The sequence below is a fragment of the Periplaneta americana genome, chromosome 8 (genome assembly GCF_040183065.1).
Source record: "Periplaneta americana isolate PAMFEO1 chromosome 8, P.americana_PAMFEO1_priV1, whole genome shotgun sequence".
Taxonomy (NCBI): Eukaryota; Metazoa; Arthropoda; class Insecta; order Blattodea; family Blattidae; genus Periplaneta; species Periplaneta americana.
Window position 1 is genome coordinate 121,752,376 of NC_091124.1, and position 72,089 is coordinate 121,824,464.

The 72,089-nt window shown below is 36.3% G+C and overlaps 1 protein-coding gene across 2 annotated transcripts; it reads left to right on the forward strand.

Moving 5' to 3' along the window:
• Positions 1–7,826: 7,826 nt before the first annotated feature.
• LOC138705008 (interstitial collagenase-like) lies at positions 7,827–60,655 on the forward strand. Of its 2 annotated transcripts, XR_011333535.1 has the most exons (11): positions 7,827–7,984; positions 8,073–8,208; positions 14,071–14,169; positions 23,147–23,452; positions 26,686–26,837; positions 27,268–27,367; positions 27,804–28,079; positions 29,511–29,686; positions 39,323–39,439; positions 49,653–49,749; positions 60,403–60,655. XR_011333535.1 is itself a non-coding variant. In XM_069833544.1 (10 exons), exons 1-9 carry the CDS (start codon positions 7,907–7,909, stop codon positions 39,419–39,421), a joined length of 1,422 nt encoding a protein of 473 aa, XP_069689645.1. In that variant the 5' UTR covers positions 7,828–7,906; the 3' UTR covers positions 39,422–39,439; positions 60,405–60,655. The 2 variants fall into 2 exon arrangements, 1 of the variants encoding a protein (XP_069689645.1); XM_069833544.1 differs by lacking the exon at positions 49,653–49,749 and having other exon boundaries at positions 7,828–7,984; positions 60,405–60,655.
• Positions 60,656–72,089: the final 11,434 nt, after the last annotated feature.

The following is a 72,089-nucleotide window of genomic DNA, read 5'->3' on the forward strand; positions in this document are numbered from 1 at the left end:
GTTAAAAGTTCGCCAACTTTAACGTTCCCATTCCCGAGCTCCAGTAAGCTTGTTGTTAATTGTAAATGTTCACATTTAAATACATCTATTTTAACAATTTTTCCGTTTCGTTCTCGTTTCAGTTCCCGGCTTTTGTTTTCGGGTAGTTATGGAGTTTCATTCCGAAAACAACTGCAACCCTTGGGTCGCGAGCCATAAATTAAGAACTCCTGATCTAAACCATCAGTCTGTTACATAGACCAGTAGCGGCTCGCCGTAAAAAACATTGATGAAGTGCTGTTCACATACACAAATACATGAACAGTTTTACCAATATAATGAGTAGGCCTACTATTCGTAAACTACGTGCAGTTTTAATAGTTCTAGAACACATGCAAACAGGAAAATTAATTTATTTCAGGACTCACCCAATTTCTTGCATACCAAATCAATCCTCCTACATTTTAAAGCAGCAAACCTGTCTATGATGTCTTCATAAAATGTCTGAGTTTAAGTGAGGGTGGATAGTAGGCCTATATTTCTATGCAAAGCTATGTGCTAATAATGAAAGTGTCTCCTGTGATGTAGCATCCCGAGTGAAATTTTCAATCTTTTCAAACACAAAAGCTTCTTTCATCGGAAGAATTTTTTAAAGTTATTTTATACAACTTCTCTATTTTTAGCACCTTTTAAAACAAAGAACAAATGAAACTGTAAGACGTCCAGAATTTATAACATCTTTTTCATCCTCATATTTAAGTCTACAAAACGGCATTTCTAATATATTACATACCGTGTCATTTTCGGGATACATATTTCGCACTCATTAATCAACATTTTCTATGTACTGGTACCTAAGTATTTGTATAATAGCACTATAGTGATTAAACATATAATATACACTATGATGTAGGATTAATACACTATGTACACTTATCACTAATATATTCTAAATACATTAAATAATAATTTAATATATACGTACACAATATTAAACTATATGCGTACATTTACGCGCGCATTAAACTTTCAAATACAAGCGTTGGAACAAAACTGGCAAGCTCATGAGCTCATGAGAAAAAATAATACACGCGGCGGAAAACAACTTTTAAACTTTGCGAATGTATGTGGGATGTATTCCTGATAAAATAACATAGAACTAGCTAATTTACCACTGCAGGGGTGGATGCTTGGAAACAAGAAATGAGGATACTATTCTCGAGTCAGGTAGTACACACTGTAAAATTTCACAGCCCTTAAACAATAGCCCCCCGCCTTGGAGACCGGCTTCACCCCTTCTCTATTATTAGTACCGTTAGATCTGCAAACTGGTTACTCCGCCTACAAGAAATCTGACATTTCTCCGTAACTGATAGACTCAGAAACGCACTTCACTCATACAATCTTTCTTTAGTGCGTGACGTCACGTTACCATGGAAACCAAATGCTGTATGAGAATGGGAGCCCAAATAATTTCACCTTTACAGTATTGTAAGTTCCAATAGTCACCGCTCGGCGCTCTTAACAGTTGACATTATTCTATTCAACGGACGGTTACAGGTAGTATTTATACAACTAAACACTGTTTATAACGACTGAAAAGAAAACTTTTTTTTGTTTTAGAAATACGGTATCGGTAATAACTGGAATTAATTCTTAATATGAGATAAAATTGTGTTTTACACGTAAATACGTGAAGTGACACTTCACCTACATCACCTGAATAACCACCCCTGACATAGACGGCCCGAATTTGAGTCCCGATCAGATATGGAACTATCGATAGTGACACTTGTGGCGATAAGTGCGTAGTCTGTTATTTTCTCGGAGTTCTGTCGTTTTTTCGTAATAGACATTAACATCATTCCGAGTGATCCCTACTCCATTATCATTATTAGCTTGTTCCTCTATTCATTGAAGGTGTCTGACCTAGGGATGTTTGGGGTTATCTACATCAGACCATTCCAAGTGGGCAGCCCCCGTAATGCCCCGTGGCTGCCCATGGTTCGTTGGAGCCGAGTCAAGCCCCGGAGAGAGACAGCGAGTGAGTGGGAAAGAGACGGAATACCGATCGCTGAGAGGGTTGCACGCGTGCAAGGGATAGAGTGAGCCAGTGAGGTACATATATGGATGGCACATTTTATGACACATAGGAAGAATTCAAGAATTACAACAATTGGTCATTACAAAATAATACAACAAAATAAAATTGTCCTTTTTCTGTAGTTAGGAAGACAAAAATGACATTTCTTTGATTTATTTCCCTTTCAGCTATATCAGGGAATATTGTTTGACTAGAATGAATGCGTAACACTGCTTCCAACGCAACATCGAACAAACATGATCTAGTTTTACTCTTATTCAGGTTCATAACTGAGAATATAATTATGTTCGCAAAGGTATATAAAGGCAAACATAACAATTAACTTGCATGTCAATGCATGGATAAGCGGAAACGTGGGTATCAGAATGTTTATCTTCTAAGTGACGGTTAATATTGTACGTTTTTGCCCGTACATTGATATGGCATATTAAACATTGAACATTGTTGTCGTCAGATTAGACAAGATACAAGCCCTCCCAAGAGGGGTTAAATCCTGAACCGACTGTCGACTTCTCTTCATTCTTATTCAAAACAGTTAAGCACAAACGATAGTATACCATATGGATAAATGAATGACTGATGGAACACATAATCCAGCAATGCCTGCAGAATATCATCGAATAAACGAGAAGAGTTGATGATCGTATGCATTCGTACAGCACCACAGCCGCAGCGACAGATGAGTGGAGGTCCGCCCTGGACAGACACAGGACAGCGCCCGGGCGCCCTAGCCCTCCGACGCTGTGTTGGAATGGTCTGATTTGCAATACTAGTGTTATGGCTGAACACTTAATCCCGGGGACGAGTGAAAATCGTCATAATGTACATTAGCTGGTACCCGGACGTATATCCAAACCAGCTACCATCATTCCGATTATAACTCTATCCACCTGCTGGACTGAGATAGTCCTGGACTCTTCGCTGCAGGCCTCTGTCGGGGACGACAGCCAATTCGTCACAATCCGCAGCTGAGAGACACAATATCATTCCAGGACCTGTTGCCTCATGATCGCCCTCACCGCGTGGCAGCTTAGTTAACATGAAAGGAATAAGGACTTCGTATGACGGTTAGGGGAGAGGGAGCCAGGTTGGCTCAAATTTTACGATTCATTTTTTTATTCCGTAACCTGTATAGCATTTTATGAAATCCTCAAAAATGGTCGTTCTACGTGGTTCCTTGGCTATGTGGAGAGATATTTAAATTTAGATTTCACCACGATTTAAATTTGAAATTTTGTATTATTTTCAAACGTACAGATTGAGTCAACTTACCCCACCTTAGAGACAGATTGGCACATGGTATGGGGAAAATTCGCTACTTCTTAAATAAAGGCAAATTGCATATAAGACTAGACTTTTTTAATTAAAATATATTTCTGTATACAGCCAAATGTTTCAATATAATGGACGCACATTTAATATATACCAATGGAGTTAAACCCTCAGATAAAAGAAGAACTGAATCCTAGAAAAGTAAGGTAGAAAAATTAATTTTGAACTTGTAAATGACTACATATCATATTGCCTTCTTAAAAAATATCTGAGAAGGAGTTTATGCATACAAAGTTTTGTTTCCATCTGTAAAATTACTTACATTCCAGGCACTGTCACCTGGTGCACATTCTGAATAAGATTTAACACAATACAGGCAATATGTCTCTCTGTCTTGTCCGTTACTTTCTCTTCTTGAATTATCCTTTGTCTTTCGACTGGTCTTAAGATTCCTTTTCTCACTGTTAAAGTCTCCCCTTGCATTTTTCCTGAACAAATTCACTATCCTTTTTCGATATCTTCTTCTCTTGTACTTTCTTAACTGGAGAGTCAGTAAATATCGCAGTAGACGATTTTCCCCTTATGTCCTCATCCGTAGCTTACCCACAATACCGAGTGGGAGTCTGGAATTGGATAGTAAAATTCTTGGCCCCTTGGCCACATTTCTGTTTTTAACTTTAGAGCACTGACAGCTCGTAACATCATATTATCAGTAGAAGTAGTTGCTCTATCAGTTTTTAAAGCCCTCATTTTCTCATTCACTGCAATGAACATATATGTTTTATATTTACAATCAATTAAATTGAACTTATATAGGATGTTTCAAAAATACGGGGCATAATTTCAGGTACGTATTTCCCACATGTAGACAATCAAAATAGTTCATTACAACATGTGTCCGGAAATGCTTTATTTCCGAGTTATGGCCTTCACAACATTGAAATTCACCGGAACGTTTTTCTTTCCGAAGGTCGTTGCCGTCAAAGGTGACATTAAGAGGGCACTCTGACAGTTCATTCCGAGGCGAAGGTTACATTCCGTGTTGTGTAGGCGTTAGACTGTGCGACATGTGTTGAAATCAAGAGCTGGCAGAGATACACTTCATGTACGGTAAGGCGGACGGCAATGCTGCGCTGGCTCGTCGTTTGTACCAGGAGAGGTATCCACAGCGACACTGTCCAGATCGGAAGACATTTGTACGTCTCCATTACCGTCTGTGCGAGTATGGAAAATTTAACTCTCCTGGTTTGGGAAGGGGACGACCAAGATCTACAACTCCAGAAGTACAGGAGGAGATTCTGGAGGCTGTGAACATGACTCCTTCTATCAGCACACGAAGGGTAGCGTTGCAAGTCAATGTTCCTCATACGACTGTCTGGAGACTGTTGAAAGAGTATCAATTGTATCCTTATCATTTGCAACGTGTACAGGCCCTGTCACCAGCAGATTACCCTGCACGAGTTAGGTTCTGTTAGTGGTTCTTGCAGCAGTGTGGTGTAAATCCGAACTTATTATTATTTACAGATGAAGCACAGTTCACACGAGATGGCATAACAAATTTACACAATCAGCATGTATGGGCGTATGAAAATCCACATGCAACTGTTCCATCTCATTATTATTATTATTATTATTATTATTATTATTATTATTGGGTTATTTTACGACGCTGTATCAACATCTAGGTTATTTAGCGTCTGAATGAAATGAAGGTGATAATGCCGGTGAAATGAGTCCGGGGTCCAGCACCGAAAGTTACCCAGCATTTGCTCGTATTGGGTTGAGGGAAAACCCCGGAAAAAACCTCAACCAGGTAACTTTCCCCGACCGGGATTCGAACCCGGGCCACCTGGTTTCGCGGCCAGATGCGCTGACCGTTACTCCACAGGTGTGGACTGTTCCATCTCATCACCAGGTGCGGTTCTCCCTCAACATGTGGGCCGGTATCATTGGTGATCGATTAGTTTGACCCCATGTACTTGTAAACAGACTTACGGGGCAGGCGTACACAAACTTCCTGGAAAACACCATACCTCATGTTTTAGAAGACACTCCACCGATCAATCGTCAACACATTCACTTCTTGCATGATGGCGCTCCTGCACACTTCAGTCGTGCGGCTCGCCGGTACTTGGATCGAAGGTTTCCTGATCGATGGACAGGTAGAGGTGGCCCAATTGCTTGGTCTCCACGCTCACCTGATCTGAACCCTCTCGATTTCTACTTGTGGGGCCATTTAAAATCATTGGTTTATTCGTCTCCGGTGCTTGATTTGGAATCCCTTCGGGATCGAATTGTGGCATGTTCTGAGGACATACGCAATACTCCTGGAGTTTGGGATCGTGTTCGCAGGTCAATGAGACATCGATGTGAGGTCTGTATTCAAGCAGGAGGTGGACATTTTGAACATCTTCTGTAATGACAACGACCTGCGGAAACAAAAACGTTCCGGTGAATTTTAATGTTGTGAAGGCCATAACTCGGAAATGAAGCATTGCCGGACACATGTTGTAATGAACTATTTTGATTGTCTACATGTGGGAAATACATACCTGAAATTATGCCCCGTATTTTAGAAACACCCTGTATAATAACAAATTGTATGAATAAGTAAATTATGTATTGTATAATTTATATAATCATTTAAAGTAACACAGCGGGATAGGTTAAACACCGTGCTAATCTTCCCCCTAACAACTGTGCCAACTTGTCTCTCATGTAGATATTTGATTTTGGGTTACAATTGCGAATTAGAGTAATGAATGATCGAAATGAAATGAACACGAAACAGAGCCAATTAAATGTATTTTCCAATTATGTATTTAAAGTTCATCTAATATTACATATGTACCTTGTAAAAAAATAATCACGAGACGGTGAAAATTTACTTATCTTGCTGAAAAAACAACTTTATAACTTCCTTCTTCTATCGCTTGCCACAAAAGTCTGCCGCTTCCATGGAGCATGCTTTGTAAAGCAGGGATCATATTGTCTGCGTGGTGCTGCAATCCATCGCATAACTACCGAAATAAAACTTGTGTGCCAGGTGGGTCTGTAGCCAACCTGCCTCCATCTCCCCTACTTTAGTCTTCACTCGCATGGATGTATTTCATGCGCGCAACAGCCATGTACGGGCACATGGAACCATTATTAATTACTCCAGGAAATCCGTTTCTTGCGCTGAATGTCTAATATTGCATTACTTTGAATGAACGTACCTCTTTTCTCATTTGACTGGTAGGTAATTCAGCTCTACCTCCAAAAATATTCATATTGGCATGACATTTCCTAAAGTGGGGAAACGGAAGGACATCGAGAAAAAAAAACTCAAATGCGACCTTACCCATAAATGTCACTAAGTAGATTTCAATGAAAAATCCTATGCGTGATCGGAACTCGAACCCGAACCGCCTGTGTGTAGGCGAAGGCAGACCATTCAGCCACCGCAAGGCTTTGCTTCTTTACAATCATTTCTAGACCAGCACAAATCTAGCCAAGTATGACAAAGAATCATATGCGTCATCCGAAGCTGTGCTAGAATTTCTTACATTGCTTCAAAAAAGACATACACCGTATATAAGGGCGAGTATCCACGATGTGAGGCTGCGTCATGGATTCAGTATGCTTGTTTCGCTCAGTGAATATTTTGCCGCCGGTAGGCCACTAGAGGGAACCCAAGAGGTGGAACTTAAACTGAGGGGATTCAATCCGACATCGGGATGGGAATCCGGTGTGGTTTACTGCACAGAGCGTCAGCAAGTAGAGCTGAAAACCCGGGCTCAAATCCCGGTGCCGGAGAGAATTTTTCTCTGTTCCACTCATCCTTCATCATAGTTCTTAGACATTTATTGCAAAAACAGGAAACCGAATATCCCATGCATAGGCCTATTGTACATTTTGAAAGTGAGTAGTAGTAGTAGTAGTAGTAGTAGTAGTAGTAATAATAATAATAATAATAATAATAATAATAATAATATGTATACTTGACGCTCACATCTAAAAAATCCACTTGTCCACACCTGTGGAGTAAAGGTTAGCGTGTCTGGCCGCGAAACCAGGTGGCTCGGGTTCGATTCCCGGTCGGGGCAAGTTAAGTGCCTGGTTGAGGTTTTTCCGGGGTTTTCCCTCAACGCAATATGAGCAAATGCTGGGTAACTTTCGGTGCTGGACTCCGGACTCATTTGACCGGCATTATCACCTTCATGTCATTCAGACGCTAAATAACCTGAGATGTTAATAAAGCGTCGTAAAAAAAGCTACTAAAAACCTCGAGAATCCACCTTTAATTATTAATAAACTTCCTTCATAATGTAGTACGGAGAAGGATAGATGCGTGTGTGGGATTTCCTCTAGTGGTGCCGGTAAACGTCAACGACCGCAGCTCGGTTTCTCTAGCCACGCGCCCTCAAGAGTAATTTCCAAGCGATACACATTGACTTCCTAGTGTGTCGTTTGTCGCGCACAGGAAGTTCAGTGGGATTACTGATAACAGATAAGTAAGCTAGATATATAAGAATGTTAGCCTCCCAGTCAGCAGCTGATTCTGAATAAATGACAATGCTGAGCTTTGTTGTCACAGTCTGCTGCATCCTTGGTGTGTCCAGCGCACCACTCAGTGACAATACGAAGGTAAGTTCTCGGGGCAGTAAACACAGCTCACTAAAAAATAACGAATCATTCCACAATATAATGTGCTCCTTTATATGATTCATTACAGAAGTTCTTGACTCGGTTTGGTTACTTAGATCCAGCGGTAATGGAACCCGGATCTCAACTGCCATCTGATAGGCTGGACACTATGTATAAGGAGGCCATCACAGACTTACAGACCTACTATGGCTTACCAGCCACAGGTAAATCCAATTATATTAACATAATGTACACTAACTCAATCTTAGATTCTAAACAACTCACGAACGTACGTAATAACCAGGTAGCGCATTTTCGTTCCCAAACGTATAGCGGATCGAGTAGCTTCTTCTGGTAGCTACATCTATCACGTCACGTGGATTCATAAGCAAGGTCGAATTGCAAGCAGGCACGCATGGGGTAATTAAATAACAATGCTGTAATGTATTATAAATATGCCCCTGTAACGTCATATTATGACATAGGAAGAACAACATCTTAGTTTAAACAAATTTTATGTGATGTTCGTAAAAGATTTGCATTCATAACCTCAGAATATAATAATGTTTTCGTTCACTACAACGGGATAGGTTTTGATAAACGAATTATTTGTATATACTGTGTAAAATGTAAATATTGATAATTTGTATACTGATTTTTGTTATTATTATTATTATTATTATTATTATTATTATTATTATTATTATTATTATTATCATGATTAGCTTGTCCCTGTAACGTCATGTAGCGTAGGAAATAACATTTTCTTAGTTTAAACAAATTTTTACTGGCAGTTATAGTAAAAGATATGAATTAATTGTATATATTGTATATGGAGTATTTACAGTTAGTGTGTATCATCTTTACTATTATGTTCTGTAATATATATTGTATATACTAGTTCAGTATTATTATTGATAATTATATTGTTTGTAATATGTAACACTAATATTTTGTACAAAGCTAGTTTCGAAGTGTTAGTGCGTTTATTACAAGATTACAAGATTTTTATTGCAAGCAAATATTACATACAATAACAAACATTTTACAAAACTATTGTAATACTCGTATATGAATATTCTTCAAAATTCCAAATTGATTACAAATCTCATAGTCAAATAGTCTACATATTACAAATTATTGTATAAACACAAGGTAACTGGGTCACACCCGAAAAAGCAAGATGCTTGAGGTCGGGTGTGACCAAGAATGAAAACGGGATAGAAAAAAATTATAATAAAATAATAATAGTAACAGTAATAATAATAATAATAATAATAATAATAATAATAATAATAATAATAATAATAATCTGATTAAAACTGTTAAATGTAATTACACATAAGGTTTAAAAAGAATAAGAAAAAACAAAAACAAACAAACAAAACGGTACCACAGCCCAGCGTTTCTCAAACTATGGTCCGCTGACCACCTGTGGTCCTCGAGGTCTGCCCTTGTGATCCTTCAAAAAAAGACAGAAGAAAAAATAAAATTCAAACGAACTGCGTATCACACTATAGCTTAAAATCTCAGAGTTTGGAAATAACACATGACAATCGAATTTCACTTTTTCTCCCAGTACTGACATTTTATGAAATTCATTATCCTACTCATCTATCGACTTCCCGCTCTGCTCTCAGCAACAAAAGAGGGATTTAAAGCATTATACACGTGGTGTTTCTCGACATCTTTTCCCTGCACATCTGGCGCCGCGCCTGTAACCCAGCCAGGGACCACCCGAATTCATAACAGAGAACCAAAGTACCGAACCTTAATTCGATTTTAAAATATAGGTATACTAGTATTAAAATATGCTACGAAAATTATAAATTTGCTTTCGAAGGGAACAAGAGTAAGGTGGTCCGCGGAATTGTTCTGAATTTAAAAAGTGGTCCCCACTTCAAAAAAGTTTGAGAAACGTTGCCATAGCCTATACATAAACATACTAAGTTAAGAATACAACATTGTTAAAGTGACAGAAAAAAAATAAAGAATAAGAATTTACATGATTCTAATTTTAAAAACTAGTTCAGGCACCTGTTTTTTTTTAATAATGCATTGTTTAATAATTTTGGTTTAGGATTCCTCTTTATAAAATCATTATATAATCTTGGACAGTAATTAGAATTATGCATTGGACCTGCTTCAGTCTTACATTTTGATTCAATGATGGGAAGCGAAATATTGTATCTCTTGTGTTGTGGGCATGATCGGATGATATAAATTTAACTTGATATTTATGATAGTGATTCAAAATAGTATACATATAAATTTGCTTGATATTTAAAACATTAAATTCTTTATGTATGAGATGAGTTGGATGATAAAGTTTTCTTCTTAAGCATATTTTAATAATTCTTTTATGCAGTAATATTAATGGGCGAATGGTACTCTGTGATAATCCACCCCATCCTATAATTCCATTCTGTATTATAGACCGAACTAGGGCTAAAAATATTGTTTTCAATAGTTTTACTGGCATAAAGCGACACAGTTGAACAAATTTGTATAGAGTTTTACGTAATTTAAGACACAAGTAGTTAATATGAAAATTCCATTTTAAGTTTTGATCGATGAAGATATGGTCAAAAAGTAGCTGGAGAGACCATTCAATTTAGTAGCAATCTCACTTACAGTTGTCATGCTCCATTATGCACCGAAGCTAGGTTATACCTTTTTGTAGCGTCCTGACGTAAGCATTTAGGGTCAGAGATTGAATTCTAAAACTCCAGTAGCCTATATACTAATCGATAATTTTCCTAACTTGTTTTGGGACGAAAATGCGCTGCCTGATAATAGCATACATTATTATTATTATTATTATTATTATTATTATTATTATTGTTGTTGTTGTTGTTGTTGTTGTTCATCTGCCCGTCATGTAACTTAATAGGCCTAGTGGTCTATTGCAGTCTCTCACCATCTTCGGAATGGCCTACTCCTTCCTCTGGGGAAGTACCGGAGCATCTGTTTTGGTATCCTGGAACGTTGCAATCTGTTGATATGTTGTAATCAATTTTCTCTATAGTCACGGAGATAATCAGATTATAGGGATTATTATAAGTTCATTAACTATTACTTCATTCATTTTATAATCTAAAAGCCTATATTCATCAATTCTCAAAAATCTCATTTCAGCAGATGTTATGAGTCTTTCATCTTGGATTCGTATGGCCCATGCTTTACCATAACAGAGGACAGACTTTGCCAAAACTATATAAGCCTTCAATCTTGTGTTTTTTTTAATCTTCATCGTTCTGAAAATTTGGTTGATAATTCTGAAAGATCTGTTACAACTTTGAATTTTGAGTATGAAATCGCATGCTTTAAAATATTTTAATGTATAACCTAAACATTTAAATGAGTTAACTTGTTCCAATATTGAATGGTCAATACAAATTTTGCTTCGAATAGATAATTTTTCTTGAAAGCCCATGGCTTTTGTTTTTGTTTTTGAGATTTCAATGTTAAAATCTCCTTCAATAATATTAATATGGTGAATCGAGTACTGTAAGGCCAGGTGCACACAGAATCAGACGCGACGCGACGCGACGCGACGCGGCGAGGCGAGACGTAGCGTTTTGCTTTACAACGCCTCGCGACAGCTTAAAACTGTCTGCTGGCGACAACTGATTTGCTGGCTGTGTACGTTTGGAAAACTGGCATAGGCTAGAAAATGGCGTCAATGAAAGAAGACTGTCTATATGAGAAATTCTATTGTATTTGGTTATTATTTCCTAAGAATGCCTAATACGCCTAAAAATATATAGGATTGAATGAATCTAAAAATTAAATACTACTAATGTAGTACACAAACGTCATTTTGTATGTTTATGACTACTTCATGACTCACAATAAAGAAAAATAGTATATTAAATCAATAATGAGTGATAGTATAGAGCAGAGAAGTAGGCCTATTACAAATTATTGTTATTAGCAATATTATTATCCAGCTGGTGCTTTCATCTCATTTGCAATTTCTTCCATATTTTTAGAAACCACATTATTGTCGTGATATTGTTTCAAAGATTTTATAGAACGTATATTTCCTGTACTAAAACAATAAATTTATCCGCATCGAGCTCCATTATGAATAATGTGCATTACACAACAATGCAGTATTTGTAGATAGTGAAAGCGTGTAATCATAGCCACTACTAACGCATCCGCAGTACACTGCAGCTATCAGTCTCCTCGCGACGAACTTCTAGCAGTCATTCGATGTTATCTCTCCGACACGTGTCTGCTCGCGACCGTCGCGTCGCGTCTGATTCTGAGTGCACCCGGCCTAATTGATATTCTGTGTTAGCGAGAAGAATTTTGACATCTGCGTATAAGAAGTAAATATGCTATTATTATTATTATTATTATTATTATTATTATTATTATTATTATTATTATTATTATTATTGAGATGAATGTTTCCATGAACCGTTTGTCTCCAGCGTCCAATGATGGCATTAATATTAATGTTAAAACAAGATAGATGATAAAGGGCAGCCCTGTCTTACGTCTCAATTTATCGGCTTCCAATCAGATAATTCTGCTCTTATTTTTACTGCTATTACGTTAGATTTGTATAATTGGAAAATAATTGTAAGTATTATTTGATTTGGAATTTCAACATCTGCTAAACATTGTAGTAATTTCTTCGTATCAATTCGATCAAATGCTTTCTTATAATCAACAAATATCGTATGAGTTGTTCTAATAAATTCTTCATGTTTTCCAATTGAAGGCTTTAAAATGAAATAGCCTTCAGCACAAACCATTCTGGAAACCATTTTGTTCTTCGCTGGTAAAATTCATGTTCTGAGAGTAATAAGTTAATTAAGAAGTAAAATATCGCTGCAATCGAAAAGTATTGGGAATAAATTTGAATAAGGAACAAAAAAGAAGTTTCCTTCCCAGGCAGGATTCGAACCACGAAAGTCTTAGTTATCAGTCTATCGTGCTCTGGAGTGAACAAGACTCTGAAATCAGCTGCAGGGGTCAGTCCGGTTTTTTTTTTTTTGCCACTACTGTACCTCGCCTTATAACATATGAAGCCTTTTTCATACTGTGTGCATAAAATGACCAAAGATTAACAGAGTAAATAACAGCTGTGCCACGACAGTATCTACGACAACTATGCAAACTCGCCTGGATTGACCCACCAAGCGAGTACCCATTAGCCACCCCTGTGAAGGGAGTCCTACCCCCAACACAGGAGGCCTTTTCCCAACAGGGGGCATCATGTATATATAATTCATTCGTTCGTTAATTAACTCAGTTTATATTGTCACACAGTGGTCATAATTATCTAAGTAGCCTGGAAACATGTCCACCGCGTACAACAATGTATTCAGTTCTTGAGAATCAGGGTCTGTATCTATGTTTGTAATGGATTTGGGAACCAATTTCGGATATGCCTTTCAAATAACTAGGCCTAGATTGCAATTTATTTGTGATACGAGGAAACTACTAAAAACTATGACCACATTGGCCCAACTGAGAATTTGAAATTGGGACCTCCCGGATGCGAGCATGTTGTTTTACTTCTGAACCACCTTGCTTGGTTATTATTATTATTATTATTATTATTATTATTATTATTATTATTATTATTATTATTATTATTTCTTAGTTACTGTCATTGGTCTGCCGTTGTAGCTAAGATATGGATATAGCCAACCAAGTGGTTCGAGGTTCGATTCCCGGCATTGGCAATGAAAGATATTTATCTTCGGTTGTTTTGTGGTTATCCTGATGTCTCCGCGGTGGCCTTTCGTCATGCCGATCCCATGAGTAGGAAGACCCATATTTTGCGAGATATGTAGCGTACAATAAAACTAATCTCCCTTTCCTACCAGAAGTGGCTTAAGTCGGATAAAGGTGAAGGTTAAGTAGAGTAAGAAAGAAAGTTATTGCCATTATGGTAACTTACTAGTGATTATAGTAATACTGTACTGTTGTAGACATATATTTCCTTCAACTGGCGCTATACGTAGGCTTACTAGATACTGAATACACGTTCATAACCTTACATTTGAAGGAAGATCTCCTAAAGAGGTATGTGACAGTGCAATGATCATTTACTTGTACAGGAATAATGGATGAAGCAACAAACGAGGCCATGCAGCAGCCTCGTTGCGGGGAGAAAGACACCTTGCCTCGCAACATGAACTCCACATTTGAACCTTACGGTGAGTATATTTTGTAAGTGTCCTGATGAATAATTTATGAATATTAAAACTAGCAAGATGTTTACATCCTTAGTAAAAATTACACGACAAAAGGAAATTACTGGCGAAGATCCCGACAAAGAACTCAACTAAGGTGTGTCAAATCAAGTAAATCTCAAAAAAGTAGTATGTATGTATGTATGTATGTATGTATGTATGTATGTATGTATGTATGTATGTATGTATGTATGTATGTATGTATGTATGTATGTATGTACGTATGTATGTATGTCTTTATTAACACTACAATTAGGTATACACCCGGTGGCAGTGATATATAATATACAATAATACCAATACAATTATACAATAACTTCTAACTATAAATAAATAGATGCAATACACCTAGGACTATAAAAAATCTATTCTATAATAACGCCTAACAATAAGCAAAAGTAAACCTAACTTGTAAGTACTCCTATTTCACCCAACTATTACCAATTTAAGTAATTACATATCACCTTAATTAATTACATATCATCTTAATTAATTACATATCACCTTAATTTATTTACATATCAACTTAAATACATATAATCTTAATTAATTACATATCAACTTAATTAATTACATGACACAACTTCGATAATTATACTGCATCTACAATTATTACATTTTCAGTCTAATCTTCTCAACCTTTCCTTAAATGTATTAATTTTGAGAGGACCACCCTGAAAGATGCCACAGGTAAGTTGTTCCAGTCTACTATTGTGCGGTTAACAAAGGAAAATTTTGCCACGTCTGTTCTTTATTTTCTACATTTAAACTTCCTAATATGATCTGCCCTGCCTAAGTATGATGGTGTTGCTAATCTAGCCGAATAAATTTACTAATTTATGAAGGAAAATTATGCATGACACCGTTACATTTTCACTGTGTAGGAATGGTGATACTGTTCTTGGTATGCAGTATCTATAATTTCTGCTTGTTAACATAACCACATATATGAAAGTCGTTCGTCTGATATCAGCAACATGTTCAATGTTTTGCGATTGCAATAATTCATCGAGTTAAAAAATTGTCACCTTGTCTTACTCCGTAAGTTCCTGTGTTCCTTGAATCGTGTAAGAGCGGACGTTTAAATCTTTGTGCAATAATCAACGAACACATTGTCATGCAAATGAAGAGCCAACAGCTTGTCATCGACTTGACTAGAAGACATAGCTTCCCGTAACCATCCCACATTCGGCGTGCGAGCCGAACGTAGACGTCCTCATGGATTTGAATCCTTTGCGGGCCCTTCTTCACACCATTTTGATACAATAACAAGATATTGCGATTAGGTTCATTGCGTGTAAGAAACTGCAGTCGGAAACCTCAGTGCATAACTACGAATATAACGGACTCTGTGTAATAATCAATTCCACTTCAATAATGCAGTGTTGAACAGACTCCAATTCAATTGAACTCTAGATAGTTTTGAACACTGTGACAATTACCATAGCAGCGCTAATCAGATGTTTTTGACGCACTCTCTACATCAGGGATGAGACGATATTAGCTCCCAATCACGGTAGAAGAGCTCGACCTTGATCACGAGCGCATAGCGCATCCACTACATAGCGTCGTAAAGTAGATATAAGGGATGTACATGCACATGCAGCGAATAAAGATTATTACAATAACTTGCGTTACTAAATTTCTGGCCTTGTAATAGAGCTAATTACTCAGTTATTTAATATACATGTACATATATAAACAAATCGCAAAGGAAATAGGAATAGTTAATTGTTTGTAAACCATTTTCTTGTTAAAAGCAATTATTTATTATGTAAATACTTCACTTCATTGGTTAGGAGAAACTAATAGGTTCTACCTGCTCGACGTGTGTGTTCTCTAAGTACTTTTGAGCATTTCTTGAAAAAAAAATAATAACGACAATATAGGTTGAAATAGAGTATATTGATTGTGTGATTGTGAAAATGTAGTCCTTACTCTCCAGTCGTGATTATGTAATGAGTTTTCTTAGAGTGATTTGTGAGATGCACGTAACACGAAAAAAAAAAAAAACAAACAAACAAATTGATTAAATGATGCTGCTGAAGAGCCATCGTAATTTTTGGGGTCAATCATTTAAGGGGATAGTATGATTTTTAAAACTTCCATAATTTTCGGCCAAAATTTGTGAAATTTAACCTATATAAACAGATCTACAATACTATATAATCTGTACACAATTTGGTGTCATTAAGTCTAATAGTTTTGAAATTATATATTTTTTTAAATATATTTTATATTGAAATCACTAAAAGGCTCCTTGCGTCAAAGTTTTCAAAATTTTTAGTTCATATTTGTTCAAAGTCTTGAAAATAGTCATGGGAATAAAAATTAATTAGCTTCGGAGATCAGTCTAAATAGTGAGACACGATAAATTTGTAAACTGTATGAATTTACCATTACAGCATATTTAATCTAAGTGCAATATGAATATTCCCAAAAAAAAACTTAATATTAATATTTCATGCAAATGCTAGTTAAATTTTATTTATCAACATTTAATTGATCTCTCTGAGAAGTTTCAGACTAATATGACGATAACTGTTGTGCAAGGAGCTTTTCATTCAGTAAACTGCTTAAAATTTTAAAGTCAAGAAAACATAAAAAAAAAACAAACAAAAAAAATTTCGTCTCAACTCACGCACCGCATGTATGGCCATAGGCCTATATGATTATATGGTTAAGTCATTTAAAACAGTCTCAAATATAATTACGATTATAAAAAAAACGCGGGTTTTCTTATTTTTTCAGCATTACTTCTTGTCAGAAATAAATTTCTCTCTTCTCCAGAATAATGTCTATATCTGTGTTGTGTTGTGTTTCGTACTGACGTTTGACATTTTTTTTACAAATATAGTATATACTTTTTACTTATTAAACACTGTACTTCACCGCCATGTTCATTATATAAAAACTGAACCTTCTACTTATCATTAAAATCTGTATTGTAATATCGCTTGCGTTCTGTCATGGTCTGCAACATTGTATGTGCTGTACACCCTTGTGTCTCAGAAAGAAAAGCTCTGCGCTTATGGATAGAGCTTAAAAAGCTTGCGCTCTGAAATACTAGTAGGTATCACATCCCTGTTCTACATTTATGTAATAATTACAATAGCAAAAATTGCATGGGAACTTGCTTCACTTTCGAAAAAGGAATATCTATTTACGAAGATGTAGGCAACAGTAATAAAACAGCCTTGATAGAATATAATAGAATATTTATTCATCCATCATATTTCTGTAAGACAGACCTGTTCCAATTTTATATTCCCTACCTTACTTCACAATTATTCTGCTGTGCCAAGTCGTATGTTTTTCTGCTACTTCCATCTTGGCTGACTATTGTCTGGCCTAAATATATGTTCTTCTACGACATGCACCCGTAGCTCCTATAGAAATTTCACTTCAGTAATATCATAAAACTAATCTAGTAAACAAAATTTTTAAACATAACACATTAATCAAACCACATATATTGGGCCAATTAAACAATGTTCATGGATTAGATAAGAAAACGTAAAAAAATATATATATCACAGTTGTACGAACACTATTAAAATAATATAATTATAAAAATTAATAAAATTCAGACATGTTTCGGAGACTTTTTCACGACGGCTGGTTCAGGTGATCGAGACTCAGTTTCCTTTAAGCTACGCTACAACGCGGTCGATCACCTGAACCAGCCGTCGTGATAAAGTCACTGAGGATGGAGAGGCAGTCTCCGAAACATGTCTGAATTTTATTAATTTTTATAATTATATTATTTTAATAGTATTCATACAACTGTGATATATATATATATATATATATATATATATATATATATATATATATATATTTACATTTCTTATATAACACATTAATTTAACTAATATCTAAGTACAACTACTCTCCTATACTCATGTATTATCTAATGAGGAAAAAAGAACATACACACAGTACAAGATCAGATCAATAATTTTCTCTTCCCATTTCAACTTCACCGTCAACAAGAATTTTTTCAACTCGCTTATATTAAACGTAATACATATTTCCTTACAGAATACATATCTATTAATACTGAAACATTTTTGTCTAACCGCTATTTTCTTATATTGTCTCTTTCTTCACATTGTAATATTTTAAATGAAACGAATCTTTTTCCATATCGCAGAGGTGCCAGATATTCTTCTCTACGTTACTCCTCCTGTTTCTCAATTTCCATATTCCTAACCTCCACCAAGCTAAGCCTACCCTCACTTCCCTATTTTTTTTATTCTAATGCCACCAGGTTGTCATTTAACATTTCTGGTCTTCTCTTCTGGCAATGGTTTATTTGTAACCCCCTTCTGAGGTTGCGGCGCCTGGGAGTCGGAGTTACGCTGCCCCGATGATTATGATGATGAAGTGCCAGGAGAGGTCTTAAACTTAAGCCTAATCTAATTTACAGACTATTGGCGAACACGGGAACATTGAGGAAAAATTCCTGTGTTCTAACCGGGACCTCATGAACTGTAGTCAGGAGCTTTGTCCACTAGCCCATGAGGCTAGTCACTTTCCTATAGTTTATTCTTACATATTCTTCTTGTTTCCATTCCGTTTTTATGTAGGGTAAACATTGGTAATTTCGTGGCAGTGGTTATTTCGTGATACTTTTTCTTTGCTCTTTCGTGAATTAAGCAATGGTGTTACGAGATTCAAATTTCCGCCAAGGGATTGCATATGTTGTCCAGTTTCCAGAAACATACAGCTACGCTTTGTGTCACTATTGTAGCTGCTTCAGTGAGCTTTTATGTTTGGAGAGAGCAAGTTAGCGTCGACTTCTCAGGCGTACAAATTTTGTGGATCTTTGTAATTATATTACAGGCTTATTACTAAAGGTAGGCATATGATATTTGGTACAAAGATTTATTATATCTTAATGAAACTTTAGGAAATGCTTTTGGAATTTTAGATGCAGCTGTAGTCGACATATAGGCTTAGCTTTACTGATAGAAATCTTAGCTGTTTGAGGCGAAATTTTGTTGAGTATTAAGCGTTACATATTATACTATTTTAACAATTGTATTACAATACGAATTTTAGAAATTTGAAGATAAGATGTGATAACAAAAAAGAAAAGGGGGACGCAGTGGGTTCAGTGGTAGCATCTGTTTGATTTGTTATCATGCTAAGTGTCAATGATAAGTGCTAGATGACTTACTTGCAAGAATTGTGACAGAAGATGGAACATGGCTCCACCATTCTGAACCGGAGACAGAGGCAGACAATGGAGTGGCATCATGCAAATTCACCAAAGAAATAGAAATTCAAAAGTGCACCTTCGGCAGGAAAAGTTATGGCTACCGTGTTTTTCGATTCAGAAGGACTCTTGCTTATGGACATCATGCCATATGGAACCACCATTAATTCTGACGCGTATGTGGCAACTCTCAAGAAACTTCAAGCTCGATTGAATCGTGTTCGACGACATCGGGAGAAGCAGGATGTTCTGCTATTGCACGACAACGCACAGCCATATGTCAGTCACAAGACCACAGACCAGATCAGAAAATTCAGATAGACAACACTGAAACACCCGCCTTACAGTCCTGAACTAGCACCGTGCGAAGACCATCTCTTTGGTAAACTGAAGGATCTCTTCGCGGAACGAGGTTAGAAGGTGACTCACTTGTGCACGCTGCTAAAGAGTGGCTCAGACGTGTTGGTCCAGACTTTTACAGTGCTGGTCTACAGGCCCTCGTTCCTAGGTTACGTAAGGCAGTTGAAAGGGACGGCGATTATGTGGAAAAGTGACATTTTGTTCCTAAAGAATGTATCTACATTCTGTGAAATAGCAAAGCTGTAGGATAAAAATATAATGTTTAAACAAATGTTATGCATTACTTTTGGAGTTACCCTAGTAATATAGGCTATAGTAAACTCCGTAATAAAAGTGATCACCCTTTCAGGGCAAAAAAATGCCTTTTCAATTTCAATTTTTACTTTGATTTCATTCTTATTATGATATGTATTTCTATGTTTTCTTGCTATGAATATTGGACGGAATTACTATGTTTGAAGTCTTGTAACAATAAATGAGTATTTCATTTGATTTTAATGAATATTTACACAATTCTTCTACCTCTCACGAAATTATTAATGTAATGTCACGAAATTACCAAGGTTATCACGAAATAACCAACCTTTTAGCTTAAGTTGTAATGGTGGTTTTTGGCACTTCTTCAAGAACGTGTCCAATCTTTTATGTGTCTAGATTTGTACAGCAAATTATCGTCTTTTAGATGAAAAAATCGGAATAAGGATATATTTACACATTTGCATTTTAAATTAATTTTCATGAAATTATCCGAAATTACCTATGTTTACCCCACTTAAAATTACTTATTGTCCATTATCACTTCAAAATTTTGATATACGTAACTCTTATCTCGTAATTTCATTAATCTTTCTTTTATGATCTTACAAATTACATATGTAGGCTATGTATTACCTCAATTTCATCCCATGCTCATTTCAGATTCATCTTTTTCTTCAAATCTACTACCCAATTGTATTTAAAATTCGTGTCCCTAAGAAAATGCAAACATTTCTTCTCAATGGTACTATGTCCTCTTTCGCAATAATATGACATAAGAATTTTATTTTCCTTACTATTATTATGCCCATAAGACTATTGACCCCCATTTCGAATCTAGCGGCTAGGTTAGAAGCGTTCTACGGAATTCCTAAAATCGTTTGCAAAATTTAGATGAAATTCTATCAATAAATCATTAAACCGAATTTCTATATTAGACAATATTTTTTAATTCTACAATAGCTCTATAAATATTAAACATATTTTTAATCTCTATATTCTGTCATTTATTCAAGCATTTGTCTATCGCTGTGAGTGTACCACCTTCTTTATTAAATACCGCTTCATTTTGCGTCATCCAATTACCTTTCCCATCCAATATTACATTTAAATATGTGAATTTATAAGTGCAATCAATCGACTTATTGCTCAGAAGCCATTTCTCTCTTTCACTCACTATACTTCTGTTTTTACAAACTAGGATTTTCATTTTTCTCTCGCTTATTTTCAGGTCCCATTTCGTGCAGTAATTTGCGATTTCATTAATAGCATTTTCTAGACTAATAATCGAAAAAGAACCAATAACACAATCGTCCGCGAATAGTATCCCCGTTACCGTTTTGTTGGATGCGACTGGGCAATGAGAATTATCTAAAATATCATTAATATTTAATATCCAATAGATATGGACTCATATTACATTCTTGCCTTACTTTTTTATTTGCCTAATGTGTTTGGATAATCTTCCCTCCGCGAGCCTAATCTTGAAAACTACCTATTTGTACTCCTGAGTTGGTCATGGGAACCTGACGATTTTAAGATACAAAATTAACAATATAAGATAGAAATTAAAATTTTAATCCTGCTAACAGATCATTTGGGAACGTGACCTTATTTTCTAAATAGCACACCTCTTAAACGGCTACGGAGAGGGCGCATATGAAGCTGCTGTGGATTTTTATCAGACTAATAACGCACATTTTGTTTGTTCACTGTGCCATTTAAATGAAAGTGTGCTTCATTACTCATTAATAGGACCATTCCATCAGTAAAGACATTGAGAAAGTGTTCACAGAATGTAATTACATTTGGTTTATCACGATGATTTAACTCTTGAACCACAACCATCTTGTAGGGATGAAAATGAAAATTTAAATCTTTATGCACAATTCTTCTCAAACTGGTACCTACGTGATACACCTAAAGCACAACGTGTTTTGTGGTTGAGCGACGAACTATTGCCTGACCGGCTCTTTCGGTGTTTCGTGGTGTTCTCACACTGTGTAAAGGACGTGGTGAAGCAGTTGATCTGAAGATCTGTATCGATAACTTCATATTGTTCCTACTAGGAACGGCACCATGACCTGGAATATTAAAATGTCGACGAAATAATCGTTGTGTAATGACAACTGAGTCAGCATTTTTTTTAATGTTTCCACCACAAGAGCACGATCTTCAGCATTCCTTAGCACCATATTTACAACAATGGCATACATTGCGCGTGCGCATAATAACCCACGTACTCACATATATGTCATTGTTAACAACTTAGGCCTATTCTTATTGTACGTTGCAAATCTTCTGATTCTATAGTCTCTATGAATTTAGAACTCACTGAAACAGCCTTATATTGAAAGCAGAATATATCATAAATATTTATACAATTAGTTTTACTGGAGACTTCAGCCGAAAGTTGTTATGTAATGTAATGTTAGAAGTCTGGACATTGGTGATTATACAAGTCATTAGAGTCACAACATTTCTATGACACAGTAAAGACTTTGGACGTAGTCCGTTCAAAGATAAAAAAGTAGAGTAAAATCCTCAAATGCACACAAGCAAACACATCATGAAAGCAATTTCTTTCTCTGCACTACCAGTAGGCCTAAGAGTCAACTACAGTACCAGTATGCCTCTTCGCTTCTGCTCGTCCTAAATAGACCTAGATGTAGTAAGTAATTTTCAGGCATTTCTGATATGTATGTATGTATGTATGTATGTATGTATGTATGTATGTATGTATGTATGTATGTATGTATGTATTTTTTATTTTTTTATTTTATTGGGTTATTTTACGACGCTGTATCAACATCTAAATTATTTAGCGTCTGAATGAAATGAAAGTGATAATGCCGGTGAAATGAGTCCGGGGTCCAGCACCGAAAGTTACCCAGCATTTGCTCGTATGTGTGTATGTATGTATGTATGTATATGTATATTCTTTTTCCATTGTATCTAATTTTTTATGTTGAACTTAACGTGATTAATATCCTCGTTAAGCTATTTTACATCATTTATTTAAACAGTTATACTAAACAAAATCCTTATTCCAGTTCGTTAATAAATATGTTACTCTAGTACTAATGTTTCCCTTTCTTTCAGGTACTCCTTGGTCAAAATTGGAACTTACATATAAAATACATCACTACCCGAAGAATGTAAATTTGACAGAGGCAGCAGTGGATGAAGATATTGCAATGGCGTTTTCAGTCTGGTCAAATGTTACAGACTTAGTTTTCAGAAAAGTTTCCGATAATGCGGACATAAATCTATCATTTTTTAAAGGAAACCATGGCGACGAATGTGCCTTTGACGGGAATGGACGCGTTCTTGGGCATGCGAGAGAACCCACAAATGGAATGGTACATTTCGATGATGACGAAAATTGGACTGTTCGACTTACGACCGGTAATATGGTTATTCTATTGTTAATATTTTACCAGATTTCTATATGTTTATTTTATTCATTAATTCATCAATTCTTTATTCTCCATCTCATTCAGACGCTAGGTCGTTATAACCATAGCGGTTGAGAAAAAAAATCAAACAACGTTTGTTATGTACGGCCACTAACATCTCTGGCCTTATCCAGGGAAACCATCTTTTCTCGTCTTCTACAGCTGTCTTAATATGATTAAGAGTTTCTTCATAGCAAAATATTAAGTAATATTTCCTCATTGTTGACCAACTCAGGAAAATTTCCTATGCGTAATTTTTTCAACTGTTAACGAGGTTTAGTGGCTGGAGCTGTGAACTTTAATCCTGTGGTCCCGGGTTCGATTCCCGGCGTACCCCCGATTTATAGCTTGCGTTGAGCGAGCCCGTGGTCCAGGCAACACAGAGACATTCTCCGGGAGCTTCGGTTCTTCTGTGGCATCCCAAAAATTCTCCGTCATCTCATCGCGGGTGTAGCAAAGATCAGTCGCTTATGACACAGCCAGGGCAACGATTCTGTCAGTAAATCAGTGGTCTTCATATAGGTGAATGACGAACAGTTAAGTGCCCGCCATTATTTTGCACCATATTCATGAAATTATTCAGGAAAGGATTCCTGACGTTAAAATGCCCTTTATAATTATTATTTGTAGAATAGAATAGAATAGAATAGAATAGAATAGAATAGAATAGAATAGAATAGAATAGGATGTTTTATTTTCACTGCCAGAGTCAAGGCCATCATGCCTTCTTTTCCACTCAAAGGGCCTTAATAAATACAATAGTAACATACATATTTAAATTTATGAATATTTACAATACACTAAAAAGATTCTCCAGCAATATTCTTCAGTTAAGTTTTAACGACTAGTACATGTTTATTTAAACTGAGATAAAACCTATAAAAAAAAGTAATCACTTAATCTATCAACTAATGTAATTCAATTCAGTCTACATTCAATATGTAAAGAATTAAAATTAAGTTGAGATAGCTGGTTGGTTAAAATGATGAGAATTAATTTAATAGTAGTTTACTAGAACTATGTTATAGGAAGTAAAATATAAATCCAAAAATATAATGAGAATATTAATGTAATGAGATTTTGCCACTAAAATTTTGTATTTTATTTAGAGAAATTAATGGTAATAACAAGAATAGACATGTTAGTTTCATTATAAGTAACAAATATTAATCAGCAATTAATCTGTTAAGCAAGAATTTATGTAACTTTGACCTACGTCATTTTGTATGTTTCTCATACTTCAAAACTTTGAAAGAATTGCACAATAAATATTTGCTGCTCTAGTGTAGACCTATAAGGTGCCATTTTCATAATCATTGCAGACAGTGAAACTCAAAACGTTGTTTAACTCAGTAATGTCAACACCCGAAAATATTATAGGCCTATGTACACAAGAATAACTTGTGAAAGTTCTAAGTTATTGTAAGCATAGTAATTTAATTGAACAAATTAACATTTTAAATGTTAAAAATCTCTCACTTTTCAGTTTCTTATTTTCTTCTTGCTATTCTAATTGTACAGAAGTTCTGGCCCCAATTCTAGGAATTCCCCCTACGTGGAACATTAACTGTATAGACTCCGTAGAAGGTGGTATTGCACAAGTGATAAGGACGGCTATGAAATAGTGGAATGGCAAGGGAAACGGGACTACCCCGAGAAACCTTACCCAACACTACATGTTGAATCACCGAGTGTCTCGCATGGGAAGTCGACGCAGAGCAGTGTGACTGAGTACGCTATGCCTACAAATCTTCAGTAGAGGTAGAAGTTTGCAATTATAAACATGAGCGGGAACTAGCGGACATATTTTTCCTGGAGTCCTTCATCAGAGACAGAGTACTTTTAGGTGCCGCTCTTCTATAACAGGGCTTCACAGCTTTACTCTCCTCTCGGAGAAAGCTGTACTAGATATTACATCGCTCTTCAAATATCGGGTTTGAACCCGCAAATCTCTGATCTAAGGTCAAAATGGTAAACTATAGACCACCGAAGACGATATCACCTTTTAACTTCACTGAATATAACTGTAACGTAAAACATTCAGCAAAGAATGAAGCAGGGAAATGTAATCCAAATCCTGATCAATCATAACTAATTGAGAAAAAATTACCGTTAAACAGATTCGCGAAAATAGTATTTTATTTGTTTATTAATCCACGTAAGTAATGTTTAGGCCTACACTCCGGTCAATGAACTTACGATTATGTTTCTTATAAAATATTTGTTAGGCCTAAGTCACATTCATATTTTTTTTATTTAGAAAGAATGTTTTCAAAGAGAATATTTGTATTTGAAGCATAGATCTTTAGTACATACCGTGCTGTACTTGTGTTAGTTCATGAATTTTCGAATAACTGTTTACTTACTTACTTACTTACTGGCTTTTAAGGAACCCAGAGGTTCATTGCCGCTCTCACATAAGCCCGCCATTCGTCCCTATCCTGAGCAAGATTAATCCAGTCTTTACCATCATATCCCACCTACCTCAAATCCATTTTAATATTATCTTCCCATCTACGTCTCGGTCTCCCCAAAGGTCTTTTTCCCTCCGGCCTTCCAACTAACACTCTATATGCATTTCTGGATTCGCCCATACGTGCTACATGCCCTGCCCATCTCAAACGTCTGGATTTAATGTTCCTAATTATGTCAGGTGAAGAATAAAATGCGTGCAGTTCTGTGTTGTGTAACTTTCTCCATTCTCCTGTGACTTCATCCCTCTTAGCCCCAAATATTTTCCTAAGCACCTTATTCTCAAACACCCTTAACCTACAGTATGTTCCTCTCTCAAAGTGAGAGTCCAAGTTTCACAACCATAAAGAACAAATTCTAACTTTCAGATTTTTTGACAGCAGACTGGATGATAAAAGCTTCTCAACCGAATAATAACCGGCATTTCCCATATTTATTCTGTGTTTCATTTCCTCCCGAGTATCATTTACATTTGTTACTGTTGCTCCCAGGTATTTGAATTTTCCCACGTCTTTAAAAGATAAATTTCCAATTTTTATATTTTCATTTCGTACAATATTTTCGTCACGAGACATAATCATATACTTTGTCTTTTCGGAATAACTGTTTAGAAGCATTTTATTAAAAAATAGTACACCCATCTCTGTCATGCTAGATGACACTGTAAGAAACAAGGCATCTTAGAAATAATTAAAATATTTCTACTTACAGGTCAGAATCTGTTTCTGGTGGCAGTGCACGAATTTGGTCATGCTATAGGATTAAGACATTCTGCTGTAATAGGAGCAATTATGCATGCAAATTTAACTAGGGGTTATAGATCTGACTTCACTCTTCACGATGACGACATCAAGCGAGTACAAGTAAGCCACTTATTACATTACCTATGAAATTAAATTAAATATATCAGACAAAAGATGTGTCAGAAGCTATTCAGAACTATTTATTTATTTATTCATTCATTCATTCATTCATTCATTCATTCATTCATTCATTCATTCATTTATTCATTTATTCATTCATTCACTTATTTACTTACTATTTATTTATTTACTTATTTACGTATTTATTTACTTACTTATTTACTCATTTATTTATTTATTTATTTATTTATTTATTTATTTATTTATTTATTTGTTTATGTCTATAACAGGGCAAAGCCCTAATTACAATAGACAGTACAGATAATACTGGCACAGTACAGATAGTACTGGTAATAAAACATCTATTTTAAAATCCAATGTACTTCAGCTGACATTAAAAATTCTAAGGTGTTGTTTTTACTGTCCTTAGCACTTATATGAAAAGAAGGATAACCCTCCTGATCTGTGTATGAATTCTACATTTGATGCTATCTATGAGAACCAAAATGGAAACATTTTTATACTGAAAGGTAAGTAGGAACTAACTTTCCTATATTTGAATACTCCGATTGAAAACCCCCCTAAAGACCATTTTGTTCATCATTGAGTTATGCCCACATATTGTCTGCTAAGAATGAACTCTGATGATTTATATAATTTGAATCCAAAAAGCCACTGAATTTAAAGCAAAAGCCTTGTTAAGAGTCACTGTTACGTTGAAAATTCCCTCTATTTGCCACCAGTTACTGTCAAAATCCTTCAATTTGTGGAACTGGATTCAAGGTATTTTGAATCTATAGGATTCATTTGTCTTCTTTGCTCACTTGCTTCAATTGAAGATTTTTAATTGTGACTGCTGCCATGTGTTGGTTTATTGGTGCTGCTTAACACTTTTCTTTCCTGTGGAATATCTTACACACGTGCATCTCAATGTCAAAATAGTCCTTCTTGTTTGGTATATTTCAGGAAAATACTTCTGGAAGTTGGGGCCGGATGGCTTTGCAAGTGGGTATCCGCGTCACATCAAAACTCGCTGGCCCGAGTTGCCCGACAATATCGACGCGGCAACTTGCACCCCGTCAGGCAGGACTTACTTCTTTAAGGGTGACAAATTCTGGGCGTACGACCATAAACGCCCAATTCCGGGACATCCGAAGCTCATCGCCAAAGAATGGCCAGGAATTCCAAATGATGTGAACGCTGTGACATGGTACAAAAATTCAGAGTTATATTTTTTTAAAGGTAAGTAAGAAGAAGGCTTGAGATATGCGAACTACTATATCCTGCTTTTTAGAAAACTGAAAATTGTAGTAGGTTACTGTAAGACAGAAGAACACACTTCAAGTCTTAGAATTGTGATGCAGACTCTAAGCTGTCATGGGCTTTACTGGTCCACACAACTATAATATATTAAACAACAGTTGAGGTTTATGTGTTCTATGTACATTCACAAGATCATGCCATGAATGATAGATACATTGTCAAATATTATTACACAACACACTTTCTCCTCATTCGAATAAAAGGGATCTGTTATCTCTACATGTAAACCCTGTTCATGCTGATAAAAATAATCACAAATGAGTGGTGCTTCACATACATGCTTCAAGATTATTTGCTTGTAAATACTGAGTACGAGCGCTTGGCGTCCAGTAGTTTAGAAGCATGAGTTGCACAACAGAAGGGTAGATGGCAAAAAATACTTTCTCAATATCTGAGGACCTACTTTTCCTGAAAATGTGTAAATCTGTTTTATGCAACATTGTTTTCTTTCTGATTCTCATATAGTGAGAAAGTGAAACACAGTGTACCACATAAAAGTTTGATTCACATAATTTTAATAATGGCAACAACAGTAATTTTCTTCCCGGATTTCTCAACATTACCGTGATTCATTCATTCGTTCATTCATTCATTTATTTTTATTGCATAGATCTTACATGAGCAATGAAGCTTTAAAATGTGGAACAAGTAAAAATTTTACAATATTACAATTACAATTTTTACCAATTTTTCAAGTTTTACAATTTAGTAATTTTCTACAATTTTAAAAATTTTGTGCAATTTTTTACAATATTTTGGCGAGATGTAGTGAGATGAAGTGAGGCCCTAGGATTCGCCAAAATATTACCCGGCATTTGCCTTTTGGTTGGGGAAAACCTCGGAAAAATCCAACCAAGTAATCAAATGAAAGGGATTGATGTCGAGGACTCGCCATAGACCATTCGGCTTCAGTCCCACGACTGGGGAAAACCTCGGAAGCAACCATTCTCCGTCACGCTCACAGAAGCAATTTTGTCGGTGACTATATTTTCGCGAATGAGTGGCAGGCTTATCTCGGTAGCTTGTGTGATGATAATATGAGAAGCGATGGTGAAGAATTAATTAGAATTGAGAACGAGATGGGTCTTGGGCCTTTGAATTGGTAGACCTACTGTCCTAGCATTCGCCTGGAGGAACTTAAGAAACCACTAAGCACCCAAATCAACTGTGGGATCGAACCTCAGATCTCCTGAATACAAGGTGGCAATTATAACCATTACTCCACCGTGATTTTATAATAGTGGTGATAGTAATAACAATAATAATAATAATAATAATAATAATAATAATAATAATAATAATAATAATGGTGAATATAGTTTTATAATAAATTGTTTTATTTGTTTACAGGGGAAGAGTTTTGGAAAGCTAGACAAAATTCTAAATTGGACAAATCTTATCCTAAACACATGTCAGAATTCCATGTAACTTCAGGGATTCTGGATGATGTGATGCTCATGCGTAGTGGCTATTTCTACTTCTTCAGTGATGAATCTTACTATCGCTACAACAGCAAAACCAAAATGGTAAGTCAGTATCCAGTACTACAAATTGATATTTTCTCACGTCTTTACAACGAGTGGATGGTGGGGCTTAAAAAGGGCGCATCAGCTACTATGGCTATTTGCGCCCTTATCTAAAATCTTTCACTGAACACGAACACAATACAATAACCAGAATACTTAAAAGAACTAAAAAGCGTTGTCACGGTTAAAACGAGGCAAATCTTTAAAACTAGTATTGTGTCTATCGTAATATATCGTTGTCATGAAGGTGACACAAACTTTTTATCAACAGTAATCTCACTAGACGTTTTGATTTATCTAGAGAAAATCAAAACTCGAGTGGGATTTAATTGACTATTACACGATTAGAAGAAAGTATATAAAGATTAGAAGTAACGGAGTACTCCAATACAATAAAATATTAATTGACATACGAAAATACAACTGTCTTCAAATGTATTATTTTACCATCTCAACATTACAAATATTACGCTAGATGCATGCCAGATGGCAGTAGTGAGCAATGCCTTGTAGCTAAAATACAATATACTGATTAAGTGAAACTCAAGAACAGTTTTTATTTCTCGTCAGAAAGATACAAAACAATTCACAACAAAACCGTTGCCAAGGAGAGCAGAATTTCCATAGCCCACTCCGTTTGTATCATGAACATAGACGTAGGCCAGTTGTGACTGCAGAACTCAGAGCCCTACATGTACTCCCCTCCCAGTGACGCTGAGTCACGAAACTTTTCTTGCACCAGGATAAGTTCTGAATGGTGGGGGATTTGAAGAACTTGGTCGTTGATGATCGGAGGTCTTGTTCCCATCATCTTCAGAGAAGACTTCATAGAAAGCTGGCTTAAGTCTTTCTGTGGAAATGGTTTTAGGGCTCCCGTGAATATCGACTTCGAACACGTAGTCAGATATCCTACGAAGAATTCTATACGGTTCTTCATACGGTGGTACAAGGGATCCTATAGTTGCCACACCAACAAAGACATGCGTACACGTATATAGTGTCTTATGCTGAAAAGCTCTTCTGTTGCAGTGATGAGCAGCGGGGGTCGATCTGACAGTGCGCATTAACTGTCTGTGTTTTTCAGCGAAGGCTCGCTGCGACAGTTCGGTTTTGTCGTCGACGAAAAACTCTCCCGGAAGTCTTAGCGTCGCTCCGTAAACCATTTCTGCGGGCGAAGCGTCACAATCTTCTTTGATGTTTGAGCGCAATCCAAGTAGGACAGCCGGTAAGATATCGATCCAACATTTAGATCCCGTGTGACACATGATAGCGGCTTTCAATGATCTATGCCAACGCTCTATCATGCCGTTTGAGGCGGAATGAAAGGCTGTCGTGCGTATTCTTGTAGAACCAATGAGATTACAAAACGCTCGAAAAATAGCGGATTCAAATTGCGAGCCTCTGTCTGTTGTAATAGTGGCAGGTGCGCCGAATCTCGCAATCCAAGTCCTGAAGAATGCATCTACAATAGTCTCTGCAGAAACTTCAGATATCGGGACCGCTTCAGGCCACCTTGTGAATCTATCAATCATTGTCAGGCAATACTGAAAACCTTTGACAACTGGAAGCGGACCAGTGATATCTATATATACGTGAGCGAACCGCGCGCTTGGCATAGGAATGTGTACGGGCACATTTTTGTGGTGACGACTTATTTTACTTCTCTGGCACTGAAGACACATACGAGCCCACAGCATAATTTCTTTATTCATTCTAGGCCAAACAAACTTGCGCTGTATAAGTTTCTTAGTTGCTTTACCGCTAGGGTGAGACAGGTTGTGAATGTTATCGAAAACTTTCTTGCGAAGACAAGATGGGATGTAAGGTCGAATGACCTGCATCGAAACATCACAGTAAATTTCTTCCTTTGATTCAGTCAGCGGAATTTTTGTTAATTTTAAGCTGGTCGAATTAGATTGAAGAAGATGTTGAAGTTCTTCATCAGCAGCCTGTGCAGCCATGAGTTCATCTGCGGATATTAGCGTCGGCATGTCTATGACACCTATACGTGACAAACAGTCTGCTACAGTGTTGTCTGCACCCTTAACGTGGACGATTTGCGTCGTAAATTGACTAATGAAATCCAAGTGACGGAGCTGCCTAGGCGAAGCTTTGTCTGCACTTTGATTAAAAGCGTGAATCAATGGTTTGTGATCAGTTACGATAATCAGTCTTCGTCCTTCAACCATACAACGAAAATACTTAAGACTTTTGTAAATTGCTAACAGTTCACGAGCATATGTGGTGTATTTAATTTCCGCATTGGTATGCTTCTTAGAGAAAAAACCCAAAGGTTCCCAATGACCGAAATTGTACTGCTCGAGCACAGCACCAGAAGAAAGATCAGAAGCATCCGTGCGAAGAGCTAGAGTAGCATTGACCCGTGGGTGAACTAAGAGAGTTGCTTTTGCTAATTGTTGTTTGCATAGTTCAAATGCTTCTTCAGCCTCTCTATTCCACGTAATAAGACGCTTGTCATTCTTTTTTGCACCGTGAAGATGAATATGTAGCGGGGCTTGTATCTGCGCCGCATTGCGGAGGAAACGCCTGTAAAAATTAATAATACCGAGAAACTTGCGCAAGTCGGCGATGGTCTTAGGTTTGGGGTATTCTGCAATTGCCTTAATACGATCTTCAAGCGGCCTAACACCATGTTTATTGATTGTGTAGAATAAGTAGTTAACTTCACTGACGCCGAAAGAACACTTGGATAAGTTAATAGAAAGTCCATGTTCACGCAACCTCTGGAAAACAAGACGAAGATGCTGTTCATGCTGTTCCTCGTCTTTCGATGCTATCAATAAGTCGTCAATGTAACACGTGCAGAAGTCAAGTCCACGAAGTACGCTATCCATTAGACGTTGCATGGTCTGCGCAGCATTACGTAATCCAAAGGTCATGACGTTGAATTCGAAAAGACCGAAGGGCGTTATTACTGCTGTCTTGGCGCGATCGTCTGGAGCTATGGGTACTTCGTGATAGGCTCTGGTAAGGTCAAGAGTACTGAAAATGGTACAACCGTCTAGCCGTTGAGTTACGTCATGTATGTGAGGAACTGGATACTTATCAGGGATAGTTGTAGCATTTAAACGACGGTAATCCCCACAGGGTCTCCATCCTCCGTTCTTTTTAGAAACGAGATGAAGAGGACTAGCCCAGGGACTGCTCGAGGGAGTACAGATACCTTGAGATAGCATATAATCAAACTCCGCTTTAGCGACCTTAAGCCTCTCAGATGTAAGACGTCGAGCACGTTCTTTGAAAGGTGAGCCCTTCGTTTTGATGTGATGTTCCACACCATGTTTTGCTGGACCAATAAATGGCGGAACCTTAGTTATGTCAATAAATTCTCGCAATAACAGCTCGTATTTTCCGCTTGCTATCGTAGAAAAGGTTGACAAAGTAACTGTGGTTAACTTGCCAATTGTAGCTCTGGCCGTTGAAGGGTCTGTAAGCTTTCGCTGCTTGAGATTAACTAGAATGCCATAGTGTTTCAAAAAATCAGCTCCAAGTATAGGCTGAGGAATGTTAGCAATTGTGAACTTCCATGGATATTGGCGTCCTAGATTAAGGTCCAGTGTAATGAGCCTCTCGCCATAGGTATCTATGACTGACCCATTCGCTGCATATAGTTTGAAATCAGCTGGTTGCTTACCGATGAAGTTTGCCTTAGAACGGGGAAGAACAGATAAATCAGCTCCCGTGTCAACGAGAAAGTTCAAGTGATTAATCTTGTCTGTAACAATGAGACGATTTTTAAATCTCTCGTCATGGACCGCCTCGACTCCAGACGACGTCACTAGTTTTCCGAATTTTTCTCTAAGCTCCAGCAACAAGGCTGTACACATTGTCTCGCGTTAGCTCCGAACTTAAAATGACAGTAGCAAACTTTATATTTCTTCTGTTTGTAAAGTTTACTTCGCTGGGTATCGGATGTCGACCCGCCGTTATTTTTAAGATGAGGAGATTGGTACTTTGACAATTTGCATAACTCGTCTACTTTGCTTTTCAGTTCTGTAGCCTCGTCAACAATAGTCGATAATGTAAAGGGTTCTTGCCGAGCTACTGACATTTGAGTTGTTACGTTCGTCTCCTGCATCTTGTCAGCTAAAAATGCTGGCTTGTCCAAACTATCCTCTTCTCTGCAAAGCAAGGACATTCTAATAGTGGGTGCTAGTTGTGCTAAGAAGAGTGACTTGAGGACTTCTTCACCTAAATGGCCGGAAGCTAAACTTCTGAGCTCTTGTAGATAGTGGGACGGTCGTTTCTCTCCTATAGGTATGCCGCTCAATAATCTATTGAGTCTTTTGTTGATTGGTTCAGCAAAAGCGGCAATGATACGTGTTTTAATAGCGTTATACCTGCCCGTGGCTGGTGGGGATTTAATTAAATCAGCTATAATTGGAATAAACGTATGATCAGCGTTACTTACTATATATTGGAATTTTGTTTGATCTTGAGTAATCCCTGCGAAACTGAGAGCATTTTCCACCACTGCAAACCATAGATCTGGATCGTCCTTGTAGAATGGAGGAGGCTTCTCAATATGTTGTGCACACACAACGACTCTGTCACCACTACTACTTGATCAAGAACTTTGCTCTGTATCTTCGTGCGTGTTCATATCACGTCGGGGTCACCAATATTGTAGCTAAAATACAATATACTGATTAAGTGAAACTCAAGAACAGTTTTTATTTCTCGTCAGAAAGATACAAAACAATTCACAACAAAACCGTTGCCAAGGAGAGCAGAATTTCCATAGCCCACTCCGTTTGTATCATGAACATAGACGTAGGCCAGTTGTGAATGCAAAACTCAGAGCCCTACAGCCTTCTCGTCGGTCGAGAAGTTCTCGATCTATTATACACGATGGCAATGTTACTAGTCAAGAAGGCTTTGTTGATTCAGTTTCATTTTTATTAAAATGCAACATTCCACTTCAATTATCCGAATCCCAGTAATCATTGTCACTTGATAGATGATTTTCAATAAATCTTAATATTAAACAATCTCTGATACGTGACTATAATATCATATAGCAGAAGCTATAGCATAACCTAACTAATATACACAAGTGTTAGAAAAGTTTTAATTAACGACGATGACATAAAAAATAAACATGAATAATTTTAAAAGGAATAATTATTGAATGTACAATTTTCAAATTTGAATGTGGTTGGCGGTTCAATTGATGTTATATTGGACGTGTGCGTAATAGAAGTGGAACTCGTTGATTTAGGCCTACATGGTGTATTCAACTTATTCAGGATTTCCGAATGGTTCTCTTCATTTATTTGTAAATCGGATTTCAGAAGATGCATAGGTATGATCAGTGATTTTTATTAATTCTTGTTCTTGAATGCCAATGCGAGTCATATTTGAAACTGCTGTGCATCGACTGGAGTGGTTTGTAATTATATATGTTTTTTTTTTTCACGTCCAGACCAGCGCAGTTTCAAATGTTGGCAAACAAAGAAACAAATGCTAGGGACGCGATAAAATTAAACAAATGCTAGGGACGCGATAAAATTGTGCGATAAGCAGCCATGATTGGTTGAAATACGTCCTTTCGTACCGTTTTATTGGTCAAAAGTAATATGACGTAGTAAGAGTGTAATAGTCACACTAATATGTTACACTACTTCTGTTACTATTCTATGATTTATACAAATGGAAACTTAAAATTGACATAAATACAGAATGTCTCGTAAAAAATTATCACGTAAATGAAGTTTCCAGTCTCTCGGCAAGTGTAGAAGCTATCACTGGGAGCGTTTTCGACCTGGCCTGAGTTAGAGCAATGCTGCAACATAACTTAATTAAATATTTAATTGATTCTAGTCCACGTTAACACTTTGTTTGTTAAAAACATGAAATTGTTTGCAACTTCATTCAGAAAACTAAAATACAAGATAGCATACAAAACAAATAACACAACACAGAAATATCTAAATAATCACATTAAACATTAAAATAAATACAATTCAACTGGAGTTTACAAACTAAAATGCAATAGTTGTCCACATTTTTACGTAGGACAGACAGGAAGATCCTTTCATACAATATATAATGAACATATTAAAGCAATAACCAAACTCTACATCACATCAATTTACGCAGAACACATTATCAACAATAACCATGACTACAATAATATAGAAACAGATATGGAAATTTTACACATCACACCAAAAAGTTCACAGTTAAATATTTTAGAACAATACGAAATATATAAACATACAATAACATACCCTCAACATATACTTAATACACAATTACAGTTCAATACCCACTCATTATTCGATGTCGTGATACGTCATAACACACAAACAACCAGCCGCCACCATAAGAGCAACACACCCCCACCCCTACAACTGACAATTGCAAATCGCAGAATTCAAGATCACCAGTAGTTCAGGAGACACTGATGAAGACGTAACATCGCGTCGAAACGGGCCGTCTGTCCAAGGTATATAACCCTTTTTTTTTTTAATTTAACACTTTTTATCGTGTGACTAAACAATTTTATGTTTTTAAATATTTAAGTGTGACATTATTGCATTAATAATAGTGTCCATACTAATCAGGCATAGATATAATTGTACGTGAATGACTAATTGTACAAGTTGAACCTACACTTTTCGTTTAGATTAACTTTCTCAGAAAATGGGAAGAAAATGTTAACAACCTTCAAATTGCATTCATTTATTGATATTTATGAACACTTACTTACTTACTTACTTACTTACTTACTTACTTACCTACTTACTTACTTACTGGCTTTTAAGGAACCCGGAGGTTCATTGCCGCCATCACATAAGCCCGCCATTGGTTCCTATCCTGAGCAAAATTAATCCATTCTCTATCATCATATCCCACCTCCCTCAAATCCCTTTTAATATTATCTTCCCATCTACGTCTCGGCCTCCCTAAAGGTCTTTTTCCCTCCAGCCTCCCAACTAACACTCTATATGCATTTCTGGATTCGCCCATACCTGCTACATGCCCTGCCCATCTCAAACGTCTGGATTTAATGTTCCTAATTATGTCAGGTAAAGAATACAATGCGTGCAGTTCTGTGTTGTGTAACTTTCTCCATTCTCCTGTAACTTCATCCCTCTTAGCCCCAAATATTTTCCTAAGCACCTTATTCTCAAACACCCTTAATCTCTGTTCCTCTCTCAAAGTGAGAGTCCAAGTTTCACAACCATAAAGAACTATAAAACATTATGTTCTCCATCATTTATACTGCTTCGTAATAAGATATGAAATACATAGCCTATTCAAATTCGTATTGCGTAACTACCTGGATGGATTACACTATGGATGCTAATTTTAACATCTTCAAAGTGCACGGAATACTTGCGTAGGATCTACACCTTCTGCTATACAGTTATCCATACATAAAAATCATAACTATCCAAATCTGGTGACTGTAGTTATCTGCTGATGATTCGACCTTCGAACACATTCCATAGGTTTAAGTATCTGCGAATTGTTATTGAAAATAGAACCTCCACTTCTGAACTTAGCACACAATGTTGTAATATACTTCTTTATCCGCACAGGAGAATTACAACACTGTCTTTTGAAATTTCTTATACATTTACGTTACGATATTTTTCTTTCGATATTTGTATCTCACCACATTCACACCACACAGGAAAAAAGAGAGATTAATTGTTTACTTTGTACAGTGCCTTATATTGATTTATAGAGATACACAATCCGGTATGGACAGACAGAATAAGGAATGAAGCTGTTTTGGAAACAGTGGGTGAAAAGAGAATGATGCTAAAACTGATCAAGTGATCAGGAAGAGGAAAAGAAATTGGTTGGGACACTGACTAACAAGAGACTATCTACTGAAGGATGCACAGGAAGGAATGGTGAACAGGGAAAGAGTTCGGGGCAGAAGAAGATATCAGATGATAGACGACATTAAGGTATATGGATCATATGAAGAAACAAAGAGGAAGGGAGAAAATAGGAAAGATTGGAGAAAGCTGGGTTTGCATTGAAAGACCTGCCGTTGGACAGAACATTGAATGAATGAATGAATGAATGAATGAATGAATGAATGAATGAATGAATGAATGAATGAATGAATGAACAGTCTGGTAGTGTAGGGAAATAAAAGAATGACCGCAGACTATTTCTTACTCCTCTCGACGACAGACGTTGCAACTACTGGAGAAGTTTTAAAATAATAATATATTTTCAACATTTAATCCCATATACAAACGGTGCCATCTTAACAGCACTTGTAGCTAAGAGATTAGAATACATGACAGTTGGAAATATGTATGATTTTAGGTAGGGTTGGCAGTTAAATTTAAAGGCAAGGGACGTGCCTCAGCTCTGTGAACGTACACCAAATTACCAACGGTTATAGTTTAATGCAGCGTTTCTCAAACTTTTTTGAAGTGGGGACCACTTTTTTAAGTCAGAACAGTTCCGCGGGCCACGTTACTCTTGTTCTCTTCGAAAGTAAATTTATCATTTTTGTAGCGTATTTTAATACCAGTATACTTATATTTTAAAATAGAATTAATCAATTAAAATTAATTTATTTCAATTAATTTTAAATTAGTATTAACTAAATAAGTTAATGTTAATAGAAGAAAATTCATTTTCGTGTTTTTTTTAATTCAGGTCTATTAGAGTTTGGATAATCTTTAACTTAGAAATTTAAAAAAAAAATATTATAATAATCATTAATACTGTAATCTGACAGGTTTACTTTTTACACTTTCATGTTTCATCTCTAAGTGCCGTTTCAATTTCGCGAGTTTCATACACTGGTTTGAAAACACTTCGTAACAAACAACGCACCGAGGTTTTGGTTCACTCTCATTGCCACACCAAGTAAATCCAACTTCAAAATAACTCTTGTCTTATTTACGAAAGTATTTTTTTCTTTGAACAGCTACCACTAGGACTAGATATTTCTTTAATGGCACTAGAATCACTGAATATCTTCACACACAGCTTCTGAACTATTAGCACTGCCTAAATGAAGCGTTCCTTTCTTTACGAAGATGTATAATGGACACTATTTAACAGAGACATAGACGACTACTAGCGTATATCACATAAGAGGGATTTCAAACAAGTAACTGCTAACAGGCAAGCGACGAATCAACAATGCACAGAATTTGTTATAAGTTACTCGTGACTGACTATCATTCATACCACTTTTTGTTAATATGTATGATCTGATGATGGCTCATGTAAGCTGGAAACGTTAATCTATCTAGTTTGAAATAACAATGTAATATTTAAAAATCTTGTAGGCCTATACTGTATATTGATAAGCATAACGACTGCCACTACAGACACACGAGAGGCTACGACCGAGTCGAGCACTTGCCATCAGCTATGTAGCTACCAGAAGGAATAAGGATGCTTGATGGTCAGTGCTACGAGTTACCATAAGTATTATTAATCGGCTTTTCTTTAACAGGAGTTCGCCACCTATCTTGAGACGGGGACCTCATTGTGCATAATCAAACTAACTACTGCGTGAAGAAGCGTTCCGGTTTAAACATTCACACAGTCGACACTTTTTATATACACAATACGTTGACGTTCACTACAATAAATCATATTTATGTGTCTCTCTTTATGCAGATTGACTCAGGATGGCCTGACAAACCAAGCTTCCCTCGTCCTGTTGGTTTCTGGTGGTTCCGATGTCAAAATGTTTTACTCAAACAAGTTTCAAGATAATACAACTGAAAGGGATTGGTAAGTTATAATTATTGTAATTAACAAGGTATCTGGGGCATTCAATATGAGTATACAGTAAATAGCGAGGTACAGAGTGGAAGGAAAGAATCTTCGCGTTTAATTTCGGAGGACTGACTCTATTCCATATTGTTCACCCGAAGCTTTCCCATTTCTCATTCGCAGAAAATTTCACGAAAATCTCACAGAAAATTCAAACGAAAAACATTTTATCAACAGTAATCTCACTAGAGGTTTTGATTTAACTAGAGAAAATCAAAACTCGAGCGAGATTTAATTGACTATTACACGATTAGAAGATATAAAGATTAGAAGTAATGAAGTACTCCAATACAATAAAATATTAATTGACTTACGAAAATGCAACTTTCTTCAAATGCATTATTGTACCATCTCAACATTACAAATATTACGCTAGATGACAGTAGTGTGTTATGATTAGCTGTTTTCTTATTATCAGTTGTGCCTATTATGGAATCTTCATTGAACTCTGTAGACGGTTACTAGTCAAGAAAGCTTTGTTGATTCAATTTCATTTTTATTAAAACTGTTGCATTCCACTTGAATTATCTGGATCCCAGTAATCAACATCACTTGACAGATGATTTTCAATAAATCTTAGTATTAAATAATCTCTGATACGTGACTATCCATAATATCATATAGCAGAAGCTATAACATAACCTAAATAATATAAACAAATGTTAGAAAAGTTTGAATTAGGGATGATAAAATAAACAAGAAAAGTTTTATTAACGATGTTGAAATAAAAAAATAAACATGAATAATTTTAAAAGAAACAATTATTGAAAGTACAATTTTCAAATTTGATTGTTTTAGTGGTTGGTGGTTCAGTTGATGTTATATTGGACGTGTGCGTAAAAGTAGTGGAACTCGTTGATGTACATGGTTTATTCCTCAACTTATTCAGGATTTCCGAATGGTGCTCTTCATTTATTTGTAAATAGGGATTCAGGGACGATGCATAGCTATTAATTCTTGTTCTTGAATGCCAATCTGAGTCATATTTGAAACTGTTGTGCGTCGACTGGAGTGGTTTGTAATTTTCTGGTTTTTTGACGTCCAGATCAGTGTAGTTTGAAATGTTGGCAAACAAAGAAACAAATGCTAGCGTAGTGATAAAAATAAACAAATGCTAGGGAAACGATAAAATTAAACAAATGCTAGGAACGCGATAAAATCGTGCGATAAGCAGCCATGATTGGTTGAAAGACATCCTTTCGTACCGTTTTATTGGTCAAAAGTATTATGACGTAGTAAAAGTGTAATAGTCAAGGAAACGTAATAACTTGATTTTTGTTGTATGCTTCTAGATTATTTTCATGTGTACGTTTTACAAATGTTTTATTTGGTATTAGAAATGGTTTATTATTTGTAGGCCTACTATTCTGCCGTATTTTGTCTGAAGAGCTCGAGTATATGGAAATGCTCTACATTCTCTAATTAAAAAATTCACTTTTTATTGTTTGATGTATAACAGAGGACTCCATGATTATCGTTCAAAACTAAGGTTCCCTACTCATTAATAGGCTACTGTATCTGCTTAGAATAAATACATTTTCCTGCTTATAACTCATTGTGTTGTGATAATATAAGCTAAGGTGCCCATTTTTTCTGGTGATTTTTGCGGACAAATATTCTAAAACTGTTGATGGGAGCATATGATTCCCTACTATATAATTATTTTTACTAGCAATATTTTTGCATAGACGGATGTCTGTGTGTAATGGAAGATCACTGATTCCCAAATTAAGATTCATAATTCATATCATTTAAGTAGTTAAAAGCATAGTCATTGTTATTTATATCAGGACCGATTTCACGGCAGGGGTTTAACAAACTTCGCAGGGAAATTGTTTGCAGTGACGGGGAGGACTCAAACTAAAACATTAAAGCAGACACTGAAAATGTCGGCCTTCCTCACTTCACCTTCTTTCAAAGCAAGCACTCGTGTATAGCGATAGGGTCTGAAACAGACATTTGTCATTTCTCGCAGAAGAGGTGCGCAGGCTAGCTTGTTAAGTTAATTTATTTACCTATTTTTGCGACGAACATTCGAGATTTGCACCAATTTCGTTTAATTTAGACTCTGTTGAAAGTGATCTCGTAGAATGCTTCTGCCTAATACTAAGCCCGAAGTTTCAGATTTATTCACTGGCGCAGGGTGAGAATTAACGGGAGGGGATGGGGGGATTTCTCCCCTGTTCTCCCCGCTCTCATCAATTCATAACAACATCCCTGCCAGTAATAACTTCTATCCCCCTCACAAAATATAATTGTTTTAATAGGAGTATACTTTATAAAGTATAAAGTAAGCAAAGAAAATAATACTAATGTATCATCATCAGTCCAGGCTTCGAGACTAAGGACCCGATACTAAGGGTGCTATGCATAGACATTTCGCTAGCCCGCGCTACGAGCGTGCTAAACTAGCCCCGGCTATCGAGTGATTACTTGTACAGGATTCATATCATATCATATCGCTAACACTGGTTTATGAACACGAAAAACGTTAATTCGCTGATCATCCACCGGAAGCCCGCGCTAAGAATGTCTATGAATATGGCCCAATAAGTTTACTGTGCGTGTACTATAGGTTGTTGACCCGCTGCAGGTAGTGAAAGGTAGAGGTGTGATGAGGTAACAACGTTGCTACTTAGAGTAGAGTACTGTAGTATCGGGAAACATACACATATGTACGTTCTGATACATTACACAATGACAATGTCAAAAGAATATGAAAAGCATTTATTCTCCTGTCTTTTATAAGCATTTGTGATTAAATTATACACAGTGTAAGTGGTGGAAATAAACATGTAGTAATTTTAATTTCTTTATTTATCTATTGGTCGTATTTAGGAAGTTCAGTTACATTACCGAATTGCAGTGTACTACAAGATACATTTTGAGTCTTTTAAATCTTTTTCAGTTATCTGCCAAACACAGTTTGTACTGTGAAAAGCTGCGCTCTACGTCGCATGACGTGATAGGAGTAGTAGAGACAGTCCTTTATTCTCGGGTGACTCTATGTCCACTAATTTGCTGTTTATTTTTATTTTTGTTAGTAGGTTACTTTACAATGCTCTATCAACATCTTAGGTTATTTAGCGTCTGAATGAGGTGAAGGTGATAATACCGGTGAAATGAGCCCGGGGTCTAGCACCGAAAGTTATCCAGTATTTGCTCATATTGGGTTGAGGGAAAACCCGGGAAAAAAACCTCAACCAGGTAACTTGCCCCGACCGGGAATCGAACTCGAGCCACCTGGTTTCGCGGCCAGACGCGCTAACCTTTACTCCAAGGTGTGGACTGTTTATATTACACAATGTTCCATATCCGTTATTTTTATATAAAATTGATTTCCACTTCTGTTTTACACGTTCAGTAACCGGTGTATTTGGTGTCTAATTCTCTGTGTCATTTCCTCAATTAATTTGAGGGCTTCCGGCATGTCTTGCTCTGACTTTTCTAACCGTGTAATAGTTTCAGACACAGTTTGAAAATGGGTTTGTATGAAAACCAAATTATTCGTCAGAACCTTCAAATCCAGAGTGTTTTCCTTTGTGTATTTGTTGGCATTCATTCTACAGTACCTCATCCATTGTACGCTTTACCACTATACTCAGTACTCCATTATGCGGATTTCCCACGGAACTGCTCTATTGGGTCCGAAGTCTCGAAGTCTAATCATCACCAGCAAGCTGACAACAATCAATAACTCAATAACTTAGGAATTATACATCTTATCTTAAGCCTGGTCATGGAAGTAATTAACTAATGCACGTCAACTATTTTTAAAAATGTGAGCCAGTCGTGATACAGAGGTGAATTTATTCATTGCTTCGTTATTCTTACTTCCAATGTTCACATTTTCATCATAATAATGTCAAAAAGAGCAATAATAGTAATAATAATAATAATGATAATAATAATAATAATAATAATAATAATAATAATAATAATAAAAAGCCCAAGGCGTAGATGGGAGGATAATATTAAAATAGGTTTGAGGGAGGTGGTATATGATGGTAGGAACTGAATTAATTTGCTCAGGATAGGGAAGGCGGCAATGAACCTCCGGGTTCCTTAAAAGCCACTTGTAAGTAATAATAAACATAATAATAATAATAGTAATAATAATAATAATAATAATAATAATAATAATAACTTTATGTATCGTATTCTCTATCTAGGATTCTATCCCCCTTTCATCAGAAAACTTAATTCGCACCCCGCACTAGTATAATATGTAGGGGAAAGTTGGCCAAAACAAGATACTTAGCGCGAAACAGCTAATATCTTCGAGATCACTGAGAGGAATAAGAAACAATTATTGTTTATGAGTCCCTTAGGGAATATATTTAATAAGTGACTTGGAAATGTGATCTGTACCACAATGCTTAAGGGGAAAATAATGTTTATTGAAAATTTTTCAAGTGTCTCGTTTTGCCACACTGGTTGGTTAAAACGGGATAGTTATATAAATCAATTGAAATTGTTGTAATATTAATGAATAAGTCACAAAAATTGCACACAAAACATGAACATGAACAAAAGAAACCATCTCTATGTCAATTTGTAGGGTAAACATTGGTAATTTCGTGATAATTTCATGAAAATTAATTTAAAATGCAAATGTGTAAATATATCCTTATTCCGATTTTTTCATCTAAAAGACAATAATTTGCTGTACAAATCTGGACACACAAAAGAATGGACACGTTCTTGAACAAGTGCCAGAAACCACTTTTACAACTTAAGCTAAAAGGTTGGTAATTTCGTGATAACCTTGGTAATTTCGTGATATTACATTGATAATTTCGTGAGAGGTAGAAGAATTGTGTAAAAATTCATTAAAGTCAAATGAAATTCTCATTTATTGTCACAAGACTTCAAACATAGTAATTCCGTCTAATATTCATAGCAAGAAAACATATAAATTCATATCAACACATAATAAGAATGAAATCAAAGTAAAAATTGAAATTGAAAAGCCATCTTCTTTGGCCTGAAAGGGTGAACACTTTTATTACAGACTTTACTATAGCATCTATTACTAGAGTAACTCCAAAAGTAATGCATAACATTTGTTTAAAAATTATATTTTTATCCTACAGCATTGTTATTTTCACGGAATGTAGATGTATTCTTTAGGAACAAAATGTCACTCTTCCACATAATTCCCGTCCCTTTCAACTGCCTTACGTAACCTGGGAACGAGGGCCTGTAGACCAGCACGGTAAAAATCTGGACCAACACGTCTGAGCCACTCTTTAGCAGCGTGCACAAGAGAGTCATCTTCTAACCTCGTTCCGCAAAGGGATCCTTCAGTTTACCAAATAGATGGTAATCGCACGGTGCCAGTTCAGGACTGTAAGGCGGGTGTTTCAGTGTTGTCTATCCAAATTTTCTGATCTGGTCTGTGGCCTTGTGACTGACATATGGCTGTGCGTTGTCGTGCAATAGCAGAACATCCTGCTTCTCCCGATGTCGTCGAATACGAGTCAAACGAGCTTGAAGTTTCTTGAGAGTTGCCACATACGCGTCAGAGTTAATGGTGGTTCCGTGTGGCATGATGTCCACAAGCAAGAGTCCTTCTGAATCGCAAAACACAGTAGCCATAACTTTTCCTGCTGAAGGTGCACTTTTGAATTTCTATTTCTTTGGTGAATTTGCATGATGCCACTCCATTGTCTGCCTCTGTCTCCGGTCCAAAATGGTGGAGCCATGTTTCATCTTCTGTCACAATTCTTGCAAGCAAGTCATCTAGCACTTATCATTGACACTTAGCATAATAACAAATCAAACAGAAGCTACACCGAACCCATTGCGTCCCCCTTTTCTTTTTTGTTATCACATCTTATCTTCAGATTTCTAAAATTTGTATTGTAATACAATTTTTGAAATATATTATAAAATGTAACGTTTAATACTCAACAAAATTTAGACTCAAACAGATAAGATTTCTATCAGTAAAGCTAAGCCTATATGTCGACTACAGCTGTATCTAAAATTCCAAAAACTTTTCCTAAAATTTCATTAAGATACAATAAACCATTGTACCAAATATCATAAGCTTACCTATAGTAATAAGCCTGTAATGTAATTACAAACATCCACAAAATTTGTACGCCTGAGAAGTCGACGCTGACTTGCTCTCTCCAAACATAAAAGCTCACTGAAGCAGCTACAATAGTGACACAAAGCGTAGCTGTATGTTTCTGGAAACTGGACAACATATGCAATCCCTTGATGGAAATTTGAATCTCGTAACACCATTGGTTAGTTCACAAAAGAGTAAAGAAAGAGTCTCATGAAATAACCACTGCCACGAAATTACCAATGTTTACTCTAGTAGGTAAGCAAAACGTATACAAGTGAAGCGGAACGAGTTATATTTTCCATTGTTAAGTTGGTATACGGAAATCTCGGGAGCAAAATGTTACATCGGCAGTTGCGAGAAGCCATGCAGTCGGGCCTAATATGTAATAACGACCGAATAGTAACACAACTAACTAAATAGCTACGATCTTTGGAAATATCTAAATGTATTATTTCGTCATAATCGCACAAAGATCTTTCGCTATCTTCGCCATTGCACATTACAGTACTATTTTACATAAATTATAATGCTAAATAAAATCGCTCCTAATTTTGACTAACGTATAATGTGATAGTTAAGATAAGGAAATTATTTTGTCAGTACCGTATTAGTTTATTACGGATTTTTAAGACAATCTCACTGCGATTAGAGTAGCTTGGCACTTAATTCGAAGAATGTATTGTAATGTATTATCTTGAGTATTCCAGAATGTGATGTAAAAATTTCACTAAATGCTTTGCGTGATAAGTCAATATTTGTTTTCACTGCTATTGTGGCTTGGATTGTTTCCGGAATAAAATGAGACTTCTCTTCAGACCATATGTACGTAATTCATGAGAGGAAACACAAACATTCAATGTACAACAATCTTCTTTATATTAAGAAGCACCACTTATTTTCTTTCAAATGGACTAAAACTTCAGATCATTTCTTATAGAGAAAATTAGAACAACCATTCACTTTATTTCACCATTGCAAATACTTAAATAATTATATTAGTAAAATAAGTTAATCAGTAATGACTCTAAATTCTAACTTCTCAGGAAATTATATCAATTATTGTAAATTGCATTTGCATTGTAACCTTATCTAAAAGGAGACAATTTATTTTTCTTGTTGCATGCCTCTAAACAAGATAAAGCATAACACTATACTTTCGATATTCTGATCTCTCTCTATTCACATTTCACCATCCATTTCTGTATTAGTTAATAAATGATTTATTTTGTGGGGAATGAAATTTTGTCTCATCGTATTTGAAGTTTTAAAAATAATGTTTTTATATATAGCTGAAATTCTGTGGACCCGGGTTCTGCGTTCTTCCGAATTAAGACTTGTTTTAGTCAATTAAGTCTTGTGTAGTACAGGGTTCTATACGGTAACTCCAGTTCTCCAGTGGTATTCCAACAAATCCCCATCGTTATTTCATCTCATCGCAGGTGTAACGTAGGCCAGCTTCCTATGGCATCGATAAATTGGTCTACACAACTGAGTGAATGACGAACAGTCAAAATTATTCTAGAAACTCTATCCATAAGAAATATAGTACAGCTCATTTGGGTCCCAGGACATAGTGGAGAGTACGGCAATGTACAAACCGATCTAGGTCAAGCATGTAACTTCCATTTAATGCTATGCACCAGAACCCTATTTTGGTGTCTGTAAGTCTTTAATCAAACAGGTGCTATAGAAGAAACTGATAAGTGGTTTACTGGGAATCTGGAGATCTATATCAGTCATGAGACAGACTGAACCAAAATCTTGCTCAACTAAACAACTCCTGGCCTTGAAAAGGAGAATTCTAAGATGGGTAACCGGAATTTTGACCGGATACTGTCATCTGAATAAGCACCTACATATATTGGGCCTTAGTGATGACCCAACTTGTAGAGAATGTGGGACAGAAGCTGAGTCATCACCTCACATTTTGAAGGATTGTCTAGATATATGCCAAATCAAGCACCGATGTGTCGGGAAACATTTGTTGTCTGCGGAAGAATTTCATGAAATTAAACTCATTAGCATCGCAAAGCAGTTTTCTGGGTTGATTTCCAGTTTATGAGGTGCACAATGGGTCATTGTGCTTAAGTGCTATTGTAGAGGTATATACCCTTAATTTAGAGGAAGAAGAAGAAGAAGAAGAACAGAAGAAGGCAAATACCTACTCTTAGTAAAAAAGAAAGTAATATTTTCTTACTTTCCAAGGCCTGCTTTAGATAATAACTTATGTTAAATTGTTTTTACATGCCACTTTCTTTACAGTTTGACTGCTAAAATATCTTAGACTTGCTTGGGTTAGTTGGTGGGGGAACATAGTTTTTTCTGGCCCAAGGATAGCACAGGGGTTCTTAACCTTTTTTGGCGAAGACCCAAAGATAACTGGACGATAAATTTGCTCGACCCATGGGCCTATTTCGAAGTTAAACAGTGCTATTGCAATAAAAACTAGCAAATAAGTGTAGCAATTATTTATTAATATGTAGTTGCAGTATTTCATACTTACTTACTTACTGGCTTTTAAGGAACCCGGAGGTTCATTGACGCCCTCACATAAGCCCGCCATTGGTCCCTATCCTGAGCAAAATTAATCCATTCTCTATCATCATATCCCACCTCCCTCAAATCCATTTTAATATTATCTTCCCATCACGTCTCGGCCTCCTAAAGGTCTTTTTTCCCTCCGGCCTCCCAACTAACACTCTATATGCATTTCTGGATTCGCCCATACGTGCAACATGCCCTGCCCATCTCAAACGTCTGGATTTAATGTTCCTAATTATGTCAGGTGAAGAATACAATGCGTGCAGTTCTGTGTTGCGTAACTCTCTCCGTTCTCCTGTAACTTCATCCCTCTTAGCCCCAAATATTTTCCTAAGAATCTTATTCTCAAACACCCTTAACCTATGTTCCTCTCTCAGAGTGAGAGTCCAAGTTTCACAACCATACAGAACAACCGGTAATATAACTGTTTTATATATTCTAACTTTCAGATTTTTCGACAGCAGACTGGATGATAAAAGCTTCTCAACCGAATAACAGGCATTTCCCATATTTATTCTATGTTTAATTTCCTCCCGAGGATCATTTATATTTGTTACTGTTGCTCCCAGATAGTTTAACTTCTCCACCTCTTCAAAAGATAAATTTCCAATTTTTATATTTCCATTTCGTACAATATTCTGGTCACGAGACATAATCATATACTTTGTCTTTTCGGGATATACTTCTAAACCTATCTCTTTACTTGCTTCCAGTAAAATTCCCGTGTTTTCCCTAATCGTTGTGGATTTTCTCCTAACATATTCACGTCATCCGCATAGACAAGTAGCTTATGTAACCCGTTCAATTCCAAACCCTCTCTGTTATCCTGGACTTTCCTAATGGCATACTCTAGAGCAGCGTTTCTCAAACTTTTCTACCCACGGAACCCTTTTAAAGCCAAAATAAATCTGTGGAACCCAGCGGAATATTAGTGATGTGTGCATATGACAGAGAAAATTTAAATTACGAAATGTATTGTTACCACTAATATTACATATTTTTATTGATATTACATAAATTATACATATTTAAAAATTATAAATAATTTTGTTGAACTGTATTTGCTGTTATTACAAAGATTAGTAACCTGGCTATTTTTACCACTAATATTAAGCATGTTTTTGAACTCACACTTTATACATACTCGTATTTAAAAATTATAAATGTTTCTGAAATATATTTGCTACCGTTCCAAAGATCAGTAAATATATAACAAGCATAAATGAAATTAAGTCCACTTGGTTTATTAACACTCGTTTATAATTCACACTAAAATTCAGGTACTTAATTTTTTTTCCAGAAAAAACACCTGTTTGAAATAGATCAGTGAGACGAGTGTTTTCGTTGTTTACGCCTGCATATTTCTTTAATATCGGGATTGATGTTGGAAAGCTAAAGTCTCATGTCTAGTTCTGCATGCAGTCTGTTTCAGTATTTAGTTTTGATAGACGTATACACAGAAAACCCAGTTTCACATAGGTAAGTACTTACAAAAGGATGTAGAATTGTAATATCTTTCTTCGATAACACTGGGTACTCTCTTCTCAGGCTGTGCCAAAAATCCATCACAGGGAGATTCTTAAATTGAGGTTACAGGGATGAATCAGACGTGAATTCCATTAATGCTTCCTATTCTTCAGAAGCGAGGGAAGAAGGTTTTTCTTTGATGTCAAATGGATTTTTGACCCACAAGTTTTGAGAATTATTTTCACTCCCCTGTTCTGGAAAATACTGCTCTACATTATGGCGCATATCCTCCAAATGCTTTACAAATTCTTCATTGATTTCATCAAGTTCTCGGAGAGTTTCTTCGTTCTACTCAAGGAAATATTTCAAAGGAGAGAAGCTCTCAAATTCACGGCCGGTTAGACTTCTCATCCAGAACTGCAATTTCCTCTTGAAAGCCCTGATTTTAATCTGCTGCAGTGAATATATTAAAACATTTACTTCGTTGATTTTGACAAAAATGTCAGCTAAGTAGCCAAGACTCAAGAGCCATTGTTTAACACTCAAACGATCGTCCAACTCGAAATGGTGATCAATGAAGAAAGACATCACCTCAGCCCGAAGTTCAAAGAGTCTACTTAAAGTTTCTCCCCGAGAACGCCATCTCACTTCTGTATAGATAAGTGGAGCTTTATAAAGGCTTCCCATGTCCTCACAAATGATTTTGAAGAATCTTGATTTAATGGTCTGGACTTGATAAAATTAACGATTTTTACTGCTTCATTAAGAACATTTTTGAGAGAAAGTGGCATTTTTGATGTGGCCAAAGCTTGACGGTGCAAAATACAATGACTGATTTTGCAATTTCTTGCAACTGACTTTATGCGCAATACTGCACTAGCTGTTTTCTCAACCGTTGCTTTTGTATCATCCGTGCAGACATGAACACAATTGTCCCAAGGTATATGATTTCTTCCAAGTACTCACTAACAAGTCTGAAAATTTCAGATCCTGTTGCATTAGCTTCTGAGCCGACGGTGTAATTCTTCATTGATGTAAGCTGCCATGTCTTGAATGCGACGAACCACTGTGTCATTTGAAAGCGGCACGGAAGATAATTGTTTAGCCTCCTCATTGATCATGCACTTAGCCATGCCAATTTTATTAATTTTTCGGCTACTGTGTGGGACTCACCTGCCTGAGCCACTCTGTAGATTGCAGTGAAAGATGTCTCTGTTGTTTTTTCAATTGTACTATAAAATGTCTGAGCTAAGATCTATTGTGAATTTAGTAACTCACGACATTTCCTATCAAAGAAATCAATATTGTTGTCATGAAACTGAGCATGGTTTGTTTAAAAATGGCGACGTAATTTTGAACCTGCCATCGAAATATTAGGTAAAACTCTGCCACATATTACATACTGAGGGCAATTTTCAGCATTCATGCAATACAAGACTAAGTAACTCTTACGTTTCTTAATTACAGGTTCATGTTGTGTTTTGGATGTTGGCTCCTTCACATTTTCAGATGACGAGCAGCTATTTTGTAAACCTGGTGTTTCCATTTCGCCTTCACCGATCCATGAATCGGTGTCACCCTCTATTAAAAAAACGAGTTAGGATCAGTATCACTCTATGTTAAAAATAGGATGACGTAGCTCGCAATGATCGATCTCGCGCTGTGTTTACACATTTTGGAAGAAGGGATGACAAAACTCGCACAATTATTCTTCAAAACATTTGACCTTTTTTTCTGATATTGTATTAAATAAACTTTGAGACACAAAATTAACACATAACTCACCTTTAACTTCAAAGTAATGATCTTTCCTCTCCAGAAGGAATTTCCTGTGCTTTCTTAAAGGAACGTGAAAACAACTCTGCGAAATATCCTTCACAGAATTTTCATTTAATTCCACAATACAATTTACACCTGTGCATTATTGTTGGAAAATGTGTTAGCTGCAGACACTTAAGTTACTTCAAGCGCACCTATTATTTCAACATTGTGCTTTAGTGATCGAATTGCTGTAAACGGTACCCATTGTTGTCCTGATAATTGCCAATAGAATGGCTAAATAAACAGTTATAGTTCTGTTCTTATTCTTTTTCATGTTTTTATAACATTATATTTTAGAGATTAAAAAGTAAATAATTTCACATCAGGAATTGGCGGAACCCCTAAGAGTTGCTTCCGGAACCTCGGGGTTCCGGGGAACACACTTTGAGAAACGCTGCTCTAGAGCAAAGTTAAAAAGTAAAGATGATAGTGCATCTCCTTGCTTTAGCCCACAGTGAATTGGAAACGCATCTGACAGAAACTGACCTATACGAATTCTGCTGTACGTTTCACTGAGACATATTTTAATTAATCGAACTAGTTTCTTGGGAATACCAAATTCAATAAGAATATCGTATAAAACTTCTCTCTTAACCGAGTCATATGCCTTTTTAAAATCTATGAATAACTGATGCACTGTACCCTTATACTCCCATTTTTTCTCCATTATCTGTCGAATACAAAATATCTGGTCAACAGTTGATCTATTACGCCTAAAACCACATTGATGATGCCCAATAATTTCATCTACATATGGAGTTAATCTTCTCAAAAGAATATTGGAGAAAATTTTGTACGAAGTCAACAAAATGATATTCCTCCAAAGTTACTACAGTTAGTCTCGTCCCCCTTCTTAAAGATAGGTACGATAATGGACTCCTTCCATTGTTCTGGTACAATTTCCTTTTCCCAAATAGCAAGTACAAGCTTATAAATTTCGTTAGATAATGCGCTTCCACCCTCTTGTATTAATTCTGCTGCAATTTGATCGACACTTGGAGACTTATAATTTTTCAGATTTTCTATCGCAATTTCGACTTCAGAAAGTATGGGTTCGGGTGTAAATACACCAAAATGTATAATAAAATATACATTATATTAGAAAAGTAAGCTAAGTAAGCTAATGGGTTCATACCCCATAATGAAGGCATGAGCAGTAACAATTACATTATAAATTTGATCATCCCCAGCAGTTTGTATTTGAATTTCGTCCCGATCATTTCTATTTGGCCTATGTATATTTAGTAGTTGCGCAAAATAGTTTTTCCATCTGTTCAGGATTGAATGAGCGTCTGCAAGCAAGTCACCTTTCTCATCCTTGATGACGTTTACCCTTGCCTGATATCCATTCTTGAATTCCTTTATGCCCTTATATAAATCTCTAATGTTTTTATTCTTACTATTTGTTTCTACCTCATTCAGTTTTTCCTTCAAGTATTCTCTATTTTTATTCCTGAGCGTACGATTTCCTTCCCGTCTTATATTGAAATAATTATCTGTATTGACCTCAACTGGATCCTGTAAGAATTTCAATTTTGCCTGTTTCCTCCTTTCTACTACCATGCAACAATCTTCATCAAACCACGATTTTTTTTTCTTAGTTTCATAATAACCTATGCTCTGTTCAGCTGCAATTTTGATATTATTTCGGATATTTTCCCACATGCTATTCACATCTAACTCTTCCTCAACATCGTCGGAACTTGCTAATATGGCAAACCTATTAGAAATTTCGACCTGATAATGTTGCTTAGTTTCCTCGTCCTTTAATTTCGGAATATTGAATCTTCTAATATTAACTTGTTGCTCTACACGCTTGGCTACTAATAGTCTTTCTCTTAATTCTCCAATTACCAAATAATGGTCAGAATTACAGTCTGCCCCCCTGAAGGTTCGAATGTCTACTATACTAGTATGTCTTCGTTTATCTATCAAGATGTGATCTATCTGTTTATGTGTCAATCCATCTGGAGAAGTCCAAGTATATTTATGTATATCCTTAAGGGGGAATGTTGTACTTTTAACAATTAAATTTTTTGATGTGGCAAAGTTGACTAACCTAACTCCATTGTCATTACTAGATATGTGTAGGCTCTCTTTTCCAATAGTCGGTTTAAAAATATCCTCCCGTCCTACTTTAGCATTGAAATTCCCCAATAAAATTTTCATGTGATATCTAGGTAACTGATCAAATGTCTGTTCTAGTTCCTCATAGAAGCTATCCTTTATATGGTCGTCTTTCTCTTCTTTAGGGGCATGAGGATTTGTAACTACGACATCGCACCATCTACCTTTAAGTACTAAATATGATAACCAGGGAAAGGATTTATATGTAAATACATATTTACTTATAAAGCTAATATAATTTATATTTTGCATTATCTTTATGTTTCACAATGTGTAGGGTTGAAAAATCCTACTTTAATTTTCCATATTTTTCCATATTTTAGAGTTTAGTACATATTTTCGTTAATTTCCATATATTTTCCATATTTCATATAAAACAGTCCATATTATATTAGGTTTAACAATAAAACAAAACAAAATTCCATTAACTTTTAAAAATACATTTCAACAATAGAGATTTAAACACATGTTCAGTAATCCCTTTAACATCAGAGTTATTTGAAAATTAGCAGTCCTATCAACAATGGGAAAGTAAGTTACAAAACTGTATTAATTTAATTTAAAATTTTTAACAGACTTCAGTTGTGCAGCTCAACAGTTAAATGCCAGTCAGAGTACACATAGGTTCAGTTTTGTAAATCATACTATAAAGACGGTAAATATGCCAAAAGTACGTCATTCAGTCAATTTAAAATCAAAACTAACAAGTTACATTTCAGAATTTAAAGAAGATGGTTTATCAACTGACAATAAAATATTATTTTGTAATTTGTGTCAGTGTGCAGTATCATCTACACAAAAGTTCCTGGTGCAACAACACATTACAACTAGTAAACATCAGGCCAACAAACAACTAAATTCCAAGCAGAGACAATTGTTTTTAACACAACCAACAACATCGAATGTAAGATCTGAGTTTAACATCGACCTGTGCCGTTCTCTCATCTCTGCTGATATTCCTCTCTACAAACTAAAGAATAAGGTCTTCAGGGAATTCCTTGAAAAATATACTCAACATACAATCCCGGATGAGTCAACACTTAGGAAGACGTATGCTCCATCCATCTACGATGAGACAATACAGAAGATAAGAGATGAAATTAAAGATAGTTCAATTTGGGTTTCCATTGATGAGACTCCCGACAAAGAAGGTAGACTTGTTGGTAATGTAGTTATCGGTTTGTTAAGTGAACAATATTCTGAACGAATTCTTTTACATTGTGATGTTCTAGAAAAGTGCAATAACAAAACTATAGTTAAACTGTTCAACGAAGCTATGGGTATCCTGTGGCCAAAGGGTATTATGTACGATAATGTGTTATTCTTTATTAGCGATGCTGCCCCTTATATGGTCAAAGCTGGACAAGCATTATCTGTTGTATATCCTAAATTGACTCATTTTACTTGTGTGGCGCATGCATTTCATCGTGTGGCAGAAGTGGTCAGAGACAATTTCCCTAAAGTAGATTTGTTGATTTCATCAGTGAAAAAAGTATTTCTCAAAGCTCTCAGTAGAGTTAACGTGTTGAAAGAAATGTACCCTGAAATTCCATTGCCACCAAAGCCAATTTTAACTAGATGGGGTACATGGCTAGAAGCAGTTGAATATTATGCCGAACATATAGACTCTATTAACAATGTTCTCCTTGCATTGGACTCTGAAGATGCAGTCTCAATTGATACTGCGAAAATAGTTACCTGTGACATAAGTGTGAAGAATGACTTAGCTCACATTCAGCATACATTTTCATGCATCATAAAAACGCTCAAAAGTCTCCAAAATAGGCACCTTTCACTATCTGAAAGTTTTGAAATTATAAATAGTACTGTGGAACAACTGAATCGTGGTAGAGATAAAGTTGCAGATGCAGTAAGAGCTAAGGTGGACACTGTACTTTCAAAAAACCCTGGATATGAAGAACTACAAAAGGTTGTTGCTGTGATGAGTGGTGAATCAACAGTGAAGATTAACTTGGACTTATCCCCAGCAGACATTGTGAAATTGAATTATGTACCAGTTACTTCTTGTGACGTCGAACGCTCTTTTAGTCAGTATAAATCTATCCTCAGAGACAATAGAAGAAGATTCACTTTTCAGCACTTGAAAGAAATGTTTGTAACCTATTGTTATGGTAACAGACAATAAAAATTGTGTTTTGTTGAAACTACATTGGAAGATAAGGTACGTCCATTATATTTTTTGTTTAGTTTGATTAAAATGTACCAATATTTAACGTACATAGTCATTTTTTTATAATTTTAAGTCCATATTTAATTCCATATTTTGGTAAAAATCCATATTTAATTCCATATTTTGGTAAAAAATAACTACATATATATTTACATATTTCATATATTTTTAGTCCATATAAATCCGTTCCCTGATGATAACCTATCACTGATAAATTCGACCTTTTTTACTGCTGATTTTATTCTTTTATGAAGAAAGTATCCTGTTCCTAATTGGTGATTATCGTTTCCTTCCCCATAATACAACAAGTAATCTCCTATTTGTGTTATGCCATTCACATCTAACCTAACCTCCTGTACTCCTACAAAGTCTATTCTATATCTAGCTAGTTCTTTTGCTACTAATGTTACCCCTCCTGTTCTATATAGACTTGTAACATTCCAAGTACCAAAAAATCAAAACCTTATTCCTTTGCTGTGGTCGTGCCAGAGAATCAGTCCCATTCGAGGCTTATTTGAAGGATTCGTAACAAGTTGTTTTTTTACGGTGAAGGGTTGTTAGCCCTTCGCCCAACCCCCAAGCTGGAGGACCACCCCTCATCGGCTGTCCGCGACTGCTTATTCTATATATTCACAGCTACCCTCCATATCTGGAGGCCGTCTCCTCGATCCGCAACCTGAGGACGCGCTATGCCGTGGTGATAGGGACCCACAATACATGGTGTAGTATTTCATAATAAGCAATAATGACGATAATTATGAAATTTAATCATAATCCCAAATACTTTAATTAACATTTCTTTAATTTTATTTTTTCGGGAAACTACGGCGACCCATCCCGAGAGCCAAGGCGACCCTTGTTTTCGATCGCGACCCTTAGGTTAAAAACCCCTGAACGTAGCACAACGTAAATGCGACCATAAATACAGTATATTACCACATGAATTGATAGTCATTTCGGAAAGATCCAACATTTAAATGTAATTTAAAAAAATTGTGTGCACTAAGAGTAATAAATTATCGACACAAGAGGGATCGTTTTCTAACTTCTCCCGAGTAACTTCGACGATTTAATGAAGGAAGAAACGAGTTCTTGAAAGCCATAACTAGCGATGATACATGCAAGCCTAAAACCAAACAGCGTTCATTGGTATGGAAATGTTTAACGTCGCCACGAGTAAAGAAGATCAAAGCAGCGCTTTCAGCCGAAATAGTTCTGGTCACTGTGCTTTAGGGAGTACAAGGAGTTCCACTTATTGAGTTCATGGAGTATGGTAAAACAACTACAATTTCGAACTACTGCATAATTTTACGACATATCGAAGAAAAAACTGGTCTTCTCTCCAGGAGAACGATTTTCTTAATTAAACTCCAGAACACATACTGTATGTTAAAAACATTTTTTTCAGTGGAATATTTTGGAACCATGTATTGTGGGTCCCTATCACCACGGCATGGAGCGTCCTCAGGGTGCGGAAAGAGGAGACGGCCTCCAGATATGGAGGGTAGCTGCGAATATATTGAATAAGCAGTCGTGGACAGCCGATAAGGGGTGGTCCTCCAGCTTGGGGGTTGGGCGAAGGGCTAACAACCCATCACCGTAAAAAACAGCTTGTTACGAATCCCTACAATAAGCCTCGGAATAGGACTGATTCTCTGGCACGACCACAGCAAAGGAATAAGGTTTTGAGATTTGGCACTTGGAACGTAACTAGTCTTTATAGAACAGGAGGGGTAACATTAGTAGCAAAAGAACTAGCTAGATATAGAATAGACTTTGTAGGAGTACAAGAGGTTAGGTTAGTTGGGAATGGCATATCACAAATAGGAGATTATTTGTTGTATTATGGGGAAGGAAACAATAATCACCAATTAGGAACAGGATTCTTTGTTCATAAAAGAATCAAATCAGCAGTAAGAAAGGTCGAATTTATCAGTGACAGGTTATCATATTTAGTACTTAAGGGTAGATGGTGCGACATCATAGTTATAAATGCTCACGCCTCTACAGAAGAGAAAGACGACCATATAAAGAATAGCTTCTATGAGGAATTGGAACATACTTTTGATCAGTTCCCTAGATATCACATGAAAATTTTATTGGGGGATTTCAATGCTAAAGTAGGACGGGAGGATATTTTTAGACCAACTATTGGAAAAGAGAGCCTACACGCAATTAGTAGTGACAATGGAGTTAGATTAGTCAACTTTGCCACATCGAAAAATTTAATTGTCAAAAGTACAACATTCCCCCATAAGGATATACATAAATATACTTGGACTTCTCCAGATGGATTGACACACAACCAAATAGATCACATCTTGATAGATAAACGGAGACATACTAGTATAGTAGATATTCGAACTTTCAGGGGTGCAGACTGTAATTCTGACCATTATTTGGTGATTGGAGAATTAAGAGAAAGATTATCAGTAGCCAAGCGAGTAGAGCAACAAGTTAATATTACTAAATTCAATATTTTGAAATTAAAGTACGAGGAAGCTAAGCAAAATTATCAGGTCGAAATTTCGAATAGGTTTGCTACTTTAGAAAGTTCCGACGAAGTTGAGAAAGAATTAGATGTTAATAGCGTGTGGGAAAATATCAGAGATAGTATCAAAATTGCAGCTGAGCAGAGCATAGGTTATTATGAAGCTAAGAAAAAGAAACCGTGGTTTGATGAAGATTGCTGCATGGTAGTAGAAAGAAGGAAACAGGCAAAATTGAAATTCTTACAGGATCCAGTTGAGGAGAAGAGAGATAATTATTTCAATGAAAGACGGGAAGCAAGTCGTACACTTAGGAATAAAAAGAGGCGTTACTTGAAGAAAAAACTGAATGAGGTAGAAACAAATAGTAAGAATAAAAACATTCGAGATTTATATAAGGGTATAAAGGAATTTAAGAACGGATATCAGCCAAGGGTAAACGTAATCAAGGATGAGAATGGTGACTTGCTTGCAGACTCTCCATCAATCCTAAACAGATGGAAAAACTATTTTGCGCAACTACTAAATGTACATAGGCCAAATAGAAATGATCGGGACGAAATTGAAATATAAACTGCTGAGCCATTTATACCCGAACCCACGCTTTCAGAAGTCGAAATTGCGATAGAAAATCTGAAAAAAATACAAGTCTCCAGGTATCGATCAAATTCCAGCAGAATTAATACAAGAGGGTGGGGGTGCATTATATAGCGAAATTTATAAACTTGTACTTGCTATTTGGGAAAAGGAAATTGTACCAGAACAATGGAAGGAGTCCGTAATTGTGCCTATTTTTAAAAAGGGGGACAAAACCAACTGTGGTAACTTTCGAGGAATATCACTTTTGTTGACGTCGTACAAAATTTTGTCCAATATTCTTTTGAGAAGATTAACTCCGTACGTAGATGAAATTATTGGGGATCATCAATGCGGTTTTCGGCGTAATAGATCGACTATTGATCAGATTTTTTGTATTCGACAGATAATGGAGAAAAAATGGGAGTATAAGGGTACAGTACATCAGTTATTCATAGATTTCAAAAAGGCTTATGACTCGGTTAAGAGGGAAGTTTTATATGATATTCTTATTGAATTTGGTATTCCCAAGAAACTAGTTCGATTAATTAAAATGTGTCTCAGTGAAACATACAGCAGAGTCCGTATAGGTCAGTTTCTATCTGATGCTTTTCCAATTCACTGCGGGCTAAAGCAGGGAGATGCACTATCACCTTTACTTTTTAACTTCGCTCTAGAATATGCCATTAGGAAAGTTCAGGATAACAGGCAGGGTTTGGAATTGAACGGGTTACATCAGCTTCTTGTCTATGCGGATGACGTGAATATGTTAGGAGAAAATACACAAACGATTAGGGAAAACACGGAAATTTTACATGACGCAAGTAGAGCGATCGGTTTGGAAGTAAATCCCGAAAAGACAAAGTATATGATTATGTCTCGTGACCAGAATATTGTACGAAATGGAAATATAAAAATTGGAGATTTATCCTTCGAAGAGGTGGAAAAATTCAAATATCTTGGAGCAACAGTAACAAATATAAATGACACTCGGGAGGAAATTAAACGCAGAATAAATATGGGAAATGCGTGTTATTATTCGGTTGAGAAGCTCTTATCATCCAGTCTGCTGTCCAAAAATCTGAAAGTTAGAATTTATAAAACAGTTATATTACCGGTTCTTCTGTATGGTTGTGAAACTTGGACTCTCACTCTGAGAGGGGAACATAGGTTCAGGGTGTTTGAGAATAAGGTGCTAAGGAAAATATTTTGGGCTAAGCGGGATGAAGTTACAGGAGAATGGAGAAAGTTACACAACACAGAACTGCACGCATTGTATTCTTCACCTGACATAATTAGGAACATTAAATCCAGACGTTTGAGATGGGCAGGGCATGTAGCACGTATGGGCGAATCCAGAAATGCATATAGAGTGTTAGTTTGGAGACCGGAGGGAAAAAGACCTTTAGGGAGGCCGAGACGTAGATGGGAGGATAATATTAAAATGGATTTGAGGGAGGTGGGGTATGATGATAGAGACTGGATTAATCTTGCACAGGATAGGGACCGCTGGCGGGCTTATGTGAGGGCGGCAATGAACCTTCGGGTTCCTTAAAAGCCATTTGTAAGTAAGTAAGTAAGGAATATTTTGGAACATATCCCTTATAGTCCATAACTTCTGATTTACAGTTTTAGGCCACTAAAGAGACTTCTGCAGGACGAGAGTTTCCGGAAGATGCAGCAGCACAGAATGCTGTGAGAGACTGGTTTGAACATCAAGAGCTGGAACATTGTCGAAACGAAATCTTCAAGCTCGTGCCGATGTGGGAAAAATGAACTTAATACTCTCCAAACCTATGAAGAAATACAGTCATAAATATATTGTTTCACATAGTAATCTCAACTTTTGTACAATATGTAAATAAACTTCAATACGATCATTTTAATTTCTTATCAACGCTCCTATAGTATTTTTTTTACTCTGAAGTTTTTTTTATTTTTTTTTCAGTTGGTTATTTTACGACGCTTTATCAACATCTTAGGTTATTTAGCGTCTGAATGATATGAAGATGATAATGTCGGTGAAATGAGTCCGGGGTCCAGCACCGAAAGTTACCCAGCATCTGCAGTTTTCGAGACAGCTTAAAAGAATTATTCTTTTATTTAAAAAATTACACTCTTGAAAATGATTGTACAGTGTGCCTGACTTATGCGGTTCATTTTTGCTTAGGCTGCCGAAATAGTACGAGGCGCATCCAGAAAGTAAGTTTCCCTATTTTTTTAAAGAACACACACTTTCAGGAAAACATTTATTGGCAACAGGTACAGCAATGTTTCAGCTATTTTTCAACGTAGCCACCATCAGAATTGAGACACTTGTCGTATAGTGGGATCAACTTTTTTAACTCTCTGTCGTAGAACTCTGCCGCCTGTGAATGGAACCAGCGTGTGACAGACGTCTTCAGCTCTTCGTCGTTGCCAAAATGCTCACCGGAGGACAGAAATTTCTTGAGGTGCAAGAAAACGTGAAAATCGCTGGGAGCAAGATCAGGACTGTAGGGTGGTTGATGAAACAACTCCCAGTCAAATTCCGTCAAAACAGCTGCTGTGCGCCGAGCCGTATGTGGACGAGATTGTCATGGAGGAGCACAACACCTGCAGTAAGCGTTCCACGCCTCTTGTTTTGAATGGCACGTCGCAATTTTCGCAATGTTTCACAGTAACAGTCAGCGTTCACTGTTTCACCTCTTGGATGGATGTCAATGAGCAGAATGCCCTTCCTGTCCCAGAACACCGTGCACATCACTTTCCGTACCGACAGCGTCTGTTTGAATTTCGTCCTGACCGGAGATCCACTATGCCGCCTATGCATTGACTGCTGCTTGGTTTCCGGGGTGAAGTGCGAAATCCAAGTCTCATCACCCGTGACGATCCTGTCGAGGAACTCTTCGCCATCATCGTACTACCGTTGCAGAAATGTCAGTGCTGCTCCTAAACGTTGCATTTTGTGTTCGGGTGTCAGGTTTTTCGGCACCCACCTGGCACACACTTTTTTGAACAGCAGGTGCTTAGTGACAATCTCATGCAACAAGGATCGCTATATCTGCGGAAAATGGCTGCTCAGCTCCGTAATCGTGAAGCGCGGTTCTCCATGATGCACTGCCGCACCAGCTCAACACGATCGTCATTGATGAGGGACGGTCGCCCACTGCGCTCTTCATCATGGACACTTTGACGACCTTCGGAAAACTGCCTACACCAGCGACGCACTATCTCTTACTCATGATGTTCGGCCCATAGACCTGACAGAGCTGCCGATGAATTTCAATTGGCGCAATGCTTTGTGCATTAAAGAACTTTATCACCGATCGAACCTCGCAGGCGGCGGGAGAAGGAATAAGAGCTTCCATTTCGGACCACTGCTGCCATGCTACTGGCACCAGGCGGGACCTGTCCGGCTGGCATATGATTGATACGTCATAGATCTGTTACGCATGCGCAATTGACACGGCTAATTACGTTTACTTTCAAGGGGAAAAAAGCGGGAAACTTACTTTCTGGATGCGCCTCGTAATAGGAGAGAGGTATTTAATGGTTTCGTAGGCGGAATAAGGGGTGAGTATAACGTTCACTGACATTACCACGTGAATTTTACAAATTTTAGTCTTCGTATGATAATTAATTTTAAGTTAAACACGCACTGTTATTCTCTTACGGTAATTATTTATTTTCTTTCTGATTTCCAACGTTTATTCCAGTCTTGGATAATGTTTTATCCATTCATTTGCTCTTCTTATAGTTTTATAACTTCTTTTCTTAATATATAAGTTATCCAATTCTTAAAATTAATTTATTTGCTTTATTCTTTTCGGAATAAGCAACGAATCTTTAAATAACAGACAGCGCAGCATTCTAACACAATTTATTAATTTACTAAATATATTTTAATACGTCACGCATAATGACACTACCACGAGAACTTCAAACCTGGGTAGACAAAGAACAAAGTTGGATTCAGACTGTGACAGTTGAGGTGAATAGAGATAATTGAGGCACTCAGAAGCAAAGTGATACAATTGACATTTAGTAAGTTTTGAGATATGTTACTTTGAAGTTGAAACAGAAATTTAAAAATCTGTTACAGGATTATGTTGCTGCAAATTTACAGTTGTATATGTTGGTACCTATATTTTTTTACTTCTAAATAGAAATTACCTATTTTAAAACAGTTTAGGTAAAATAGGGTCCTAAAGTCAGTTGTATTATTATACCACGAAAAAAAATTTGTGGAAAAGTAATATAAGTGCAAGGGTTTTCAGTATTCTTATATTATTTAAAACAAGAACAAGGACATTGCTTACAACAAAGAAACATTTCTGCCTTAACAGCACTTGAGCTTTCTTATTATAATATTATAACAAAAAATGTGTCTGTGTAACCGAAAGAATCAATCAATCAATCAATCTTGTTAATGTATCCAGTTGTTTGCAGACAACACAAAGTCAACTATAGTCCACTGTAGTATTTTCAGTTCTTCTTTTTCATAGTAAATTAGGGATATTTTGATCGGTGTTCATTATAGACGCCTGTTGCTAGTAGCCAGAGTTGGGGTGTAGTCAATATATACTGCAGAGATGTGTCTTCTACAACTGGTACTGATGATTTTAATTTACTTCTTTTGTGGTTTATGGATGGACAATATAGAGGAATGTGTTCCAGATCTTCATCATGATTATTACACCACATACAAGTCGGATTATCAGAAAGGTGAAATTGGTGTAGGTACAATTGAGTGATAATGTGATCTGTTCTGGCTCTTGTTAAAAATGTTTGAACATGTGCGGGCAAATTTTTGTAAATTTCCAGATCATTCGGTTTCTTTTTAACGGACTGTAAAATTTTTCCTTTGTCAGAAGAGAGCCAATTGTTGATCCATAAGTTTATAAAATGAAACTTTACGGAAGTAAGGCATTGGATAGAGATATCACTTGAAGAGGTCTTGGTTGCAAATACAGTATGTTGCCTATTTCGCAACGTTATCGACTTCTCCTATCCAGGTAGAACACAATGACTAGGTATCCATTCAAAATTTTATTTTCTTTTGGAGTTTTTTAGTTCACTTAGTTGTTTCTGAATTGGAATAATTCTATGTGCGTATAGGTGTGGTACATATTTGATTATATTAAATATAGCCCCCTTGGGGTCAGTAAGTATTCAAATAGATCTTTCAGAAATTTGACTAACACATTAAAGAGCAACATCAATAGCTAACAATTCAGTGTCAAGACTGGAGGAGGCTGAACATGGTAAGAAGTAATTTTCTTGATATTTTGGAATATAATACCCTGTTCCTGATGTTCCATCATCAGGGTTTAGAGATCCATCTGTATAAATTTGAAGGTAATCATATGTGCTGCAGAGTAGTTCCATGGCATCCAACTTAAGAATGTATGGAGGATCATTTTTTAAATGATTTCGTGGAATTTGTAGGCTATGTTCTGGAATTATCCATTTTCATGGAGGAATTTCATTTACAACTGGAGTTTTAGCAATGAGTGTGACTGTGATATAGACTGGCATTTCTTCTTTGTTTATTTTGTAGAAATTACATAGGATATTATCTGACAGTATGAAGAACATCTGAGATCTGGATGAGGCTTGCAATTTTAAATGTATTTTTAAATCCTTTTTTAATACATAGTGTCTGATTGGTTGAATATTATATTCAATTTCTAGGGCAACAGTTGATGTGGTTTTAGGTACTCCGAAAGAAGAAGGCTAAGAACATTTCAAAATTTAAATGAAATTCAGCCTTAGTCGCTGTTCATTACGTCACTAGACTCATCTAATGAAGTCACATCTCTCTCTGCTGAAACATCTATGTTTCTGTCTTGAAGTGCATCTGTAGTGCTCCTACCGCGAATATTCCTTCAACTTCCTCTTCCACGCAATTTTCCACGTCCTACAGTCCTTATTATAGCCCCATCCTAATGCTTCAAGTAATCAAGGAAAGAGTGGGATGAATTTCATTAGCTTTGCAAGTTGCTCCACTTAGCAAAAGTTATCCTTATTGGATCACTGTATAGTTGGTCCAGCTCAATGTGTGCAGGCCTTCCACGAAGATGTTTCGAATATGCAATCTATTACCTCTCTCCACTATGGCAAATGAATTAGTCATACACAGAAGAAACGCAATAACAATATGTAAACAACGCACTTGTATTAGTTTGCCTCTCAGTAAAAATTCTGTAAGCATTGTGATACAAGTGTAAGGCCAACATGGAGCAGCACTGACTGGAACTGCACTTATATTACTTTTTCTCTGAACAGAAGTGACGTTAAAGATTTAGAATATATACTTATCTCACTTTCTAAAACAATGTCACTTATATTACTTTGCTTCTGAGTGCCTCAATTATTTCAATGAAAGACGGGAAGAAAGTCGTACACTTAGGAATAAAAAGAGAGATTACGTGAAGGAAATACTGAGTGAGGTAGAAACAAATAGTAAGAATAAAAATATTCGGGATTTCTATAAGGGTATAAAGAAATTTAAAAATAGATATCAGGCAAGAGTAAACGTGATCAAGGATGAGAATGGTGACTTGCTTGCAGACGCTCATTCAATCCTGAACAGATGGAAAAACTGTTTTGGACAACTACTAAACGTACATAGGCCAAATAGAAACAATCATGACGAAATTCAAATACAAACTGCAGAGCCATTTATACACGAACCCAAACTTTCTGAAGTTGAAATTGTGATACAAAATCTGAAAAAATTTAAGTCTCCAGGTATCGATCAAATTCCAGCAGAATTAATACAAGAGGATGGAAGCGCATTATCTAGCGAAATTTATAAACTTCTACTTCCTATTTGGGAAAAGGAAATTGTACCAATGGAAGGATTCCATAATTCCACCTATTTTTAAGAAGGGGGACGAGACTAGCTTTAGTAACTTTCGAGCAATATCATTTTTGCTGACGTCGTACAAAATTTTGTCAAATATTATTTTGATGAGATTAACTCCGTATGTAGATGAAATTATTGGGGATCATCAGTACGGTTTTAGGCGTAATAGATCTACTTTTGATCAGATTTTTTGTATTCGACAGTTATTGGAGAAAAAATAGGAGTATAAGGGTAGAACTACAGTACATCAGATATTCATAGATTTCAAAAAGGCATATGATTCGGTTAAGAGAGAATTTTTATATAATATTTTTATTGAATTCGGTATTCACAAGAAACTAGTTCGATTAATTAAAATGTGTCTCAGTGAAACTTACAGCAGAGTCGGTTTCTATCTGATGCTTTTCCAATTCACTGCGGGCTAAAGCAGGGAGATGCACTATCACCTTTATTTTTTAACTTCGCTCTAGAATATGTCATTAGGAAAGTTCAGGATAACAGACAAAGTTTGGAATTGCACGGGTCACATCAGCTGCTTGTCTATGCGGATGACGTGAATATATTAGGAGAAAATCCTCAAACGATTAGGAAAAATGCGGGAATTTTACGTGAACCAAGTAAAGAGATAGGTTTGGAAGTAAATCCCGAAAAGACAAAGTATATGCTTATGTCTCGTGACCAGAATATTGTACGAAATGGAAATATAAAAATTGGAGATTTGTCCTTCGAAGAGGTGGAAAAATTCAAATATCTTGGAGCAACAGTAACAAATATAATGACACTCTTGAGGAAATTAAACGCAGAATAAGTATGGGAAATGCCTGTTATTATTCGGTTGAGAAGCATTTGTCATCTAGTCTCCTGTCCAAAATCTGAAAGTTTGAATTTATAAAACAGCTATAGGCCCTATTACTGCTTGTTCTTCATGGTTGTGAAACTTGGACTCTCACTTTGAGAGAGGAACAGAGATTAAGGGTGTTTGAGAATAAGGTTCTTAGGAAAGAAAATTTGAGGCTAAAATGGATGAAGTTACAAGAGAATGGAGAAAGTTACACAACGCAGAACTGCACGCATTGTATTCTTCACTTGACATAATTAGGAACATTAAATCCAGACGTTTGAGATGGGCAGGGCATGTAGCACGTATGGGCGAATCCAGAAATGCATATAGAGTGTTACTTGGGAGGCCGGAGGTAATAAGGCCTTTGGGGATACCGAGACGTAGATGGAAGGATAATATGAAAATGGATTTGAAGGAGGTGGGATATGATGATAAAGATTGGATTAATTTTGCACAGGTTAGGGACCGATGGCGGGCTTATATGAGGGCGGCAATGAACCTGCGGGTTCCTTAAAAGTCATCGGGTTTAGTTTTTAGTGTAGGATTACTCGTATCGAATGTAAATACTTCGAGGAATTAGAGGTTCACAGTCAATTCATATTAATGCTGCAACTTGGTATCTATAAGAGAGAATAAGGAGGCTATTCTGAAGAAGACAGAAGGAGGTAACTAGAAAATATACGTCAAAATTAGATTGTCATTACACGCCCCATATGGGAGGAAAAAAGTATTTTAGTCATTAAAATAACCATAAAATTGTAACATACCGCTCTGGACACTCGATGTGGCCACTGCGAAAAACTATAAACCCATCGAACCCAATTCAAATACCTTCTTTTCTTATATAGGCCTACTTCCGCCCAACCGATGACATTGTTCGGCATTTTCACACACAATGACGATGTAATTCAATGGTACCACCGTGATAGTGTCTACCCGGGAAAGCGAAAATTACTTCGCTTTCTTTGCTATATGCATTTCTTTGCTATGGTCGACAGTAAACCTATTAAATTTGCCTATTTACCAAAAAGCGTAAACGCAAAGCATACCAAAAGTCTGAACAAACTTAACTCTACCTTCAGTGATTCTGGACGTTACGAAAACTGGCATATTTATATTTCTAGATATTGGAAGCAGCACTGCGATATGCATCCAAAAGTCCTCTGCCGAATATAGTCAGAACGGACAATTTTGTGTGAAATGTTTCTTGATTTGAATTATAGAAAAGTAGTATATAATAATATGAATATGTACCGCGTGTATTTTTAAAGTTATTCCACATCTCTGACCTTCAATTGAACTTCAAATAACGCAACGCAAATCAGACGTTCTGGAGTCTGAGGATATCGAAGTTTCAATCTAAATTTTATTTAGTCATAATATGAGGCGAAAATAAACGAGTTGAATATGTGCTACATTTTACACGTTTACGTCATTTCGTTTCGTCATATCTCTTTTAAAGCAGCAAAATAATGCAAACTGCGAGTAGATAGGCTACCTAGAAATTGGTAATTTTATACGTTGAGTGATCTGAAATTCAGTCTATGAATATGTAAAAACTGTTTTCGTGACGAGTTACAGGTAATCTATTGACTTTCAAGGTTGAGAAATTATTTTATTTTAAATATCATATTTGTTTAATTTTGGTGATTGTTTAAATAAAGTTTTCACTTAAGTACCTATTATATTATGAAATAATTGTATTTTTGTATTGAAACTTTCCGAAATATAATCAGAGTGTGGTAATGTTTAGTAATTTAACTGTGTATCAAGTTCCTAAAATGATACTATGCTCTAAATTGTTAACTATAAAACCGAATATCTTATTTAATATAATATATACTCATTTTATATCCTTACACATATTACACATTGCCTATTATATCTGAAACTCATCTAATTTACTAATAAGGAGGGTTATTTATATTATAATAGTTACTTATATGACATACAGATTATTTATAAATAATACTGCATTATTGTTGAAATTTAGATGTATATATGATTCATATTAACATAAATCTCTATTATTTAGATCAGGCATGTCAGAAATCAGACACTGAAAGTGCAGTGCATGTGCGCCGAACGCCGGTCTGTGCAGATTGAGTCATTCACGTGTTGCTCTTACCAGTTCTTAGCGGGAGGGATGTACAAGAATCTGTTCTGCAATTCTAGTGTTCAATTAAATTGACATTTGGACATTATAAACATACTTAGCAGAAGGAAAAAACACAATTATTGTCAGTGTCTATATTTGACAATAATTGTAACACAAGAAACAATAGACTTGCTCAGTTACAATTCACAAAGCAGTCGTTTGTAAAGGATCATTTATTTACATGATTTGTATACAGTATTTGAAGAAAATATAAATATTGCAGTAATTTCGAAACAACAAAAAACGAACACAGTATTTCATTTTACGTAGTAGGTACTGATTATTTTAAAGTAATACTCTTTCATTGTTCCTCAAGCATTATTGGGACCATTGGTGCACAAATATTAAAGAAAATATTTTACTCCCAATTGCATGCAATAGGACATTGTGAGGCTTTTACACTGGAATCATTTCCTTGCTGTATATTAATGTAAATTCACATTATTATTATTAATAAATTGGATAAATTAAGCGTGAATTTAAATTTATATAGATAGTTTATTTGGAAAACGTTGAGAGCAAGTATCAGCAAGTTGGGAGCGTTACTGAATTGAGTTAAAAGAGTACTTCACAAGCTGTGAAGCGAGGACATTTTCTTTATGTCAGGTTTAAAGATTTATTAACGTAAGTATATTAAGATAATATAGTAACGTGAGATGGAAAATTCGCCATTATGGATTATTTTTTCAGAAAAATTTTCCGCCTTACAAATAGTTGCTTTCTTCCTTCCCTTACAACTTCAAGACCCTCACATGTATTCCTCATTCAATATTCTCATCACTTATCAGCTTATCAAATAAAAGTTGTAAGTCGTCTAACCATTGATGGCTGTCTTAGTACAGACTCCAAAACATCATTGTTATGTTTGTTTTGCCTTGAGAGTACTGATTAAGAAATAAGAGCTGGCGAATATCATATTTTGAGAACTTTACTAATCGGATTTAAATTCTCACAACACTATTAGGTCCACATGATATGATGAAAGCCTTTCATTTTAAAATAACTACTGTTGGCTGAGGAAAACATCGTAACAGTTATGTGATATGATTCGTGATTTCTCTTCTTCGTTATATCTGTGGACTCCTCACTTTAGTTTTCATAACGCGTTCACAATCACAGCTCAATGAGCACCCGTACTGATCTGTGTTACTGAAACCAAAGCTGTTCTGCTACTGCAGGTAATGTACAGCCCTGTCGCGTTCCCCTCCAAGCCGATTCACTCCCTCCATGTAGGGGAATAGGAACTGCACATTGCACAGAAACAAGTGCACAATGTGCGCGATTGCACATTGTGCAGGGTTTTGACATGCCTGATTTAGATTAATATTTGACATATGTGTATTACATCCTTTAATTGTGTACTGTACTTTATTTGACACAAAGAGCAGTATCCGAGGAGATACACAGGTAAAATACTCACCTTTCATTTGCTGCTTTTTATGAATATGCGAAAGTAAAATTTTTGGACTTAAAGAAATTTGCTCATCGTTTTAAATGTTATTTCCGTAGTTACTTCAGATAAAAATGGAATGTAACGCCTCAGATTCTGAACTTGTAACCCAAAGTCAATTTATTTTTTAACAATAGTGCAGTATTATTGATTTTTGTTTCTTTTTTGAGATTGCTTGCCGGGATGCCTTGTTAGTCACCGCAGTTAGCGAGACTGCATCAGTCGCTGCGAAGAATATTCGCTCGGCCTGACTGAATATTAACTAGTAAAAAATTAGACCCAATAACGATCGGGGATTTATGGCTTTCGCACAATTCTTAACACCAGACAGTGTTGAAACGAATGGACGGATTTCCTAGAAAAATATATTCCAGAAATCACAACATAATATAATACGGTAGATTATCCTTGTTATCACACTCTAAATGAAACATTTCTGACTGTACAGAAACCTCTGGAATCAACTATAGACATGCTTTCCCAAAGCTTTCCACACAAAACTCTTCTCTGAAACATTCACTACAGGCAACAAACCGACATCCTTCCACTTTCATACTTATGAAATTCCTCACCAGCCACAGTAAACTGTTGTAGAACCTACAGCCTACACATAGATTGTATGAATGAATGAAAATAAAGTGGATAGATATGAAGTATGGAAATGGAGTATAGTTGAATAAAACTCAAGTGCTTATCACCTGTGGGAATAAATAGAATAAAGTAAATCAGTTAAAAATATTGTAATCTTCATCTTACGATGTTTGGATGACGTATATACGTCCGTTGATGTGACATATTAATGAATTAAATACTATTATAGTCACAATCATGCCATGGTATGAAAGAAAAATTTCACAACCTCGAGCGGGAATCGAACCTGCGACTTCCTGTTCTCCGGTCAGACGCTCTACCACTGAGCTATCGAGTTCGTCTCACGCCAAAGGCTCGGAATTATCCTTTCATACTGGCGACTCTGTTATAGCGTACTTTCCATACGTCTGATTTTAGTCAGCACTGCTTATGGGTGGAAAGAAACTTTACGTCATCCAAACATCGTAAGATGAAGATTACACTTGTAAAGTTTCTTTCCACCCATAAGCAGTGCTGACTAAGATCAGACGCTATGGACAGTACTCTATAATAGAGTCGCCAGTATGAAAGGATAATTCCGAGGCTTTGGTGTGAGACGAACTCGATAGGTCAGTGGTAGAGCGCCTGATAGGAAGTCGCAGGTTCGATTCCCGCTCGAGATTGTGAAATTTTTCTTTCATACCATGGCATGATTGTGACTGTAATAGTATTTAATTCATAAAAATATTGGTAGCAGAAGTATAGAACGAGTGATATCATCTAGCTTTGGAAGAGAGAATTAAGAAAAACCGATGATGGTAGATTTATACTATTTTTTTTTTCTGGTCGATCGTATTCTTTTCCTGTATTTTATTTACCGATGCTGTTTACACGTCTCGTAAGTTGACACTTTGCCTGGTTGCTACGCAAACAAAAGAAAGACAGAGTTTTCTTGAAAACTTACCTCACACTTATGAGTGCGATAAGTTGAATTACAAATATAGACTTAGAAAGATTATAACTTAATTATTAATAGCAATAGTACAATTTGTACTGTTGTTGAAGCTGAAGCACTATTATCCACTTGCTTTAAGTGAAGGAGAAAAAAATTTATGGTTTACTATATCACCGTCGCCGGTGTGCCGGAATTTTGTCCCGCAGGAGTTCTTTTACATGTCAGTAAGTCTACTGACATGAGCCTGTCCCATTTAAGCACACTTAAATTCCATCGACTTGGGCCTGGATCGAACCCCTCGAGCACAGAAGGCCAGCGCTATACCGACTACGTTACCCAGGCCGACTTAAGCTGAGAGTATTGTTAACTTCTCCAGAACTGCAAAGTAAGTTAACAAAGTTTTCTCACTAATACTCGTTTCCTTTGTATTTAGCCACTTCACAAATGTCTCACACGCTGTCTCATATCTTGTTCTCGACTTTACGGG

Bases quoted from the DNA above. Each gene is read 5' to 3' on its own strand.
- LOC138705008 (XM_069833544.1), top strand. From the start codon at position 7,907: ATGACAATGCTGAGCTTTGTTGTCACAGTCTGCTGCATCCTTGGTGTG. The intron at 7,985-8,072 runs GTAAGTTCTCGG...GATTCATTACAG, and splicing joins CACTCAGTGACAATACGAAG to AAGTTCTTGACTCGGTTTGG. The intron at 23,453-26,685 runs GTAATATGGTTA...TTCTACTTACAG, and splicing joins GACTGTTCGACTTACGACCG to GTCAGAATCTGTTTCTGGTG.